General features: G+C 43.4%; 4 protein-coding genes across 6 annotated transcripts; 1 reads left to right on the top strand and 3 right to left on the bottom strand.

The window, feature by feature from the left end:
* Positions 1–18,103: 18,103 nt before the first annotated feature.
* On the bottom strand, positions 18,104–21,908 carry LOC127338347 (uncharacterized). Its single transcript, XM_051364502.1, has 6 exons — positions 21,779–21,908; positions 21,636–21,709; positions 19,546–19,790; positions 19,275–19,450; positions 18,528–18,795; positions 18,104–18,428 (listed from the first exon to the last, which is right to left on the bottom strand). Exons 1-5 carry the CDS (start codon positions 21,789–21,791, stop codon positions 18,569–18,571), a joined length of 735 nt encoding a protein of 244 aa, XP_051220462.1. The 5' UTR covers positions 21,792–21,908; the 3' UTR covers positions 18,104–18,428; positions 18,528–18,568.
* A 491-nt stretch (positions 21,909–22,399) lies between these two features.
* Positions 22,400–27,335, bottom strand: LOC127342176 (uncharacterized). Its single transcript, XM_051368130.1, has 4 exons — positions 24,420–27,335; positions 23,734–23,930; positions 23,515–23,632; positions 22,400–22,825 (listed from the first exon to the last, which is right to left on the bottom strand). Exons 1-4 carry the CDS (start codon positions 26,997–26,999, stop codon positions 22,766–22,768), a joined length of 2,955 nt encoding a protein of 984 aa, XP_051224090.1. The 5' UTR covers positions 27,000–27,335; the 3' UTR covers positions 22,400–22,765.
* Positions 27,336–46,677: 19,342 nt separating this feature from the next.
* Positions 46,678–51,985, top strand: LOC127342175 (probable folate-biopterin transporter 4). The gene is made up of 7 exons (XM_051368129.1): positions 46,678–46,991; positions 47,881–48,008; positions 49,071–49,292; positions 49,375–49,833; positions 49,919–50,116; positions 50,621–50,758; positions 51,399–51,985. Exons 1-7 carry the CDS (start codon positions 46,899–46,901, stop codon positions 51,658–51,660), a joined length of 1,500 nt encoding a protein of 499 aa, XP_051224089.1. The 5' UTR covers positions 46,678–46,898; the 3' UTR covers positions 51,661–51,985.
* Positions 51,986–52,177: 192 nt separating this feature from the next.
* On the bottom strand, positions 52,178–60,588 carry LOC127342174 (kinesin-like protein KIN-14A). 3 transcript variants are annotated; one of them, XM_051368128.2, is made up of 20 exons: positions 60,426–60,588; positions 59,318–59,604; positions 58,968–59,223; positions 58,637–58,719; positions 58,508–58,561; positions 57,897–57,968; positions 56,617–56,679; positions 56,294–56,375; positions 56,086–56,181; positions 55,850–56,017; positions 55,662–55,768; positions 55,378–55,556; positions 55,124–55,285; positions 54,783–55,033; positions 54,348–54,511; positions 53,752–54,045; positions 53,364–53,671; positions 53,090–53,256; positions 52,875–52,964; positions 52,178–52,559 (listed from the first exon to the last, which is right to left on the bottom strand). In XM_051368128.2, the coding sequence occupies exons 1-20, from the start codon at positions 60,490–60,492 to the stop codon at positions 52,489–52,491; spliced, it is 3,021 nt and encodes a 1,006-aa protein (XP_051224088.1). In that variant the 5' UTR covers positions 60,493–60,588; the 3' UTR covers positions 52,178–52,488. The 3 variants fall into 3 exon arrangements, with proteins under 3 accessions (XP_051224088.1, XP_051224086.1, XP_051224087.1); XM_051368126.2 differs by lacking the exon at positions 52,875–52,964 and having other exon boundaries at positions 60,426–60,581; XM_051368127.2 differs by lacking the exon at positions 52,875–52,964 and having other exon boundaries at positions 53,364–53,647; positions 60,426–60,578.
* Between the last annotated feature and the right edge of the window lie 10,801 nt (positions 60,589–71,389).

The following is a 71,389-nucleotide window of genomic DNA, read 5'->3' as shown; positions in this document are numbered from 1 at the left end:
TCCCTTGAGGCCCGGCTGCCACCGGCTGGTAGGACAAAAGATGTTGTGCAAGTTTCTCATTGCGAGCACGCACGACTATATATGGAACACATGCCTATTGATTGCTTTGTACTTGGACACCGTTTTATTATTATCTGCAAATGCCCTGCTATGATTGTTACATGAGTTTCTCTCATCCATGCAACGCCCGTCATCCGTCCCCGTGCCTACAGTATTTTAATCCTGCTGTTTACTAAAATCACTACTGCTGTCTTTGTTACTCTGCTGATGTTATTTCACTACTGCTCTGCTATAAAACTGTTACTCGATAAACTCTTGCGAGCAAGTCTGTTTCCAGGTGCAGCTGAATTGACAACTCCGCTGTTAAGGCTTCCAAGTGTTCTTTGTCTCCCCTTGTGTCGAATCAATAAATTGGGTTTTACTTCCCTCGAAGACTGTTGCGATCCCCTATACTTGTGGGTCATCAAGACTATTTTTTGGCGCCGTTGCCGGGGAGCATAGCTTTATTTGGAAGTTCACTTGGATTAATATTGTTCGCTGCAAATTCTCCATCATGGGTAAACCTCGCGATACTAAGGTACAATTCTGAATACCTCCGCTACACTTGATTCACCATCTGTGATTGATAAACTTGTTTCACCGCCACATGCTTCACATGCGGGTACTTCTGCTGAATCTAAAAATTCTCATGATATTGATAATGTTTCTGCTGTGCTTGATGATAGTGGTTCTTTGGGATCCTTTCTAGATGCTACGATTGCTAGGTCTAGACAAATTGAAAATACTGGAACTCCTAATGCTACTACACCTGTTAGTTCACCTGAACTTGATTATTTTAGTGATGATCCTGATGAAGATTATGTGGAGCTTAATGATGATTTTATTGAAAAATGCAATGCTACTACTGATGCAAGAAAAATTAAAAAGTTGCTTGCAGAACATGCTGTTAGATATAAACTGTCTCCTGATCCTAAGTTTGCCACATCTCCTATAAACATTAAGGATAAAGATTATGATTTTTCTCTTGATCTATCTCATATAGCTATTGTTGAGAAAACACCCTTTTGTGGTACTGAAAAAGAAAGTGCTGTTGAACACATGATTGAGTTATCTACTCTAAGTAGCTTGTTTTCTGATGATGTCAAGATGCGTACTTACTTTGTTGCTAAAATCTTTCCATTCTCATTAAAGGATGACGCTAAAACTTGGTATAATAGTTTGCCACCTAATTCTATTAAAAGTCCAAAAGAATTGCTTGATGTTTTCTTCCGTAAATACTTTCCTGCTAGTGCTCAACATATTACTTTGCAGAGAATTTATAATTTTAACCAGGAAGATGGAGAGAAATTGCCTGAGGCTTGGGCGAGGTTTTGCTCTCTTATTAGAGCTCGGCCTGACCATGATTTGGAAAAGCATGATTTACTTGATATATTTTATAGTGGACTAACCATTGAGTCTAGGGCATACCTGGATAGTTGTGCTGGTTGTGTTTTCAGGAAAAGAACTCCAGACGACGCTGAAGAATTATTGGCTAAAATAGGCCGGAATCATGATGATTGGACTACGCCTGAACCAACTCCAACGCCAATATTGAAGAAGAGGGGTTTAATTAAATTGAATGATGAAGGTATGAGGGAAGCCAAGAAGTCTCTCAAGGAGAAAGGTATTAAATCTGAAGATGTGAAGAATCTTCCTCCCATAGAATATATATCCCTTCAACGCTTTACTAGGGAAGATATTCCGTATTCGAAACCTCCTGCACAATGCTTAGATGAGTTTGATAATTATATTGTTAAGCAAGAAAATTTTAATATGAGAGTAGAGAATTATTTAATGGAAAATTCTCGAGCTATCAGTGAATTGCATGATATTGTAGAAAGAACCTCCAATGATGTTAAGATGCTTGTTAAACATTTTCATATGGTTCAAACTCAAATTGATCAACTCACTAAAGTGCAAAATGACTTGTTAGGGAATAATTCTAAAGAAAAACATGCTTATGAAGTAACAACTAGAGGTGGTGTCTCTACCCAGGATCCTCTATATCCTGAAGGGCATCCCAAAAGAATTGAACAAGATTCTCAACACATTGAACCTAGTGCTCATTCTAAGAAGAAAAAGAAGAAGAAACATAAAAATGTTGTAGAATCCTCTGAACCTGCTAATGATCCTAATAGTATTTCTATTTCTGATGCTGAAACTGAAAGTGGTAGTGAATATGATAAAGATAATGATAAGAAGGATGCTTTTGATAAAGAAGAGGTAGAAGAAGAACCTGAAAAGCATGCTAAAAATAAAAAGTATACTAAAGAAGATTTTATTGCTGAGAAACATGGTAATGAAAGAGAACCTTGGGTGCAAAAGCAAATGCCTTTTCCTGCTAAGAAACTAAAATCAAAGGAAGAAGAACACTATAATAAATTTTGTGATTGGATGAAACCTTTATTCTTGCAAATCCCTTTGACTGATGCTATTAAATTGCCACCTTATTCAAAATATATGAAAGATATTGTTACTAACAAAAGGAAAATCCCCAATGAGGAAATTTCCACTATGCTTGCTAATTACTCTTTCAATGGCAAAGTTCCAAAGAAGTTGGGCGACCCAGGTATACCTACTATTCCTTGTTCTACCAAGAATAATTATGTTAAAACTGCTCTATGTGACTTGGGAGCTGGTGTTAGTGTTATGCCTTTTTCTCTTTATAAGAGACTTTACTTAGATAAGTTGATACCTACTGATATATCTTTGCAAATGGCTGATAAATCTACTGCTATTCCTGTTGGTATATGTGAGGATGTTCCTGTTCAAGTTACTACTAACTGCTTAATATTAACTGATTTTGTTGTGTTGGAAATGCCTCAAGATGATAATATGTCTATTATTCTTGGGAGACCTTTTCTTAACACCGCAGGGGCTGTTATTGATTGCAATAAAGGAAAGGTTACTTTCAATGTTGATGATAGGGAGCATACCGTTTATTTCCCCAAGAAGATTGATAAAGTATGTGGAGTCAATACTATTTTTAATGTGAGAACTATCAAAGTGGGAACTATTGATTGTCCTATATATGAGCCTAAGGAAGAATATCAAACTCTTGTGATTGGATCCATATCAATACAATTCAAGGTAACATGATTGATTTGAGGTTTATTTCTTCTAATGCTATGTAAAATTTATTTGGTGACAAGACTTGATCAACCTTGTTAACGAATACCTTTTACATGCATAGAGGGGGTAAACAACATCTCTTTCTTCCTCCACTTGCTCTAGTTGCTGTAACACTTTTAATTTGCAAAGTTCCTTAGTTAATTAGAGATTTCAAAAAATTTCCTGGCCAGTAATAATAAATTAAATACCCAGAAATGTGCATTTTTCAAAGTTTTCAAAAATTCACAAAAATTATACCGTTGGTCCTATTTTTCGACGAGGCACCTGGGAGCACCAGAGGATGACCTGTGGGGCACCAGAGGGTGCCACACCACAGGCCGGCGCGGCCAAGGTGGGGGCGCGCCACCCTGTGGTGTGGGCCCCTCCTTGCCCCACTTTGCCATCTCTTTCTCCCAGCACCTTCTCTCTCCCGAAAAAACTCGCACCAGGTTCCTCTCACTCGCGTTTTTTCTCCAGAGCTCCAGATTTCTCGATCTCTTTGCTCAGCCCAGATTTCTTGCTGAAATTTGGCACATTTGCTCCTTGAAAATGGAGTGGAATAGATATCAATTGAACCAACAAGAATTGGAAGTCCAACAAGTTATGAAGGTGAACCGTGAAGAGGGAGTATACCCCTCTTACTACCCGTGCGCGGATTTCATGAGAAGCACGGGAATATTTGAAGATGTTCAAAGTCTAATTTCTCGTGCAGGGCTGAGTGACTTTGTTGAAAGAGAGCCAAGACAATATGCAAAATTAACTATGTCTTTTGTGCAGGACTTTAAGTTCAATTGGTCGCGATCTAACCCTACGGTCCAGTATAAAATTTACAATAAAGCTATCAACTTGCCATTCAGTGATTTTTGTGCAGCAATTAGAGTACCGCAATGGGGATCATGCGAGAAGATAAGGGGATCGCTGCAAGAACTCTTAAACCTCTTCAAGATGATTTGCTATGGAAGGAGTTTCTCAGAGGATAGTGGTAAAATCACTAGCATTCAGCTCCCGGCTATCCGCTACTTTGCCTATTTTATTACTAAATGCGTTCTTGCTGAAAAGATTGGTGGTAAACTTTCTATCCCGGATTTAGCTTTTCTAGCTGCGGCACTGCAAAGTAGTAGGACTTATAATTTGGGGGCATTGATAGCTTATAGACTTGCTACTAACCGTGAGAAAGGTGGAATTTGTGGAGGTCTCATCGCCTCTCGTTTACTAGCTTTTCATAATGTAGAACCTCATCATTTTGATATTCCATTCCCCATAGAAAAACTTGACATAGCCTCTATGATTAAACATGAATTTGTTTCTGATTCCTCCAACTTGGGTAACCTGTTTTACAAGATGACATTTTATAAGAAAGTCTGGAGAATAACTAAGAAAACTGAGAAATTAGTAAGATTGCTCGCTTTGTTCTATCTAACCTTGATTCCAGGGGAGATTGGTCGGTCACAGAAGGTGCACTGGATGCACACATAGAGGGAGGAGGCCAACATGCAAGAGACGACACGGAGGTCGAGGAGCACCTCGACTCATCATCTGATGCAGCAAGTTCCTCGCATCAACATGTTGGACATGTGGAGCCTCCACGCTTTACTTCTGCACAGGAACTTTACTATGACTACTCCATGAATTACCCACCGGCGAGGAACAACGATCCTCGTTGGGGTTGAACTCCACTTAGGCCAAAAGCCTAAGCTTGGGGGGAGGTATACCGGCATCACTCATTCTTTGCATATTATGGTTGCTGGATACTTGTACATATTTGTTTTGTTCGTTTGAGTGGTTTTCCAATGAGAGGGAGATGATATTTGGGGAAGTGCTGCCTGAAAACAGATTCTGGACTGTTACTAGAAAAATTTGTGCGCACAGCCAGAGCGTTATTTTGAGCTGCCAATATTTTTGCAGGTTCCCCAGGTTGTTATCTAACTTTCATTAGTTGAACACTTTTCGAGCTGAGCAACGTAAGATTTTTGTAAAAATCGATTTCTGTACTGCTGTCAGGTTTTGGCAGATTTCTGTCATCCTGCTGTTATGTGTTTCTTTTAGTTTGCTATTTCTTGTTTTTGCTTTGTTTCTTTCCCAAAACACAAAAAGACCAAAAATATTTCTGTTGTTTCTCTTCACCATTTGTTTGCTTTGGTTTCTTGCATTTGTTTCGCTTTATTTGCTGTTGCTAGTTTGCTATAAGAAAACCCAAAAAGATTTTGCTTTGTTTGCTTGTTTCCTTTTGTTCTTGTTTCTAATTCGAAAACACCAAAAATATTTGCTGTTCTTCTTTGGTTTGTAAAGTTCTTTATGAGTTCAATAGTCTTCGGTGGCTGGAGCGTGGTTTTCATTTCATATTATCCAAGCTACACAAGTGAAAAGGCAATAATGACTATCTACAACAATCTGATTATGGTGAGAGGCTGGTATGAACTCTATTTGTTTTCATTTTTGTACATATACTCATCCATGTGAGCATGCTTAGTTGATTCATGTGAGGTATATGTTATTTGAGAAAGTCTAGTAGTTCATGATCTCTCATGTTTAGCTCCAATTTATTAATATGAGTAGCATGTCATGGATGTTTGCTTGCATTGTTTTATTCATAAGTAAGTATGGCATTGTGGTATCCTCCTCTGAATAATTCATTTATATCGACTTGGCACATGCTCACGCATGCATATGACTGAACCAAAGTCAATTAAGCCTCGATGATCTATATTGCTTCGGAGTTCTTGTATCACTTTTATGCCTCCGTTAATTTATTTTGCCGCAAGCATGATTATGACAGTTACTGCTCTCTTGATTTGTCGCTCCCTAGTCTATTGCTAGCCTTCACTTGTACTGAGCGGGAACGCTGCTCGTGCTTCCAAACACATGAAAACCAAGTTATTCCAAAGTGTCCACCATAAATACCTATGCATGGCATTTCAAACCATTCCAAGTAAATTCTCATGCGCTACCTTTAAAACCTTCAAAATGCTTCTCAATTTGTGTTTATGTTTCATAGCTCATGAGGAAGTATGTGGTGTTTAGCTTTCAACCTTGTCATTTACTTTTGACGGACTCTCATATGGACTAGTGGCACATCCGCTTATCCAATAATTTTGCAAAAAGAGCTGGCAATGGGATTCCCAGTCCCGAATTAATTAACTTAAATAGACACTCCTCCATGGTTTGTGATTGTTGGACGGCACCCGAAGGATTCGGTTAGCCATGGCTTGTGTAAGCAAAGGTTGGGGGGAGTGTCATCATCATAATAAAACTAAAATAAAAAGGCACTGCTTCATGGTATGAGATTGTTGGCAGGCACCCGAGGATTCGGTTAGCCATGGTTTGTGTAAGAAAGGTTGGAAGGAGTGCCAAATAAATATGCAAATAATTCATGGGAGCCGCTCTTGAAAGTCCGGTTGGCGAGGTAGTTAGTGTACCCATTACCATTCGTTGACAACAACAAACACCTCTCAAATTGATTTTACTCCTGATTTCAAAAATGAAAAGCTCTAGCGCATGTTAATCCCTGCTTCCCTCTGCGAAGGGTCAATCTTTTACTTTTATGTTGTGTCTCCATTATTTCTTTGAGCACTATCTTGAGAGCACAACTGTCATTCTTAGTATAATATGCTTGTCTCAAAATATGATTGATTGTGGTATAACTTTGATGCTTTTATCTTTGACAATCACTACTTCTAGTCTTTCTATAAACTCCAGAGGTGCCCGGGCATTTATGTTTTGCCGATCAAATACAGGCAAGCGAGATACCACTTTATCATACTCTCTTATGAACATTGCAATCCTGCTTATATACATGATTCATGATGCTTATTATTAATTGTTGGTACCTCTCCATGATTGACATAGCTGTTAGATGATCTTATTTGCATGTATCTCATTATGAATTGCTTAAGTATTAGCCATAGCATGAGAATATATACATCATATGAGCAAATGTGTTCGTGAAAGTTCTTTTATCGCTCAGTTGTTAACTGAATTGCTTGAGGACAAGCAATAAGCTAAGCTTGGGGGGAGTTGATACGTCCAAAACGTATCTACTTTCCCGAACACTTTTGCTATTGTTTTGCCTCTAATTTGTGTATTTTGGATGCAACTAACACGGACTAACGCTGTTTTCAGCAGAACTGTTCTGGTGTCTCGTTTTTGTGCAGAAATCCAACTTTCGGGAAAATCCTCGGAATTTATGCAGAAGGCCCTATTTTCCCAGAAAACTGACGGAGCCAGAAGGACAACTCAGGTGGAGGCCCGAGGGCCCCACACCATAGGGCGGCGCGGCCCAGGGGGGCCCGTGCGGCCATGTGGTGTGGCCCCCTCGGCCGGCCTCCGACGCCCTCCTTCGGACTATTTATCGGCCTCGACCTAAAAACGCACGGGGAGAAGTCGAAGTCGCCAGAAACCCTCCAGAACGCCGCCACATCGCGAAACTCCGTCGCGGGAGCTAGAAGTCTCCGTTCTGGCACTCCGCCGGGATGGGGAATTGGAGGAGATCATCGCCATCATCACCGCCAACGCCTCTACATCAACCAGCCATGTTTCCCCCATCCATGTGTGAGTAATTCCCCCGCTGTAGGCCGAAGGGGATGGTAGGGATTGGATGAGATTGGTCATGTAATAGCATAAGATTGTTAGGGCATAGTGCCTAGTGTCCGTAATTGGTACTTTGATGATATTGTTGCAACTTGTTATGCTTAATGCTTGTCACTAGGGCCCGAGTGCCATGATCTCAGATCTGAACATGTTATTGTTTCATCAAGATAATCATTGTTTATGGTCTTACCTATAAGTTGTATACACATGTCGTTGTCCGGAACCAATGGCCCCGAAGTGACAAGAATTGGGACAACCGGAGGGAATGGTAGCGATGTGAGGATCACATGTGTTCACGGAGTGTTAATGCTTTGCTCCGGTACTCTATTAAAAGGAGTACCTTAATATCCAGTAGTTTCCCTTGAGGCCCGGCTGCCACCGGCTGGTAGGACAAAAGATGTTGTGCAAGTTTCTCATTGCGAGCACGCACGACTATATATGGAACACATGCCTATTGATTGCTTTGTACTTGGACACCGTTTTATTATTATCTGCAAATGCCCTGCTATGATTGTTACATGAGTTTCTCTCATCCATGCAACGCCCGTCATCCGTCCCCGTGCCTACAGTATTTTAATCCTACTGTTTACTAAAATCACTACTGCTGTCTTTGTTACTCTGCTGCTGTTATTTCACTACTGCTACTGCTATAAAACTGTTACTACTGATAAACTCTTGCGAGCAAGTCTGTTTCCAGGTGCAGCTGAATTGACAACTCCGCTGTTAAGGCTTCCAAGTGTTCTTTGTCTCCCCTTGTGTCGAATCAATAAATTGGGTTTTACTTCCCTCGAAGACTGTTGTGATCCCCTATACTTGTGGGTCATCAGGCATCCACGTGGGATTGGACCAGGTCAAAATCGAAATATGGCGCGGGAGCAGTACTGCCGGCGGCAGTCGACGACGGCGCCAACGATTCTGGCCCTCCCCGGTCGATTGGGGACTACCAATCTCCTCAGCACGCAATAACGAAGTGATTGGTACTAGCGCCGCTACCTAAAGGTCATCGGAGCATGGCCGTCGGCGAGGTGAAGCGGCGGCGCTCACGGGCTTACGGTGTGGTGATGATCTGGGATACAATTGAATGGGCCGAGGGCACCAGCGGAACGAGTAGCTCACCAGGAGCACAGATCGCTTGACGGTGAGGCTTGCGGTTGTCCGAATCGACGGCGTGGACGGTGACCGGCGTCGGAGAAGATGGCTCGGTGAAGATGCTTCAGGGCTCTGCGGCTCGATTCCTTGCGTAGGCTGAACAAGTCAAGGTCGGGGAAGACGATGGTGACCACGACATGGCTCGGGAGTGCTCCAATCACCGGCGAGAAGAGATGGCCGGCGAGCTAGGGTTTCGGCCTGAGAAGAAATTGGAGGGGAAAAGAAGAAATTGAGAGCTAGGGTTCGTCTCGGGGTATTTATAGGCTTCAAGAACGAGCCTCATCACGCGGCCGCTTAAGGAGGGATCGACAGCAGCGAGGAGGGCGTCGTGCTGTCGAGCGCCTGAGAGGAAGAGGATGAGGACGAGTCTCCCCCTCTCGCTGATATTTTTGGATGAAGGGGTACGGTGTCATGGGCTGGGCCGAGGCTTGGTCGACGCGGTGACGATGATGGACTGGTCCTGGGCTGCTCTGGTGCGGCTTGGCCTGGCAAGGTAAGCCCTTTTCCCTCTCTTTTCCTCTTTTCAAATTCCTGTTTTTATTTACTGGTTTGTATTCTCTATTAAATTCAAATTTGAATTCTGTGTTGCTTTGCAGATTCTCAAACATTTGAATATCAATATAACTTGATAACAATGCTCACTGTATTGTTTTGTTGTTAAACAATCATTTTATAATTGATTAATTTTAGTTCTTATGAGGCACAAGTTAAAAGTGCAAATAGATATGAATTTTAGGATTCAATTCAATTACTTTAAATTTAGGAATCAATTCTGTTTTAAAAGATCTGAAATTGAGAACATGTGAATGGTGAACATATTATATTTTGCAAGTGCTTAACCATATTGATTATTCACATATAAATTAATTATGGCTAGGGTTTAACAAATGGTAAAGGAAATGGGATTGGTTCATGATTTTATGTGAATGATGGTTCTTAGAGTTTAAGAAGAGTGGTGATATAACCTCTATAATCATCAATCAAGCTTTGACTTAAATTATTTAGGATGAATCCTATAATCCTCATAGTTAATTCAATTGCTCTTGTGGTGATTCTATTTTATAAAAAATACTATTTCATTTGGTTCCCAAAGCAAGTACTTGGAAAACCAAATAGAATTGAATGTTTGTTTCACTCTACTCACCAAATGGCATTTAGTTTATAAGTATATATGGATTGGTTTATACTTGGGATCCATGATACACAAGTTAGGACATAATATTCTGCGTGGTGTGAATTCTACTTGAAAGGTTTAGGGTTTTGCATAAGCTTCACTAAATTGAAGTATAACTAGGCATGAGGTATGGCAGGGTTCTAATTATAATCCAAGTTAATCCATGGGTTGGAATTCAAATGTAGTTTAGGGTTTAAGTAGTGATCACCAATGTGATACACAACTAGGATTAGAATATGAGCATAAGCTTTGGTTATGTTTCACTAATGGAACATGGCTCTCATCTACAAGATTAAAGGTTGGTTTAAACAAGTAAGATGTAATACTACTCTAAAATTCTCTAGGATAGACATGGCTATGGTTAGCATCTATAATCTCTCTCACTTCTAAATGTCTTGTAATAGCCTAAGGTCCTACTCAAGATATGATGATATGATCCTCTAAATATATGGTTTGCCTAGGGATTCTACCTTGCAATAATCTGTAGCTTGTTCTTCAGGAAATCTGATAAACCTTCATCTTGTGGTATGCCTCCACCTCCTAGCTTCTTCATCTTGATCCTAGCTAACTCACATGGAAGGTCTCAAGTGTTTGGTTTCCTTGTAGCATGGTACAAGATGTCCAAATGGATGAAGGGTGTGGCTCTATTTATAGGCTTGGGCAAGCTCTAGTATCATGACACATAGGTGGTGACTCTTGTGTTGGTTTGATGAGTAAGGTGCTTGGGTGTCATGCCCTCATCCATAGCAATCCTTTGAGCATGAGGTGGCATAGCTTGGAAAGCAAGTCTTGTAGATATTTTCATCCTATGTGGCAAGATCATTATCCTCTCATATGATTTATTCTTGGATAGCCAAGTGGCATTTGTTACTAAATATCTTGTGGATGGTTTTGTTATTGTGGATGAGTTAATATATCATATTGGATTGGATTTACATTATAATATTGATCAAAAGATCAAGGTTGAAGGTTATTCCTCAAATTTGGATAGTTGGTGTTTGATTTCACCAAGGCATGATCATATGAGTTTCAAAATACTCATAGTCAGTTTGATTCAAATAGTTTGAACTATAAATCGTAATGTAAATGGATTTAGTTTTATGATATTCCATATACTTAATAAGTTATGATTTAAATAAGAATGTGTGGCTTTTATGCACTTTAGACCCTGTGGTTTACCTTATTTGGTAATAAGTTTAGAAGTGAATTAATTTACACACAAAGGTAGTTGCTAACTTTTAAGTGTTAATAAGTTAGGCTTCGATTCTTAAAGAATGTGTTGATATGAATCTAATTCTATTTGATCTAATCCATAGATCAAATCATCTCTACCCAAAACAAGGTTTTAACAAAGATCACAGAAAAGTTTATAGCGCTTGACTTGATGATCTACTTCAGTTCCAGCTAGTCAAGTGAAACTTCAGTTACTGTGGTAAGTTTTATTTGAAAGCGCGAAAATTCCCCGGATTTTCTATGCATGGATGCAATGCACACTTTGGTGTTCTCTCATTTTGTAACCTCTAAACCTGGGATATTACATCTGAGCAAGTTTAGTGCCCCAGAAAAATTCGTCTTTACGGACTGTTCTGTTTTGACATATTCTGCCTTTTATTTCGCATTGCCTCTTTTGCTGTGTTGGATGGATTTCTTTGTTCCATTAACTTCCAGTAGCTTTGGGCAATGTCCAGAAGTGTTAAGAATGATTGTGTCACCTCTGAACATGTGAATTTTTGATTATGCACTAACCCTCTAATAAGTTTGTTTTGAGTTTGGTGTGGAGGAAGTTTTCAAGGGTCAAGAGAGGAGGATGATATATGATTAAGAAGAGTGAAAGGTCTAAGCTTGGGGATGCCCCCGTGGTTCATCCCTGCATATTTCAAGAAGACTCAAGCGTCTAAGCTTGGGGATGCCCAAGGCATCCCCTTCTTCATCAACAATTTATCAGGTTTCTTCTATTGAAACTATATTTTTATTCCGTCACATCTTATGTACTTTACTTGGAGCGTCTGTGTGCTTTTATTTTCGTTTTTGTTATTTTCATTCTCTGAATAAATTCTTGTGTGGGAGAGAGACACGCTTCGCTGGTACATATGAACACATGTGTTCTTAGCTTTTAATGTTCATGGCGAAGGTTGAAACTGCTTCGTTCATTGTTATTTGGTCGGTTCAGGAAATGTTGCATGTGGTAGTGGTATAATGAAACACTTGCATAATCTTGTAGATCATTGAGCTTTGATAACTTGATTCTTTGCAAACGTTTTGAGGTATTTAGATGGTAAGGCTTGCTGGATAAATAAGTTAAAATTAGTAGTGGATTGTTGTCTTTAAGCTTGTGCCGTACTACAAACTCTACTTAAATAGTTGAAGGTGTAGTTGGAGTTGATAGCTTTCCATGTCTGAGAGTTCATCATAATAACTAAGTTGTGCTGAAGGTCGAGGGAGCTAGCGGGGTACTTGTGCCACCGTTAACGGCCCTCCTTAGAGTAAATTTTAATCATGATCTTAATGTTGAACCTGCTAGTTGTTTGCAATAAGCTTGTGAGTTCTTTTTGACTAATGTTAAGCTACGGTTTTTGGCACTTCCACCATCCAAATTTGCTAGCCTCTTCGATACTGTGCATTTCCTTTTTCTCACATTGAGAATTGTGCATACTTCGCCAGTACATTCAAACCCGTGGGAGGACTTTCTCTTGTTCTCCTACACATAAGCCCATACTCTCCTCAAAACAGCCACCATACCTACCTACCACAGCATTTCCATAGCTGTTCCGAGATATATTGCCATGCAACTTCCATTTTACATTACATGTTGTCATTTATCATTTATATATTGCTTTGTATGATTCTATACAGCTGATGTGTGGTTTACCCATGTTACGCTAGATCATTGCACATCCTGCTACACTGGCAGAGGCATACAGTTTTATACATCATGGTTTATTCATTATGAGTTATTTGTACCAAAAAGTGTGTTGTCATATTAGGATGTTGCCCCTGAAAGTGAAAAGAGCCATGGAGGCCATCAAAAAGAGAAAAAGAAAAGAAAGAAAAAAAAATAGAAAAGGAAAAGAAAAAGAACAAAAAGAGAATAAAGAAAAAGGGGGCAGCATTACTATCTTTTATCCACACTTGTGCTCATGTTTTAGCACCTGCATTATTCATAGTCATCATTTGTGCTCATGTTTAGCACCTACACTCCATATGAGAGAGTTTTCATGTTTTACTAGTATAACTATGTGGGGAATTTACACTATAGAACTCGGGCTCGCCAGCGCGCGCACAAGGACGCCCTGGACGCGCCAGGACAACCCCTCGCCCCGACGACACTGTCCACCACTTGCCCCCTTTTCTTCACCCACCTGCTCCTCTCGACGTCAGCAACCCCGTGGACAACCTCATTGGCCCGCGGGAGCCCTGTGGCCGACGCCATCATTGCCGACCATCCGCCACCGTACCGCCAGTATGTGACATCGTCCCACCACCTCAGTCCATCCCTGTCCTCGCTGTGACGCGCGCTAGCACCGCATCGACGTCGCCTACAGGACGCCTACCTCACCTTGCCCCTTCGCCGCTTGAATCGACGACGCCACCGTCGACCTGCTCCGCGCCCCGCAGCACCTCGCGTCCCTATAAAAGGAGGACTCCCGCGCCTCCAATCTCCACACTCACTCACTTCCCTCCTTCTTCTAGCTCGCCAAGACCCCTTCCCCTCCTCGATTGAGCCCTCTGTCGCCGGAATTTCGCCGGAGTTGCCCGCCAGTACCCCGCAAGCTCGCCGACGAATTAGTCCGCCCCTGCCGCTCCCTCGACCACCGTTCGCCTCGCCGTCGTCGACAACGTCGAACACCGCCGACGCCTAGCCTCGCCGGAGCCCAGGATCGCCGCCGACCCCCTCGCCTCGCCGCGCCAGTGAGCTCCTCTCGTCGACGCAGACGACGCACATAAGCCGTTGATCTCACTTCTAATCCTACGGTCCAAAATCAAAACATACTGATTCGGCTGTTAAGTGTCGTTGACACCCTCGCCCCACCTGTCAGGCGGCCCGCTGCGTGCGTGGCGCGCTAGTTGGGCTGGCCCAGCTCTTTCTCCCCCTCTGCGGCCCAAACTCTTTCCCGCGCTGGCCCAAAATTTCAAATTCTGTTTATTTCAATTAAGTCAATTTGCTTGCAGATGCTTTACTAAAAATCAAATAGTTTAAAATCCACCTAGCCAAATTTAGTGAATTTGATGTTGTTGGAAAGCCTATCAAATGCTCTATCCAACCACACTGGTTTCAACCCTAGATCTATTCTAGAATTTGAATTGTAAAAATAACAAGTCAGAAAGTTTTCAGAATTCAAATAAATTTATAAAATCAACCCTAAATGATTTTGAGATGATTCAAATTCTCATAATTCTCATTTCAAAAACTCTAATTGTTTATGCAAAAATATGATATGGGTACTGTTTATGATCATGGGCTAGAATCAAAAATTGGCTATGTAGTCAATACTAACCCATTTAAATTATTTCAAATTTAGGATTTTAAATCTATAAGGTGTAGCACCTCATTTAAAACATCTTCCCAAGTATTATGAAGTAATGTGATGACCCTTGTTGCATGGTCTCATATGGCTCACTTGAGGATATTAAATCAAATAGGATTTAAATTGCATGAGGTATAGAACCTCATTTAAATCATGTTTCTCAAATAATAAGTGTGAAGTGTTGACCTTGGTCAACATGTGACCATACATTGTTATTTGAGGAGATTAAATATTAACAAGATTCAATGAGAGGAAATTACTTCTCCAAACTAAAGAGAAACCCTAATCAACATTTCAATGAGAGGAAATTATTTTCCTAACACTAAGTAAGAAAACCCTAGCTTAATGTTGAGTAATGTTATGTGATGATGCTAGATCATTGGTGTGAGCCATTAAGGCTAATTAAGTCTACTTAAGTATTGTTTGGTGATTGTATCCTCGTATTCGTTTATAGACGCTAGTACCGGAGACTATCAAGAGGAGGAGGTATTCTACCAAGAGGAAGGAGAAGAGAACTTTGATCACCACCCCAATCAAGGCAAGCTAGACTAATGCAAGCTATTTTGTTGCAAGCTAATATTCTTGCAAGTTGCCCTTGTGCAAAGCTCTACAAGAGCAAGGCACCATTACATCTTACCTTATGCTTAATGATCCCAAGTTTTTTACTTTACAAGTTTTGACTTTGGTTTATCAAGGTTTATTTTTGATTCATGATTCACTTGGTTTAGTTATGAAGTAGTACAAGAGCATCACACTTAGCCTAGGAAGATATGAGATAGTTAGCACCCCTCATGACTAGTTGCTAGTGCTAATACTAAAAGTGACTATTTTAGATGGGAACTTGTGAAAACCAATGACTTTGAAAACCTTGGAATGATGAGTCATTCTATTGAAAGATTTTTTAAGGTGAATATGACTTGTGAATGACTTGGTGGATTATACAAAACTGATGGTTGGGTTCGTATGCGATACCATTCCAATTTTACAAGTACCCCCACAATACCTGAATCTGGGTAAGGCTTAACTAGAAACTTATGTATTTTAGTATGGGTTCCCTCTGAACAAGCGTCATAGGGGTTATGCCAAGGCTGCCTCCACCAAAAGTGAAATGACGTGAAATGAAGTGAATGTCAGACCCAAACCCTGTGCAGTTCCCGGGTTGACTGTTGGTCTTCACTGGGAGGCCAAGCTCATGGGGAGAGGTGCCTATACTAGGGTATGTAAATGAAAGGTTATTATTAGTAGTTCGCGCACTGAGTGCGATAAATCAGGGCCAGTTACCCCTGACGGACTATTGCAATTGTTGTGGCACAAGTGTACAACCTCTGCAGAGTTTAACCTATTCGAATAGCCGCGTCCGCGGTCATGGACAGTTGGAAAGGCCATACTGTTCCGTCATCAGAACTTTTCTAAAAATATGAATGGTGACTTGTGACTTGAATTGAAAGGTGACTTTGACTTTGAATCACAACAGAGTTGTGGGAATGACACTAATGTTCCCACTTGAGTTAAGTTAGGCAAATGAGGAGTCTTTGTTTACTAAATGCTTATGAAATAAAAACTGGCTTTATGCAAATAAACCTAGAGCTTAGACCCCATTGATATAATTGTTAGTGCTTACACTAGTATTAGTTTGCGAGTACTTTAAAGTACTCATGGCTGTGTCCATGGCTATTCAAATGGCCAGACTATGAAGATGAACCCCAGTACCAGGATGAAGGACAACATGACGTCTACGACAACTAGGACCACTCCTGACGTCAACAGTTGCCTGTGGAACAGATGGATTACTACTACGCTACTTCGCTTCCGCTATGTGTTTTGTACTTGATCAATAGATCAACTATTATTGTAATGAGACTGGATCATGTGATCCTTTATTTGTAAGACTATTATGATGTTGTAATGAATGATGTTCTGTGATATCAATCTATTATGTCTCGCAAAAACAATATTCCTGGGATTGCGATGAATGGCATAATAGGCATCTGGACTTAAAAATCCGGGTGTTGACAGCGGCGGGGAGTACTGCGGGCGCCGCGGTGCATCACCCCTCCTGGCGTGGGGCATCGATGCATTGAGGAGGCGCACGGGGCTGCTCACGACGGTCGCCCGTCAGACGTGTCTTTTAATCCTTACCCTCGTAGCCAGAGAGGAGACAACAGCAGCAGCGAACGTCCTTGACGCGGTCGCAAACGACCTGGGCAGGCTCCAGGCATCGGAAGCAGAGGTCGACGACCGCCTCGGGTGACAGGCTGCGGTGACGAGGCGGGAGGGGGCGGCCGCGTGTCGCAAGCACTGGCAATGATTCATGCGTCTGGGGAGCTGGAAGCCCTCATCGTCGACCTCGGGGCTGGTGCGGTGGATCTCGGAGCGCGGCCCCAGACGAGTGGCGGCCGGGGCACGGCCTAGGGTTGCAGCCTAGCGGCGAGGGCCCGAGGCGCGGGCGCGACGGCCGGACTTGGGGCCGGTGGCGGCATGCAAGCGATGTCGTGGTAGGACCTAGAGCTTGAGGACTCACCTGCGGATTCCAACCATCGCAGCCCGTCAGCGGAGCGCTCGCGATCGGTGTCGGCGCCGGAGGAGGGCATGGCGGGCAGGTGCTTGGGGCGGTGGGCTACCGAGGAGGGTCGCCGGCGGCGGGGTTCAGAAAATTACCTATACCAATTTTTACTTCATTGAAATATCAAGAGCATGATTTTTTTCGATAAAGAAAATCTCTAGGCCTTGGCGACCTGAATATGTTGGCCGGATGAACGAGCTAGGCTGGGCTGGGTAGTGCAAATAGGCAGAATAAGGAAGAGTCCCGGCCTGTGGCCTGCCGGCCCGCCATATTTTCAAGCTTTCTGGCTGGGGCAGGCATGGGCCCAGTTTTTGAGCATCGGGCTTTCTTCAACCTGGCCCGGAGGATGCCTAGGTGCCCAGACTGCCACACAGTGTCAAGGTGCAGTATATATAGGCGGCGAGTTTCAATCGAAACAATAGAGCTACAACTATTATAATGCTACTTGAAAATCACAGAGGACGTCTGCAGGCAACCACTTCATTTCATTGTAGACAGCAATCGTTCGTCTCTGGCACATGTCTCATTGTTTATGTATATATAATTAGGTCGTCTCATACCTTAGTCCTTGTAGATCCAACTCCACCCAGTTTAAGATCTTTGGCTCCGTAGACTTCTTGTGATGAATGAGCTAACGATCAGATCTCATGGAAGAAAGTCTAATACACTGCCTGACGTCCTGACGTCTCTCCGGCCGGCCGTTCCACGAACTGATCGACTAAGGATAACTAACCAAAAAATCTAGATGTTTGTTAGTAACCAGATAATCACGATTTTATTTAATTCTGTGAAAAGCTTGGCACATAAGATAAGGACGCAGATGGTTCAAATCTCGAAAAATTGCTGGCCCTAACAACCTCTTTGAGATAATTACCAAATAAAATAATGAAGTATTTTACTTAATCTCAAACGGAGGAGGTATGTTGGCATCCATTTGCCCGTTGGTGCTGATCGGGAAAGCAATATGCAAAACCAGCGTGGATGAAGGTTGGGGTCACGTGGAGACCAACTAGCTAGGGGGTAACTACACCCAGGGGTAGGATGGATGCCACACTTGTCAACCTCACATCTAATACACAAGGACTTGTATAAAACACGAGAAAAAAATTATATTATTGCAAATCGACATGCTAATCAAATACCTACTTCATAGTCTGTGCCTATTTATTATGGTCCGCTTTAGAATCCTTCTGCACAACTCAACTTCATAGACTTTTCTTGGATTTCTTGTGTTTTTCAACTTCACATTCTGGAATCGCTGATCCATTCACCTCTGCTACTGCCCAGATCACGTCAGGTAACAAGACGCACATCAGTATTCAGTAATAAACATAATACATACAGATATTATACAACAAAGGTGGAAGCTGTGATATACGTTGGATCTGAAGGATCGTGATTGATGGCTTCACATTTTCTTTATCTGGCATCATTACTCTGTTTCTTGGTCTCGTCATTTGACATGATATTTTTGGGTTTAATTTCTTGAGAAACGTTACCATAAATCTTATTCAACAAAGCCGACATACGCAACTCTTGCATGATTTCACTCCTGCTCGAAAAAAATTCATCTTCACTGCTGTTGCTGCTAGCGGAGTTGTCAGCTGGGTGCTTCTTCTTCTCTGAATGTCGCTGCAGTTCAAATGCTATGGAAAAAAGCATTACAATGTGCTAGAGCTCAATAGATGGAAACTTGAGGAGATGTGTGAATTAGACAGGTGCAGCATCAAACATCATTTTTTAAACACAAAGGCAACCAATGTGAATAAAATAATACAAAAAGACCTAGAAGTACGAAGACTTGCACAATATAAGTTGAAACAGGCATGTTGATAGAACTTTTACAAAAGATACCAAAACTCTACACTGTGACATATGTAGTATAAAGGTGACAATATGTTGTGTGCAAAACAAGTAAAATTTTATGACATGAAAACCATTTGGTCTCATTTTAATTTTTAAGTAGTGAACTACAAATGAAATCTAAGTCCAGAATTCATAATCATCATTGAGTTTGATTAAAAGAGTATCCTTATATCCTTACTTAAAAGAATGCTACAAAGGAGTATGCATATGAACAACATATGTCCTAAGTATGTTACTGATTCACACTTCATTCATATACCTTGTTGGCGGTGACCAGGGAAGGAGCAGACATCATGATCATCAGAATCTAAATCATATTTTTTGTCAAATACTTCAAGGTCACCGTCATCAATGAAGTCAGATTCATAACTTTCCTCATCACTCTCGGAAATATACTCGCTATCAGACGCTTCAATATCTTCTTCATAAGATTCTCTTGTTACAAGGTTAAGAATGAACTATATGTGTCTAAAGCGCTACACAAAAAATGAAACAAAGCATAAGGTCAATCAACATTTGAAAAAGGATACGATGATTTTTTGTCTAGTGCAATATTGATATTGCTAGTGCTGCTCTGGAGGTAATATCCAGAGAGATGCACAGAATTTGGACCAAGTACTGAAAACAGAACATCGACATCCTCGTCAAACTCGACATCTAGATGGCACATCTCAGCCAACATAGGATTCAAGCTACAAAGTATCAGCGGCATCCTGTTACCAACAGTACATTGAACCAGAGTCCTTGTAGCAGCGTCGTAGCTGACCAGTGCAGCCTAAGAATCATCACAGAAAAGTAAAATAAATTTAAAATCTTTGGAGGGCTCAAGTTTGCAAAAATATAATTTAGCTTAATGATTATCATGTCATACTTAAAGATTGTTTCAATAAACTATCTAACAATTAACTTTCGGAAAATAAAGTGATAATATAAAAGGGAAATGAATCACATCCCGACAGCCTAATCCTAGCTTAGTTACGCTCCCCTCATCACGAGCCCATTAGACCTAAATTAAAAAAAAACGTTGGCCGGAGAGGTGATGGAAAAATGGTATCAACGGCAAAGACGAAAACTAGCGCGGTGGAGACTTATCCTTCTGTGCGAGGCAGCGACCTTAGTCGGAGCTAAGTTACGGCGTCGCCAGCTCTGCTGCTCCCGGCGAGACATGTGTATTCACTATTCAGGCCGCCCCATGAGCTGCTCCTAGATTCAGACTTTCTTCTTGCAGCCATGGTAACAACATGTTCCTCCATTCGTATTCCTCTACCACAATAGATTTCGATTCTTGGATCTGTTTGGGCGCGGGGATATTTTGTTTGTTGGCGAGCGGCAGATGGATCGATTTTTTTTTTTGCTTGTGATACTTCAATTGAAACATTAGAGAAACAGACCTATGGATGCATTTTGATGATTTGGTCACATTTTTCTTTCCATTTGTACTGTCTCCAAGTTAAATTTTGGTGTATTCATGTGAAATTATGACGCTAGTTTCACGCTGACAGCGGCCACCTTCGCACTACTAACTTCTATGTTCTTCAATTTGCTCTGCTTTCAAAAGAGAAGAATTTGCTCTGTTTTTGTTGGCTGAGACTTGCACTGAATATAATATAGTTTTTGCTAATTTCTTGTTATGCTTGTGCTGATGCATTCATGTGATTTTGAGCAGCCACATTGAGATAAGCACTAATGGAGGTAGCTACATTTAAGCAGAACCTGAGAGTTATTGATAAAAGGGGTCCTAAACTAGAGGCTTGCTGCTGCTGCAAGCAACTTCAAGGAAGCATGAAGGATAGCTGCATATACGCAAGCACCTAATTCTAAAAAGGAAGAGTTCCATGGTAAATTGGAGAAATCTGGTACTGATCTGGAGATGATAGAGAGATCATAGCAACAATTGACAAGGTACACGGATTTGAAAGGCTTTCTGTGCTCAAAGATAAGTTACAGTGGCTCCGGTTGGACTCCTCCGCTGTTAGAGCAGAAGGGACTGCTGCAACTGAAACATATTACAGTGAAGAAGTGGAGAAATTAAGCAGAAGCTGATAACATCATATAACCTCCAACTGGATGGCGATGAGTATATATTTTAGCTTGTAGTTCCTACAGCTCTCATTAAAAATTAAACATGACAGCTCATATAACATGTGAACTGGATAGTTGACTGGCAGAAAATGCGACTAAAGTTTTGGTCGATAGAGAGATCCTGATTCTGATGGAATATGCAGCGAAGTGAAGTTTTGCCCTATAGTACCATCCTCCAAAATATGTCTTCCTCATTGTGCCTCTAAGTTATTAGATCTGGGTTGTACTCCAAATAGTAGCGTAAATCAAGTGTATGACATGTTTTTTTACTCTGAACCCAGAGTAATTTTCTCCCTCCCTCATTTTTGTGTACATTAAGATTGCTATTCTTCTATTGTTCTGGTTTTGGTTTATTCATGCGATGGGTTGTCACAGAATGTAATCAGAAAGAAAATATCCTTGAATAACGCTTCTTTTACATATGAGAGCATGACTAGGGGTGAGGCAAATTATTGGTAACTCATACGGAAAAATCGTGTACACACTAGTATACATCATGAGTTTAACAGGATGATGAATTTGAATAAGAAATGTTAACCTTGGAAATGCGGAGACGGCCATGGGAGGGCTGGCAGTGGTGGGTGTAGGGCGTCCCTGGCCTCAGCTCCACGCCTATATACATACAGAAATTAGACATAGCAGGTCCTGCATAGTAGGAGAGAGGAGGAAGGGGATGTTTACCCCAGAACACCATTGGAAGAGCTGCAGTGTTCAGGGACGAGGGAGGGGAGGGGATGCTGCTTGCCTTAAAAAGGAGGCTGTGATATTGGTGTTGCCCGGCAAAAGGGATTTCAAATTAATTAACTTGATTTCTTGCCCAGGAAAATTACTTACCTTGGGAATGTTGTCAATCAGTAGTAATCAATCATAAACGCTGAGTGAGAGAATAAGGGAACTAAATCATAGCAAAAGTAAATCATATTCTGAAAATGGTATGCCATCTAATCCACCATCCCCATGGTTCTCTCTATGCCGTTTCAGTGCGCCAGGCAGTATGCTGCTATAAATAGGTTCCGTCAATAATGAACAGCATCGGCACATGTTTCTCTAGTCAGTAGCGTGAACATCACACGTTACTCTGCTCAGTTTAAACAACACTCTAGTAACAATAGTCTGGAGCAAGGAAACAATCTGGAACTCAGCAGACCAACTAAACTTTTGGACAAATGGACTCAGCCCCACAGTGAACCCATTTACATCACACAAAAAAGGAAACCAAGACAGATATAGTCCACCAGTTTCTGACTCAATCAATGTACACTGAACTTGGATCCTTGGATGGATCTTGGCACCAAACTCTCGTTAAGAAAAACACCAAAATCTTCTCAATTTATTCAACACACTAGGAACATGTTCCGTCAGTGTCAACTGGACCAGGGAGAAAAAAAACTTTATTTCCAGAGGATAGTAAATCTATCTACAAACAAAGAAGACGTATTTAAAGATAAAGATAAACTTCAAATACTGACAGAAACTTCTTTGCCTTCAACTTGCAACATCCTGTACAAGGCCCAAACAATTAAGATGATGATTCACAGCCAAAGTCATCGCATAAAAAAAAATGGTTTGCCCTCATAGACAGCAGCATCACGTTTTTAATAATACTATTCAGGAGGCAAAGCACAACATCAGCAGCACTTGCTGTGTCCTACAGCCCAATTTCCTGTTTTAGCTCATCACGGCTAATTCCTGCTCCTGAACTCCAGCTTCCTGCGCGTTTTGCGCTTTCTGCAATATATGAACAAGTTTGAAGGTCAAAGTGCGACTTTTATTAATTTGTCTTGAGAACTCAAATAATATATATCTCCAGTATCGCGGTGTGTCTGCAAATGCAATTCATGAGTTTGCGGCTGGACAAAGGCTCGCTCAATGGATTTGACACAATTCAAACGGTCCGGTTCATAGCATTGCTTGGTATAGTAAGCTCAAATTAGCATTGCACAAGACCAGAAAGAGTACACTGCTTCTAGCGCTAACATAGAGACGAAGTCTACTTACAATGACTATCTAGGAATAAAGAATAGAAATATCTCACTTGCCATTATATATAGATGATAATACCAATAGCTAGATACCCTCATAGTTCTCACAGATAGAGTTCCTTGTTTGACAGCCTCTTCATGGCCATAAGATATTTATGGAGAACAAGTACATGATTTTCAAATAAATTACATATACATTGCCGCAGATATTGAAAAATCAGTATAACAGGCCTTGGTGTATTTCAGGGATTTTATTGAGGTGTTGTTTGGGCGTGAAGAGCAAGGTGGAGCATCCACTGATAGTATGGATGCAGAAAAGTTCGGAGAAGCTCATGAGCATTTTTCCGGTCTTAATTAGCATCTCACATGGAGCCATGAAATTTTAAAATGCAAGCTCACAACAATTCACTAAACCACATGTGTCCAGAATACTACCTGCATCAGGGGCAGCTTAAAGCAGACGTACTTCCAATAATCAACTAACTTGTGGTCTTTAGGCGCCACCTCTATTGCTCTACCAGCACAAAATATTGCGTAAGCATCAGCTGCATACCTACAGTAAGTATAATTTATTGTTACTAATCAGGCGGAATAAGAAGCACCATTATACAAATACTTCATATCCAACAGAAGAATTAAAGGGGCAGTACTCACTTGCCGACACCACAAAGCTCAGTAATATAGGTCCATTCTTTTTCAACATACTCCTTGGAGAATTTCTGGATTCTAGTTGTTTTTACATGCTGCAACCCTAGACATTCAAGATACCCCGCCATCTTCTCAGGGTCAGCGTTAATTGCAGAGTGAGCATCAGGATAGCATTCGAAGAACCCCTCAATAATATTTTTGACCTACATTAGTTAATAGAGAGGACTGAATTCTTGAACTTAAACTGGAAAATGGTATTGATGCATTATCTCCTAAAACAAATGGAACACAAGTCTAAATACAGTGCTACACTCAAATAACACAATACACAAACACAATAAAAAAATGAGACCATGTTACATGCAACTGCTAAGCTTGCCTGTGCAGCAAAATTGTTCTTCAAAGGACCATCAAAATGAAACAGCGGCTCCCACTTCTACATATAAACTACGAAATATTTTTGACAATTCAAGTTCAGTTATCTTCTTGACTTATTAATCGAGAAAAAAGTTATTGGTTAGCCATCTTTTTACATATGAAATAAGTGTGGAAACACTGATCAATCATTCATTATCATTAGCTTACAGGAACACAAGCGAGTTTTTTTTTTAACTTTCGAGACTATCAGAACTTTCATTAATCATATTAGTTTGCACAGAAATTAAGTTCAAGCGAATAATCTTGGAGCTTACCTGTTTACCCTGTGTTAAGTTGAGCAGCATGCAGATGACAATAACCTTCCATGGATCAGAAGCATACTTCTCCTGCAAAAGATTATGCGGAGAGCGTGGCGGTGGTACCAGCTGATCCAGGGGAACGCGCCTGTATATGTCTGAGCACATCTCAGCAGGGGTAAGTAACGGTGGTGGTTGCCTTCGCTTTGTGGTCCCCATTTTCTTAGGGTTTTCCTTTACTTGTGGATGTAGTTTCTCCTGTGAGCCAGGACCTGAATCTTTCTTCTTTGACTTGCAAACTACAGAATTGTTAGTCTTGGAAGCCTTGGAGGTTTCATTCGCCCGAGGTAGCAGCCTTGCTAGATGATCAGGGGTTCTAGGAAGTGGGGGTTTGTGATCTCCACGGACAGGGTTATAGCGGAACTGATCAAAAAATGCACGGTAAGGCAATGATTCATCAGGGTTCTGCTCCGTGCAATTGGAAACAAAATCACTGAACGGCACAAAGCCTTCGGGCAGCGCCGGCTGCCTCTTGCTTGCCTCCTTGATAAGCTTACGATTGCTGAGGACACGGACGCAGGGCATTTTTCCATTGCTTTTCTTAATACTACTACCCTTTCGGGCATCAGCTTCTCCCTCTTGTTCCGGTGGAGCTTTGCCCCCTTGTGATTGGGCTGAGTGAGTCTGGCCAGGGTGAAGTGACAATGGTGACTTGCCAGATGGCTCCTGCTGCTTCCTCTGCTTCTGTTTCTTGGTCACCTTCACTTTGTGCTCCCAAATGGTGGTTTCAGATGCAGCTGATGCAGAAATAGATGACAGTGTGTGCTTCATGTGATTGGACTCCTTTTTCTCCTTTACCGCCATGGTGTCGTCCCTCTGCTCCTCCAAGGTTGTATTTTGGGCAAGACACACTGCTGCCACCCTCTGCTCCTTACAAATCTTCCTCTTGCTCATCACCGCCGCCGCCTTTTCCAGCATTGGGGCCCTGGGAGCTGTGTATTGAGCTGGGTCTTCAAAGAATGTGGCAGCGGGTAGAGGCTTTGAGGCATGGGAAACCTTTGTTCCTTCTGACTGAGTCAACCCGGGGTGAAGTTGCAATGGCGAATAGGTAGATGGCCCCTCCTCCTTCCTCCGCTTCGGTTTCTTGGTCACCTTTGCCTCCTGCTGCAAGATTGGGGCTTCGGCAGCGGCGGCATCAGTGAGTGAAGGAGATGACTTGTGCCCCTTGTGTTTCTTCTTCTTCATCATCGTCGCCGCCAGCACGGGCTCCTCCAAGGTAGTGTTTTCAGAAAGAGGCAGTGCCGCCACCTTCTGGTCCTTACAAATCTTACCCTCACTCATCACTGCCACGGCCGCCTCCTCCAACATTGGGGTTCTGGAAGCTGGGGGTTGAGTTGGAGCTTCAAGGAATGTGGCAGCAGATAGAGGCTTGGCGGCATGGGAAGCCTTTGTTCCTTGTGATTGAGCATGCGTGGGATCATGTGGCAATCGTTTCTTGGTCATCTTTGCCTCCTGCTGCAAGATTGGGGCTTCGGCAATAGTGGGAACAGTGAGTGAAGGAGATGACTTGCGCTCCTTATGTTTCTTCTTCATCATCGTCATCGCCAGCACGGGCTCCTCCAATGTAGTGTTTTGGGAAAGAGGCAGTGCCACCACCTTCTGCTCCTTACAAATCTTCCTCTCACTCATCACTGCCACAGCCGCCTCCTCCAACATTGGGGTTCTGGAAGCTAGGGGTTGAGTTTGAGCTTCAAGGAATGTGGCAGCGGATAGAGGCTTGGAGGCACGGGGGGGCTTTGTTCCTTGTGATTGAGCCTGTGTGGGATCAAGTGGCAATCGTTTCTTGGTCACCTTGGCCTCCTGCTGCAAGATTGGTGCTTCGACAGTGGCAGCAGCGGTCAGTGAAGGCGATGACTTGCTCTCCCTGCGCTTGCGCTTCTTCTTCTTTGTCGTCACCGCCAGCACACGCTCCTCCGTCTGCTCCTGGTTTTGAGCAAAAGGCAGTACCGCCACCCTCTTCTCATCACGCATTTTCCACTTCCTCATTGCAGCCTCGGTCGTCGCCTCTTCCAGGATCTGGGCTCCGAGAGCTGGGGATTGAGCTGGGTCTTGAAGCAATTGGGCGGTGGATGGCCCCTCTTCATTATTCCGCTTCTGTTCGGTGTTCACCTCCGGCCCCTGCTGCAAAATTGGTTCTTTGGCAGCGGCAGCAGCGGACAGTGAAGGAGATGACCTGCGCTCCCTATGCTTCTTCTTCTTCTTCATCGTCGTTGTTGCTGCCAGCATGGGCTCCTTCCCATGTTTGTCCCCCTCCGCTGCCGCCTTCTGATCATTACGCACCTTCCTCTTCCTCACAGCCACCGCCTCCTCCAGGATTGGGGTTCCGGGAGCGGGGGATTGGGTATGGGTTTGGAGGAATGTGGCAGCCGGCAGGGGAGATTGCGACGGAGCCACCCCGAACCCCGCACCATCCGGCTTTGGCTTCTTCTTCATCCTCTTCTGCCGCGTCGCCTCACACTGGGACTCTCCCATGGCTGCCGCCGCCATCACTGACGCCGCAACTGGCGGTCCTGAATTGGGCGTATCTCCTCGCTCCATGTCCCCCGCTGTCGGGGAGGCCGCGCGTTGGGGACGAGAAGTGAGGTAGCTTGGGACGGCGCGCCGGCGACGGCCGCGTCGGCGATGTCACATACCGATGCCGCTGGGGCTGGGGCTAGGGCTAGGGTTTCGGTCCGCCGACTGGGTCCCTCCTCTCCTTGCCTCACAGGAGCTGGAGCTGGCTTCGCCGGGGAGGTAGGAGACCCGCCGCCGGTTTCGGGGGATGCGGTAGCCGCCGGCCGGGACGGGGAATGCGGTGGTCGGGCTTCGTTTCCGTGAGGAGTTGGAGTCAGAACCGGCTGTTGGGATCAGGTTACTAAGGAATTGCTACTCCAAGCGTTTCCTATTCTTCAGTTCCATGATCTATTTTATTTTATTTTATTTTATTTTACTAGCAAAAATATGGGCCGTCTAGACGTCGGTCGCCCGATTTGTGGGTAGAAAATCGGTATAGTATGGAACGACCTCGCGATGGCCTCGTGGATCGCCGTAGCCTCCTCGTCGGCGAGCTGGGACCCAGTTGCCCTTCGTCGTCTTTCTCTTGCGGTTGCACGATGGAGACAACAAGGGTCCCCCTCGCGGATGACGAGGGCGCCGCTGCCTCCTCTGGTCGGTGGTGGCGGCGTCGGCTCCTTCTTGACGCTCCTCGGCGTCGTAGGTGGAGGACCCGACCTGCAGGAACGGGATGCCGACCTCGGCGCGACACGGAAGGCGCCTCCGCCGGCGGCGGCATCCCCAATACGGGGTAGTTGCCGCCCTCGATGTGCGCGAGCATGTTCTCGAGGGTGCGGCCCGGCACGCTCCCCAGCGGCGGCGGCCAGCGGCGCTGTTGCGCGCGGGAGGAGGGGAGGGCCGTCGTATGCGGCGAGTTCACGCTCTACCTTCGCCGGAAGAAGTCGTTCCACGCGGCGTATAGTTGTCGGGGAAGAAGCGCGGCTCGGCGTCGAGGGCGTCGCCTCCCACCGGCGGCGACAGGATCGGGACGCCCCCCGCGCTCAGGCGTCAGCCTCCGGGCTCGCGGATGTCCGGCGGCGCCGGGTAGCCCGCCATGTGCAGCAGCCTCCCCTCCCATTGGTGCAGCGACCGCCGGCCGAAAGCTATTGTTCGCCACGTCGTTGCCTAGGAAGCGGTTCGCCATTGTTGGAGGAGTTTTCGGGGAGAGTAGAGTGGGGAGAAGGGGGCGGCGGTGGTGAATGCGGCCAGACGCGGTTGCTCCGCCATAAATAGAGGGAGCAGCGAATTCGAGGAGACGACATTAACTCGTCGAGTGGAAGCTACGCGTCATGGCGAATACTGATCGACAGCAGGCTTTTGAAGTGTGCGAAAGACGATGGGATGAGGACGACAATCGGCCTTTGTCGCCGACAAGTCGGGGCCACCAGTCGCACGGGAACTTTCCTCGACGATTCCCGCGCTTTTGTTTCCTCCGGACTCCCCGACCGCTCCCCGGGGGGGCGGGGTTGATATGGGCTCGCCAAATGAAGCAATCGTGGGTGGGTTCAGGGGCTGAAGTACCCTTAGACCAGCCACTATTTTGCATCAAAGCGAACCATTGAGGTCTTAGCATCGGTTCTATACATAGTAGAGCACCGCATCAAACCTTCTGACAGAAAAAGCGGTGCATATTATTGGTTCGCATCATACAAATAAACAAAGATTTCTTTCACCGGTCAGTGCATGTGAAAGGAATCGCTGTGTGTATGCAAGGAATAGGAAGAGGACTAAACTTGCCTATTCAACCGGTGCTTCGGAGGAGGGATCCTCACGGAAGGGAGAAGAAGTAGGGGCCATCGGGTGGAGAGTTCTCGTGAGGGTGGTATGCGATTTACCCAACTTCGGAACACCTGCATGATGATAGGGCCTATTGTTGGTTGTCTGGAATTATCTGGGCGCTTTCGCGTGGTTACAATGAGTTGTGGTTGTGTCTCTAGGGCTCCCAGGATCCAGCTTATAAAGACGTCCGGATCTAGAGTTTCTACGGAGAGTCCTAGCCATAATACAAGATGCCTAAATACGGAATATACATTGTCGTGCACGTCAATGATCCACCTAGATCTAGCTTGCCGCCATGGATCCGGATACTTCATGGGTCTCCATAGATCCGCCTACTCCGTAAATCGGTTGAGATCCGGCTCCTGCTCATAGGCTGGACTTCATCCATCTTCTGTCAACAACAACTGGGCCGCTCGGTGGGCCATACGCCACACCACCATCTGTGGGCCACCCGGGTTTGCCGGATCTAGACCATGTCGTTGGCATACTCATAAAGTATACCCACAACAGTCCCAATCTGTGTGAGAGACTAAGATGGTGGTATTGGCATTGATGTCACCAGTTTCGCCATCCTGTAGCTGATTGTTCCTAACGCACGCGGCATTGCCGGCCGCAGGGGTTTCAGTTTCTGCCTCCGGATCGAAGGTGACGCAGACCTGATACTGCGCCAGCCACGCCTTGAACGGAGGGATGATCTCGCCATATCTGTCGATGCTTTCCTCGTCCGAGGAGTACTTGACGCTGCACACGAAGGGAGCAGCATCCGAGCCGAGCTCGTGCCTGGTGTCGCAGTCGATGCAGTTGTACGACGTCAGGTCTAACGACTCAGAATCATCGGATTCGACAAACATCATAGATGTGGTCCGGCGCAATGATGATGCTAATGGTGACGACGGAGCCGACACGATCGGTATTGTTGATGCAGTGGTTGACGAAGTAGCAGCCGATAGTTTGGCTGCGGTTGGTGATGAAGCAGAGGATGTAGCATTCAATGAAGACGCGGGCGCTACGGGGCCCGAAGTGATCGGGTCAGGAAGTTGTAGAACTCCACCTTCGCTGATGCTGAGGTGGACGCTCCCGAACGCCATGTCCATCCCACCACGTGCCCGAAAAGGCCGAACGTGACACGAAGGCGTGGGGGAACTTGAAGGACCCGAAGCAGATCAGATCTTCTAAGATCGGCGATGACAGAGCCAACGATGACGACGTCAGCGATGATGCAGCCGGCGCGATCGAAACAGCCGATGTTGTGTTATAAACGAGCAGGGTTCCCACAGACGGCGCCAATTGACGAGGGGGGTCCTCGGCAATGCCCACCATGAGGGGCTTAGGATTGATGGAATCCTGCAGGTTAGCACTAGACATCAGATACCAAACGAGCAAGAGGTGAGATTTGCCTAGGTTCGGGGCCCTGGATGAGGTAAAACCCTTACTCCTGCTTGTCTGATCTTGATAATCGATGAAAAAAGTTAAAATGGGGCAGCCAATAGACAGCATGGTGGTGATCTCACCTATCGGCAAGGTTTCTAGCGTTTGGTGTATGCGGATCGTGTAGATTGTGAAGGTAGGGATCCGACAGGCCCTCTCCTGGCCCTTATATAGGAGGCCAGGTCCCGAGAGTCCTGCACGGATTTGACTAGATTACAATGAGATCTAATATATTTTTCCCTTAAGCGACATCTACTTGCCTTGTCTGTCAAGAATCCGCCTCCTTCCACATTTCCATTGCTGGAACCGACGTATTGGTCCATCACGGACTGCAGTGATCTGCTTGGAAGGGTAATGCCCACATCAGCTCTCTCTCTAACCATGACGGCGGCTCCAGAATAGGATCTTGAGACCTTATCTCGCCTCCATTTCTCTCTCCGTGTTGTTCCCATGGTGGGCCTCCCCTACCACACTCTGCCCGATGCCATATCCCACTAAGCCCCCGATCGCCGCCGCCCCCCACTCCTCCAGGGCACCAAGCATGGCCGCCGCCCACCCCAAACTCCTCCAGGGCACCAATCCTGGCCACCGCCCGCCCCAAACTCCTCCAGGGCACCAAGCCGCGACCACAGTATGAATCAACCGACGGCCTCGTGGTGCATCTTCCCCACATCCCGTTCCTAGGAGAACTGGGCGCAATGGCGACTAGAATCTCCAAATCCGCCACGAAGTTCCATCCCGTCGTGAACAACAGCTCAGACCCGTCGTGAGATAAGCAAACAACACATGATATTGGTCCTTAGAGGTTAGAAGGAGGGATAAAAATGTCGGCATACATCGTTGGGTCGAAACTACAAATCATCGTGCTTGTGGGGACTATCAAAATGAAATCACCTTTCTCCATGTCTTGTTTTCCTATGGAAACGCACGGGCATCGGTGCTAGTTAAAGAAAAAATAGAAAGGTATAACAAAGAAGCTATGATACCACCTAAGCTTGGGGATGCTTGGATCCCCAAGATATTAATTGTCATAGACAAAGAGACACAATATGCTATTCTGGATTTAGGATCTAGTGTCTCTATTTTATCTAAGGAGCTATATAATTTGCTTAATATTAAGAATATGGAAGAATGCTATGTAGATCTTTTACTTGCCGATGATTCAACTAAAAAACATTAGGAAGATTTAATAATGTTATGGTTGAATTACATATGACACATGTGCCTGTGGACATGGGTAGTAGTACCTCCAGTCCTATAATTCTTGGGAGACTCTTTTTGAGAACTACAGGGGCTATTATTCAGAAGAGGGGAATGTTAAATTCCAATTTCCACATAAGAATTGTATGGAGCACTTTCCGATGAAGGAGATAACACCAAGATTCAAGCTACCACATGATTTCCATACAACAAAAACCAAGTAAGTAAGACTAGCTATATGGCTATAAAGAAAGCGCTTTACGGAAGGCAACCCGAGATGTTTTTATTTTTATTTTATCTCTAAATGCTTTATGTAGCATGATAGTTTATGTTTAGTTTACTCTCTGGTTTCTAAAATAAATTACCAATTTTTACTCATTTGGATGATGAAAGTTGTGAAACAAATATGGAGTTTTTGATTCATGCGCTGCACTTTATAGTGCATGATTTTTATGTTTTTTTTGGTAACTCATAAAATATTTATAAATTAAAATTATCTGCAACTTTTCATCCTATATATGCACAATTTTTTCTAAAATTCCTGACATGTCGAAGTGGTCGAAAAAATACAGTTTTTCTGGAGCTAAAATTTTGGATAGATTCTGCCTCTTAATGTTGGAACCATTCTTTTAAGTATCAAAATGATTTGTTCTTGAAACTTTTGATATACTAGAATTAGTAGGAAATTATGTTCTCTCTAGTTTATGAAGAAATAATTTTATCAATGAAAAGATAGCAACAATCATATTATTCTTGTAACACTAATGTCACCCCATAGAAAAGTGGGAAGAAAATTTGTGTTGAAGTTTTTTCACGGGGAATAGAGGAACATCACACCAAGATCAATATAATAATGTAGGCTTGGGGATGCCCAAGGCACCCCAGCGGACACATATTAAAACTCTCGGTTTGCATACTTCTGAACTTTGTTTTTTCAGCAACATAGAATTCTCAGAAAAACTTGGAGTGTCCTTTATTTGTTTTGTGACTAGTTTTGTTTTGAATCAAATAAGACCAACATTGAATACTTTTCATGCTTATGAAATACATACTGAAATAAACTCTCTATCCATAAATTCCTCAATGAAAACAAGTTGTATATTATTAAAAGATGAAGAGGGATGCTAATTAAAAGCTGAAATTTATATTGTGCATGGTACTACTAGTTTCAAATGCTTTATTGAATGATGATTTTCTATGGTCCTTATTTGGTTATACTTATTACTAGTATACATATATTTTTAACACTAATTATCATTGTTTGATGATGAATGAATAGCACTATGGATACTATTGCATGCTTCTAGATCTCTTGCTAGCCAAAAAATTGAATTCCCACACAGGCATAGACTTGTTTCCAATTCAACTCAAGCCCAAATGTCTATCATATCTACCTACATGACACTTTTTATTCCAAGTATAATATTTGTATTATGCCTCCAATCATTTGAAAATATTCATTTTGGTGTAATTCAAAACTCATAGGAAAGTAAGGCATGGAAGGAAAACACCACTATGTATGTTATGGGTTTGACCAATTATGTGTAATGAGCTAGACTGGACCATGCTGAAATGGGAAATACCTTTTATCATTGCACTTACCCTTGAGTTCATCATCATGACCCTAGTAACTGGTGGCCATCTCGGATGAAATAAACGGGATTATCAAATAAAGACTAGAGTATGCATATATGTTAAAGAAGTGCATTGGGGAACTAACCAAAGCCATGCCTAATCATGATCACCACAAGCATCCTCAACAGGAAGAGAGAAAGTAAAAAAAAAGTGGAAAAATAAAGACAGAAAAAGATTGAGCAAAAAAATTGAGAGAGAGATTCTAGAGAGGATGCTCACAAGACTATTGTCCATGTTGTCTCGTTATGGATGGCCTACATATAAGTCGAGATTCTAAGTCTCTTTTGGTTCTTTGTACAGGCAACATGGAGGTACCCCTTTGTGTTATTCTTGGTTAAAACAATATGTGAAAGGTCTGTGGTAATCTAAAGTTGAGTTATACGACGTGTGCTTATCTAAGTGCTAGAGCGTGAGGCATACTTACTTATATGAGGTCAAACACATGAATCATGGGAATCTCTATAACTAAGAGATGCATGGAACTCCATCCTTATGAGTATTGTTGACATGAATTTCATATCTCAAAATATTGTTTTATGCTCTCTTTACCTTTTTATTTTGTTGGAGGATTATCCCATATATTCCCTATTTACTTTCTTATGTTCAAGAGTCAAGAGAGTCAAAAGAATCAAGAGAGAGGACAATGCGTCTTCCAAACAATCTCTATAGAATTATCCAAGCATGCTTTATGATTCATAATAATTATCATTCATTTGCTTACAATGCTATTTACTACTATGCATGCTTTGTAAAATGTAAGTTTATAGTTCATATCGCTTATAATTATTCTATATTGACTGAACCTTGTAAGACTTTGCATGATCACATAGAAGTAATATAATAAACTCCAAAGTTCATGTTAGTTTTATCACCTTTATACTCGAGGACGAGCATAGGTTAAGCTTTGGGATGTTGATGCATGTAAAATGCATACATAAACTTTATACTTTATTTACTCATATTGCCATATGATGCTATTTTCATGTTTATATTGATTTATGGGGATTTACCAATGATCCCCTTTATTTGGGTTATAACTCAGCAAAACAGGAAAACCCTGTTTTGTGTATTTTTCACTTTCAGAGACCTATACGGAGTCAAGTTGAGCTAGGATTTTGGGGACGCTATTTTTCACCGAGAAACAACATGAGCACTTGGGCCTGACCTAGAGGGCCTAGAGGCCCAAAAGAGGGAAGGTGGCGTCTTTTCGCCACCAATCTCCGATTCGCTTGATTCTTTCGCGAACCGACTTATTTTAACCTAAAAACTCTATATATATGACCCCATGAGGGTTCTCCAAAGGGAGCGTCGCAAAAACATAGAAACACGAAAACAGAGATTGCGCCTGCGACGATTGGAGGGGGAATTCCGTCGGAGCCGCAGCCGAAGGGATCTCCACCTTCTCGAACGTCTTCCTCATCAACACCATGATCAAAAGGGAGTAGTCCACCTCTGGACTACGAGTTTTTGTCAGTATCTTGATCTATTTTTCTCTTGTTCTTCATAGATCTTAGTACCATATGAGCTATCCAACATGATTATGGTCATATATGTAATCCCTATGTGGTGGATCTATTTTATGTAAGATGTATTGATAGATGCATATTATGTACCCCATTATGAAGCATTGCTTCTAATCCAACTTGTATGCAAAAACATGTGTGTGGAGATGTGTGCGTTAGATGGAGTAGCATGTTTTGGTGATTGGATAGTGACAACAAATTCATGATCTATTATGGTTGTGCCTTTTTTGCTGCTTCACTAGTGACAAAGTGAATGCATATGCTATGTTTGTCACATGAAAAAAGTGATGATCTTATTTGTTCAAGGTAGTATATTTGATATTCAAACATCATGTCAAAATACTTATGGCTATGCTTTGTTAATTCTTAATACAAGATTGCATGGAGTTTTACCTTTCTTGTAAAGTATAAGAGAGATGTGTTGCATCATCTCTATGTTAGGACGTGATGCCCATATAAATACATATCTTACACATATTGAAGTTCTATTATTATTATCTCATTGATGGAAAACTATTATCCACCGTAACTTTAAGGAGAGACTAGACAAGTGAACCCATAAACCCCGGTCTAATTTTAATCCTATAAGAAAGACATTTTCATCGCATTTATCTTACTCACTATTTGCAGCACTATTTTAATCCTAAAATACAAAAATATTTAGTTCTCTTAATTACACACTAAACTCAAAAACAATAATCATTTTACCATTTTTACTAAGTTACTTAACTTGTGTTACTACTTTTATTTACTATTAGCCTATTACTAATACAAAACCTTGTGCTTGACAATCACACGGTAGAGTTAGAGACACACGACTTTATTTTACTTTGCATGATTGCTAGAACGAGAGAAAGGGAGATACTTCTTTTCCAATTCCTCGAGATTTCGATATAACCCTGAGTCACCCTTGTGGGAAAAAAAATACTCTGGTGACACAACACCCTGCTCTTGAAGTCCCAACATCGTCAACAGGACATCTAAGGGAAACATGCATCTTTTATATATGCATATACCAAGGGGTGTATGCAGCAAGGTCAGCCCACCATAATTTTTTTAAATGTTTTTTATTTAGTCATTTATGCAAATTTTTATCACATACAATACAAACAATTCAATAAAATAAATTAGTAAGATATGTCCGTTCTACGATAATTTTGTGCGTCCGTCACTACATATGCTAATTCTCAGTGGACTACCGAACCGCTGGTTGCATTATGATTTATGCTATACATACGTATGCTAATTCGTGGCTGCTGATTCTCATTCGAGTATCGAACCGTTGATTGCATTATGATTATGACTTATGCTAGCGATGAGTTGATTTTTTCCAACTTCTAAAACTCATCATGCATCAATCGATAGATACTTGAATTGCTTCGTGGTTTAATCATAAATTACAACATGTGGTGTAACTAAGAGCATCTCCACTCGTCTCCCCGACGAGGCCCAGGACCGCGTTTTGTCATCCGGACGGCGAAATTCGGCCCAGTCGCGTCCCCGGTTCCTCAATTTTGTCCGGATTTGGGCCTAAATTCATCCGGCGATCCCACGCCATCCCCGGCCCCCCGGGGAGCGCTCGAGGAGTCCGGACGAAACGAAAACGCGGGAAACGCCGAGGAAACTTCCCGCGCGTCTGGTGGCCCCAACTTGTCGGCGATGGACACCGATCGTCGTCCTCATCGCATCGTCTTCCGCGCGCTGTAAAAGCCTGCCGCCGTTCAGCATTCGCCGGCCGCGTAGCTTCCACGCGGCGAGTTAATGTCGACGCATCGTCTTCCGCGCACGCATCGTCTTCCACGCGGCATTAATCGCCGGCGCCTGCCGCGCCTATATAAGCCGCTCCGCTCACCGCGACGTCCCTGCTCCACTCTTCCTCCATTCTCCCTCCACTCACCCTCCACCGATGGCGTTCTACGACGACGATGGCGCAGCGAACAACGGCTTCCCCCGCCGATCGCTCCACGCGTGGGAGGGGCACCTCCTCCACCAGGCGGGGTACCCCTGCCCGCCGGACACGAGACCCCCCGGCGGCGAATGGCGGCTAAGCGCTGGTGGCGTGCCAATCCCGCCGCCGCCCCAGGGCCACGCCCTCGACATCGCCATCGAGGAGGCGCGGATGGCGATGACGGAGGAAGAACGCGCCGACCCGCACCACCACCCCGAGAACTACACTCGGTGGAACTCTTTCTTTCTCCGGCGGTGGGAGCGCGAATTGGCGTCCTACAACGGCCCGCCACCTCCGCCTCCGCGCAACAACGCCGCGGGTCGCCGGCGTTGGTGGAGCGCGCCGAATAGGACGCTCCACAACGTCCTCGAGCACATCGAGGGCGGCAACTCGCCGAGGCTCACGATGCCCCCTCCATCGAGGGCATCGACCAGCCGCCAACGGGGAAACAGCTGGCAGCCATGGCGCATGGCTGCCAGTTCCTCGTCGTCCAGTTCGGCGGCGAGGTCGATCTCCAGGTCGGCGCCATCCTTGGCGCCGGTGAAAAAGGAGCCGGATTCCCCGCCGAGCCACCGCACACGCGGCGGCGGCGGCATCGTCATCCGCGAGCCATCGACGGCACAAGGACGGCGCCGCCCCAAGCGCGACCATGACACCTCCGGCGAGCGGAAGCGCAAACCGGCGAAGGTGAAGGTGGATGAGGACGAAAGCGCCGAGGACGCCGCCATCCTCGAGGCCGTCATCGCGAGGTCCCTCCAGGACCTCGTCCCCACCGACAACGCCATGCCGCTCGACCAGGCCTGCGCCTGGTCAAGGGAGCAGTGGGAGAAGGAGGAGGCGGAGCGGCAGGCGAGGCTCCTCCAGGACGTCGCTCGCTACCGGCGGCCTGCGACTCCTCCATCTGGCGCCGCCGTCCCCGTCGTCGACCTCGAAGCCTCCGACGACGACCTATACAAGCCATCGCCGTCCCCGCCTCGCACCAATGGCCGGTGGGGAGACGCCGGCCAAGGCAGTGATGCGTGTGGTTGGCACGTCCGTTGGGAACCCCAAGAGGAAGGTGTGATGCGCACAGCGGCAAGTTTCCCTCAGTAAGAAACCAAGGTTTAATCGGACCAGTAGGAGTCAAGAAGCACGTTGAAGGTTGATGGCGGCGGGATGTAGTGCGGCGCAACACCAGGGATTCCGGCGCCAACGTGGAACCTGCACAACACAACCAAAGTACTTTGCCCCAACGAAACAGTGAGGTTGTCAATCTCACCGGCTTGCTGTAACAAAGGATTAACCGTATTGTGTGGAAGATGATTGTTTGCAGAAAACAGTAAAACAAGTATTGCAGTAGATTGTATTTCAGTAAAGAGAATTGGACCGGGGTCCACAGTTCACTAGAGGTGTCTCTCCCATAAGACAAGAAGCATGTTGGGTGAACAAATTACAGTTGGGCAATTGACAAATAAAGAGAGCATGACAATGCACATACATATCATGATGAGTATAGTGAGATTTAATTGGGCATTACGACAAAGTACATAGACCGCCATCCAACTGCATCTATGCCTAAAAAGTCCACCTTCAGGTTATCATCCGAACCCCCTCCAGTATTAAGTTGCAAAGCAACAGACAATTGCATTAAGTATGGTGCGTAATGTAATCAACAACTACATCCTTAGACATAGCATCAATGTTTTATCCCTAGTGGCAACAGCACAACACAACCTTAGAACTTTCTCACATCGTCCAGGTGTCAATGCAGGCATGAACCCACTATCGAGCATAAGTACTCCCTCTTGGAGTTACAAGCATCTACTTGGCCAGAGCATCTACTAGTAACGGAAAGCATGCAAGATCATAAACAACACATAAGTATAACTTTGATAATCAACATAACAAGTATTCTCTATTCATCGGATCCCAACAAACGCAACATATAGAATTACAGATAGATGATCTTGATCATGTTAGGCAGCTCACAAGATCCGACAATGATAGCACAATGGGGAGAAGACAACCATCTAGCTACTGCTATGGACCCATAGTCCAGGGGTAGACTACTCACACATCACACCGGAGGCGACCATGGCGGCGTAGAGTCCTCCGGGAGATGATTCCCCTCTCCGGCAGGGTGCCGGAGGCGATCTCCTGGATCCCCCGAGATGGGATCGGCGTTGGCGGCGTCTCTGGAAGGTTTTCCGTATCGTGGCTCTCGGTACTGGGGGTTTCGTCATGGAGGCTTTAAGTAGGCGGAAGGGCAAGTCAAGAGGCGGCACGGGGGGCCCACACCATAGGCCGGCGCGGCCAAGGGGGGGGGGGGGCGCGCCGCCCTAGGGTTTGGCCTCCCCGTGGCCCCTCTTCGTCTCGTCTTCGGACTTCTGGAAGCTTCGTGGAAAAATAGGCCCCTGGGCTTTGATTTCGTCCAATTCCGAGAATATTTCCTTACTAGGATTTCTGAAACCAAAAACAGCAGAAAACAAGAATCGGCACTTCGGCATCTTGTTAATAGGTTAGTTCCAGAAAATGCACGAATATGACATAAAGTGTGCATAAAACATGTAGATAACATCAATAATGTGGCATGGAACATAAGAAATTATCGATACGTCGGAGACGTATCAGCATCCCCAAGCTTAGTTATGCTCGTTCCGAGCAGGTAAAACGATAACACAGATAATTTCTGGAGTGACATGCCATCATAATCTTGATCATACTATTTGTAAAGCATATGTAGTGAATGCAGCGATCAAAACAATGTATATGACATGAGTAAACAAGTGAATCATAAAGCAAAGACTTTTCATGAATAGCACTTCAAGACAAGCATCAATAAGTCTTGCATAAGAGTTAACTCATAAAGCAATAATTCAAAGTAAAGGCATTGAAGCAACACAAAAAAAGATTAAGTTTCAGCGGTTGCTTTCAACTTGTAACATGTATATCTCATGGATATTGTCAACATAGAGTAATATAATAAGTGCAATATGCAAGTATGTAGGAATCAATGCACAGTTCACACAAGTGTTTGCTTCTTGAGGTGGAGAGAAATAGGTGAACTGACTCAACATTGAAAGTAAAAGAATGGTCCTCCATAGAGGAAAAGCATTGATTGCTATATTTGTGCTAGAGCTTTGATTTTGAAAACATGAAACAATTTTGTCAACGGTAGTAATAAAGCATATGCATCATGTAAATTATATCTTATAAGTTGCAAGCCTCATGCATAGTGTACTAATAGTGCCCGCACCTTGTCCTAATTAGCTTGGACTACCTGGATTATCACCGCAATACATATGCTTTAACCAAGTATCACAAAGGGGTACCTCTATGCCGCCTGTACAAAGGTCTAAGGAGAAAGCTCGCATTTGGATTTCTCGTTTTTGATTATTCTCAACTTAGACATCCATACCGGGACAACATAGACAACAGATAATGGACTCCTCTTTTAATGCTTTAAGCATTCAACAACAATTAATTCTTTTCTCATTAGAGATTTGAGGATGTTTGTCCAAAACTGAAACTTCCACCATGGATCATGGCTTTAGTTAGCGGCCCAATGTTCTTCTCTAACAATATGCACGCTCAAACCATTCAACTCAGTGTAGATCGCCCTTACTTCAGACAAGACGAACATGCATAGCAACTCACATGAAATTCAACAATGAAAAGTTGATGGTGTCCCCAGTAAACATGGTTATCGCACAACAAGCAACTTAATAAGAGATAAAGTGCATAATTACATATTCAATACCACAATAGTTTTTAAGCTATTTGTCCCATGAGCTATATATTGCAAAGGTGAATGATGGAATTTTAAAGGTAGCACTCAAGCAATTTACTTTGGAATGGCGGAAAATACCATGTAGTAGGTAGGTATGGTGGACACAAATGGCATAGTGGTTGGCTCAAGTATTTTGGATGCATGAGAAGTATTCCCTCTCGATACAAGGTTTAGGCTAGCAAGGCTTATTTGAAACAAACACAAGGATGAACCGGTGCAGCAAAACTCACATAAAAGACATATTGAAAACATTATAAGACTCTACACCGTCTTCCTTGTTGTTCAAACTCAATACTAGAAATTATCTAGACCTTAGAGAAATAAAATATGCAAACCAAATTTTAGCATGCTCTATGTATTTCTTCATTAATGGGTGCAAAGCATATGATGCAAGAGCTTAATCATGAGCACAACAATTGCCAAGTATCACATTACCCAAGACATTAATAGCAATTACTACATGTATCATTTTCCAATTCCAACCATATAACAATTTAACGAAGGAGAAACTTCGCCATGAATACTATGAGTAGAAACCAAGGACATACTTGTCCATATGCTACAGCGGAGCGTGTCTCTCTCCCATAAAGTGAATGCTAGGATCCATTTTATTCAAACAAAACAAAAAAACAAAAACAAACCGACGCTCCAAGAAAAAGCACATAAGATGTGATGGAATAAAAATGTAGTTTCAGGGGAGGAACCTGATGATGTTGTCGATGAAGAAGGGGATGCCTTGGGCATCCCCAAGCTTAGACGCTTGAGTCTTCTTAATATATGCAGGGGTGAACCACCGGGGCATCCCCAAGCTTAGAGCTTTCACTCTCCTTGATCATGTTGCATCATACTCCTCTCTTGATCCTTGAAAACTTCCTCCACACCAAACTCGAAACAACTCATTAGAGGGTTAGTGCACAATATAAATTAACATATTCAGAGGTGACACAATCATTCTTAACACTTCTGGACATTGCATAATGCTACTGGACATTGGTGGATCAAAGAAATTCATCCAACATAGCAAAAGAGGCAATGCGAAATAAAAGGCAGAATCTGTCAAAACAGAACAGTTCGTATTGACGAATTTTAAAATGGCACCAGACTTGCTCAAATGAAAATTCTCAAATTGAATGAAAGTTGCGTACATATCTGAGGATCATGCACGTAAATTGGCTTAATTTTGTGAGCTACCTACAGGGAGGTGGACCCAGATTCGTGACAGCAAAGAAATCTGGAACTGTGCAGTAATCCAAATCTAGTACTTACTTTTCTATCAACGGCTTAACTTGGCACAACAAAACACAAAACTAAGATAAGGAGAGGTTGCTACAGTAGTAAACAACTTCCAAGACACAAAATAAAAACAAAGTACTGTAGCAAAATAACACATGGGTTATCTCCCAAGAAGTTCTTTCTTTATAGCCATTAAGATGGGCTCAGCAGTTTTGGTGATGCACTCGCAAGAAATAGTATTTGAAGCAAAAGAGAGCATCAAGAGGCAAATTCAAAACAAATTTAAGCCTAACATGCTTCCTATGAAAAGAAATCTTGTACACAAATAAATTCATGAAGAGCAAAGTGACAGGATCAGGAAGATAAAACAAGTGTAGTTTCAAAAATTTCAGCACATAGAGAGGTGTTTTAGTAACATGAAAATTTCTACAACCATATTTTCCTCTCTCATAATAATTTTCAGAGGCATCATGAACAAACTCAATAATATAAGTATCACATAAAGCATTCTTATTCACATGGATAAAAGTATCATTACTCTCCACATAAGCATAATCAATTTTATTAGTTGTAGTGGGAGCAAATTCAACAAAGTAGCTATCATTATTATTCTCATTATCAAATATAGGAGGCATATTGTAATCATAATCAAATTTATCCTCCATAACAGGCGGTACTAAAAGACCAATATCATTATCATAAATAGGAGGCAAAGTATCATCAAAGTAAATTTTCTCCTCAATGCTTGGGGGAATAAAAAGATCATGAAAACCAGCTTCCCCAAGCTTAGAACTTTCTATATTATTATCAACAATGGTGTTCAAAGTGTTCATACTAATATTACTACCAGCATGCAAATAAGATTCCATAGGTTTTTTAATTTTCGCATCAAACAATCCATGTTTTAAATCAGGAAATAGAAATAGAAGCTCATTCTTGTCCATTATGCCAAACTAGTGAAATAAAAACATGCATGATATTAAGTAAAGTAAAACTAGCAACTAATTTTTTTTGTATTTTGATTTAGTGCAGCAAACAAAGTAGTAAATAAAACTAAGCAAGACAAAAACAAAGTAAAGAGATTGAGAAGTGGAGACTCCCCTTGCAGCGTGTCTTGATCTCCCCGGCAACGGCGCCAGAAATTTGCTTGATGCGTGTGGTTGGCACGTCCGTTGGGAACCCCAAGAGGAAGGTGTGATGCGCACAGCGGCAAGTTTCGCTCAGTAAGAAACCAAGGTTTAATCGGACCAGTAGGAGTCAAGAAGCACGTTGAAGGTTGATGGCGGCGGGATGTAGTGCGGCGCAACACCAGGGATTCCGGCGCCAACGTGGAACCTGCACAACACAACCAAAGTACTTTGCCCCAACGAAACAGTGAGGTTGTCAATCTCACCGGCTTGCTGTAACAAAGGATTAACCGTATTGTGTGGAAGATGATTGTTTGCAGAAAACAGTAAAACAAGTATTGCAGTAGATTGTATTTCAGTAAAGAGAATTGGACCGGGGTCCACAGTTCACTAGAGGTGTCTCTCCCATAAGACAAGCAGCATGTTGGGTGAACAAATTACAGTTGGGCAATTGACAAATAAAGAGAGCATGACAATGCACATACATATCATGATGAGTATAGTGAGATTTAATTGGGCATTACGACAAAGTACATAGACCGCCATCCAACTGCATCTATGCCTAAAAAGTCCACCTTCAAAGTTATCATCCGAACCCTCCGTATTAAGTTGCAAAGCAACAGACAATTGCATTAAGTATGGTGCGTAATGTAATCAACAACTACATCCTGAGACATAGCATCAATGTTTTATCCCTAGTGGCAACAGACAACACAACCTTAGAACTTTCTCATCCTGTCCCTGTGTCAATGCAGGCATGAACCCACTATCGAGCATAAGTACTCCCTCTTGGAGTTACAAGCATCTACTTGGCCAGAGCATCTACTAGTAACGGAAAGCATGCAAGATCATAAACAACACATAAGTATAACTTTGATAATCAACATAACAAGTATTCTCTATTCATCGGATCCCAACAAACGCAACATATAGAATTACAGATAGATGATCTTGATCATGTTAGGCAGCTCACAAGATCCGACAATGATAGCACAATGGGGAGAAGACAACCATCTAGCTACTGCTATGGACCCATAGTCCAGGGGTAGACTACTCACACATCACACCGGAGGCGACCATGGCGGCGTAGAGTCCTCCGGGAGATGATTCCCCTCTCCGGCAGGGTGCCGGAGGCGATCTCCTGGATCCCCCGAGATGGGATCGGTGTTGGCGGCGTCTCTGGAAGGTTTTCCGTATCGTGGCTCTCGGTACTGGGGGTTTCGTCACGGAGGCTTTAAGTAGGCGGAAGGGCAAGTCAAGAGGCGGCACGGGGGGCCCACACCATAGGCCGGCGCGGCCAAGGGGGGGGGGGGGGGCGCGCTGCCCCAGGGTTTGGCCTCCCCGTGGCCCCTCTTCGTCTCGTCTTCGGACTTCTGGAAGTTTCGTGGAAAAATAGGCCCCTGGGCTTTGATTTCGTCCAATTCCGAGAATATTTCCTTACTAGGATTTCTGAAACCAAAAACAGCAGAAACAAAGAATCGGCACTTCGGTATCTTGTTAATAGGTTAGTTCCAGAAAATGCACGAATATGACATAAAGTGTGCATAAAACATGTAGATAACATCAATAATGTGGCATGGAACATAAGAAATTATCGATACGTCGGAGACGTATCAGGCAGCAGCCAGGCGGCTTCGGCGCCGCCGCAGTTCGACGACGACGGCTGCGACGAAGATGGCGGCGACTACACGGTGTTCTACCGCCATTTCGGCATGTAGAGCGCCGTGTTTTTATATTTACAGTTGTATTCCCCTAGCCGAATTCGAAATATAGTCGAAAACTTCGCCCTCTATATAGTAAATATCATTAAATTTAGTCTAAATTCGACCGTTTTATGCCGTAGTTTGTCAAGTTTCCGTTTTTCAAATTTAGATCGCCGTCTTCGCTTGAGATCGCGGCTGGGAAACTACTCCTCCCCACGCCAAATTTACGTCCAATCCGGACGTAAATTTCCCCGGATTTCGGCGCGGGGAGGGCAAACGAGTGGAGATGCTCTAAGGGCATCTCCAACCCTGCGACCTAAATGGACGCGCTGGCCCATCCGTTTTGGACCGTTTGTGTGGCAGCGCGGACATCCGGACAGCGGTCCGCGTGTCCGTTTAGATCGTACGCTGCGCCCAACGTGCGGACGCAACGCAAATGTGAAGAAAAACAAAAACAAAAATAAAAAATTTAAATGAAAGTTCATTAGGCATATGCCCTATTTTGGGCAAATTTATGCATAGCCCTATTTTGAGCAAATAAACTAACAAAAGAAGCCATCTATATGAGCTTTAAAATTTAAAACAAATATAAAAATCCTCTACTAGGGTTTGGTCGAGGACGCGGTGGCCACCGGTGTGCCGCCTAGTCCATGTGGGCATCGTCGCCGTCGCCGTCGACGATGTCCCCGGGTGGCGAGACACTGTTGTGGCTCGACCGCGCCGGGGACTCCGGCCACGGAGACCACAGGGCCTCCTCCAGGCGGAGTGTGGGTCCGGACCCGCCCGCTGCTCCGCCGCAGCAGCCCGAAGCTGCGCCTCCTCCCTAAGGCACTGCTCCCTCTCCTGCCAGGTGAGGCGCCTGGCCTGCTGGTGCCTCCCCTCCTCCGCACGGCGCCTGGCCTCCTGGCGCTGCTGCTCCTCGCGGTGGAGCCTGGCCTCCTCGCGCCGCCGCGTCGCTTCCTCCTCCCGGCGGGCCTGGACGAACAACTCCTAGGCCTCGGCGTCCTCGACCGCCTGCCGGGCCTCCTCCTCCATCGCGGAGGTGCGAAGGACCGCTTGGAGTTGCGGCCACTTCGCTTCCTCCTCCGCAGCCGATATTATTAGAGCGGCGCGGAGGTCGGGGTCCGCTTCCGAGGACTCCGGCTTGGGCTACAGCAGCAGCGGCGCCGGTTGCGCCAATGCCGCGCCGTCGCGAGCAGCCTCTCCGATATGGAGACCGCGGCGGTTTCCTCCGGACCGCAGCGCCGGCGGAGGACGGCGGCTGCTGCTGGCCTCCCCGTCGTTGGCTCTGGGAGCGAACCGTCGCTTCGGGGCCATGGCGGTGGTTGCGCGTTGAGAGAGTGGATAGTGGAGTGGGGAGTGGACTGGAGGGACAGATCCCTCCAGTCCACATTTAATAAGCCGCCGCGGTCACCGATAGGTGGGCCCAAGGGAGACGAGCAGGCGAGCATCCGGACAAGGCCGGACGCCGCGTGCCATACACGACCACGCAAATCTGGCCCAGATTTGGGCCGGGTTTGCATCGTCCCGGGCGCCGCGGCCATTTGCGGTGCGCGACCGCGTTAGGCCGCGTTTTTGTCCGGTTGGACCCATCCGGACGCGCGGACGCGGGATGGGTCGCCACGTTGGAGATACCCTAAGATTATATGTGAAGAACTTAAAAAAAAATCTTTGCGTAGGAGCGAGAGCAAGTATAATAAGTCCTAATCAGCTGGCTATAAGAATTAAAATAATACAGTATATTATTGCTTAGTTGGAGGAGAGAGAGGAGAAGAGATAAGGAGAGTGGGTTCTTATGGAAGAGCTAGCTCTAGCACGTGCTCCTAGACACTTTGTGAGAGTAAAATATGGATCATATATTGATAAAGTAGTACATTTTTATAGCTCACTATTGTATACTTTGTCTCTAAGTTCGTTATAGATGACATGTCAATTAGCTTAGAGCAAGTATAATAGAGTCCAGTTAGCTAACTATAAGATATTAAATAATATATTTTAGATGAGTTGGAGGAGAGAGAAGAGGAGAGAGAAGGGATGTGGACTACTATGCAATAGCTAGCTCTTGCACGTGCTACTAGGCACTTTGTAAAAGTGAAAGGTGGGCCATATGTTAGTAAAATGTTTCATTCTTATAACCAACTATTATAAATGTTAGCTATAAGATAACTACAAATAATATATTATCTTATTATAGCCAGCAGTTGACTATACTATTGAAATTGCTCTTATACCATCAGCTGGCTACTACGGACCGGTTCCACTATGCCCGGCCAGAGCTAATTTGCTGGCGTTTCCGACGTGGCGAAGTTTAAGTGGATGCGCAGTCCGCCAGGTCAACATGTGACGTCACAGTCAGCGGCCACGAACCCGCCTCCTCCGTCTTCACGGGCGGGCGGACATCTTCTACTCCACCGTCCTCTTCCGACGTCCCCGTGCCGGCACATTCCAGCATCTCTCGCAGGCACCCATCGCTCCGATTCGCACCTGATCCATCCGAGCAGCTAGATCTCGCGGAGGGTTTCTTTGGTGGAGGAATCCATTTCGCTTGCGAGCTGTGGCCATGGCGGCGGGCTCGTCGTGGTGGGCGGGGCGGATGGCGGCCGCGTTCGGGGCGCCGTTCCTCTGGATCGTATGCCTCATCTACTTCATCCAGGTATCTACTTCTGTCCCGGAACCCTGACGCTCCTCTTGTCTTGATCGCGCCCATATCCGAAACACGCGCAGTTGGTTAGATAGATCTTCCCCACACATGGGTCCTTGTAGGATCATTTCGTGATTTATCTTTTCAGGATTTTTGTGCGTCTGCACAAGGTGGGCATGCTTGAGTATATATTCTGAACATTTTTTTCCCTTGCAAACTGACCGGTAGACCCAAGAGTGGTAGGAGTCGAGTTAAATGTGTTCTGATATCTGAATCAAGATAGGGGTGCTTCTGGCGGTGAGTGAAGCCGCAGCTCGCTGATTTATGTTGTTGCAAATTTGAAGGGCGTGCCGCCAGAGTAGCTTTGACACTGACGTGTAGTCTGTATATACTGCCAAATTGTCACTGTCTGCTTAGAGACACTCAAGTGTGCTAACCAAATTCTGTTAGGACGGATAAATCAGTCTCTCCCCCACGGAAATTTGAAACTATGTAGTGTGCACAAGTTCTGCCTCGGATGGGGATGCCTTTTTTTGAGAGAGAAGATGGGGATGCCTTTTTTTTTTAGGGAGAAGATGGGGATGCCTTAAAACTACTTGATGTGATAATTGCACAGGATAGTGAACATTGGTGGTATGTCAAAAAAAACTTAAGGTGTCATGTGGGGGTAGAAGGTCCAAGTTTGTTCATCCATATCGTTTGCTCTTGTTGCATTTGCATGCTTTGGTGATACGTCAAACCTTAGCATGGTCAGTTAGTTACAAATTCATTGCCTGAATCAAAAATTTCAAGACAACTAAAGAGGCACTCCTTTAAATCTGTTCTTCTGTTCTCAAAAGCTTCGCAAATCTGAACATTTTAACATTTAAACTGTTCTAATATATATTCTTCTATGTTCTAGGGTTTCAGATCTTTCGTCTGGACAGCTGTCTCATATCAAATGAAGGACATGATGAAGCTGTCACCCTCTGCATCACAGTTTTTGATGTCTGTTGCATTCTTCCCTTGGAGCATAAAGCCGATATATGGGTAATGTTACCTTTTGTTTGATGCTTTGCTGTGAGGTGAAACCTGCCCACAGTTTAACCTAGATTGATGCAAGATAATTATTCTTTTGTCCTTGGCCTTTTATTTCAGGATACAATATAAAACTAGCGTATATTTTTCAAACATCATTAGTGTTACACATCGATTTGGAATTGTACCGTCTCACATATAACTTCAGGTTATGTTTGATATGTCTGTCCACCACAGCACAAGCCATTACTGGAACATTGCCGTTTCTCTTTAAGTTCTAGTAATTTCTCTTGTTTTGTTAGAGCATTTTCTCTTTGTTTTGGGTAAATTTGGCTTCATTGTGTGATATATGTTTATATCAAAAGGAGATATAGATACATATTATTCCATCAGGGGTAAACGATTTTTGCATTCTCTAATTAATTGCAGATTCATATGAATGAAAACTTACAACTTATAATCTGAGCATAGTCTATTATAGTATTTATGTCAAGTACTCCCTCCGTCCCATGAAACTTGTCTGAGATTTGTCTAAATTTGGATGTATCTACATAATAGATATTGTCTAGATACATTCAAATTTTGACAAATCTAAGACAACTTTCGTGGGACAGGGGGAGTAGTTTTAATAGAAAATTGAATAAAAAGTACAGTTTATTTGTAGAAATAGGCACATGACAGTAACATGGAAATATTAAAGGGAACAAATCACAGAAAGTATTTCCCACATCTGTTAGGCCAATAGCTCTGTTGCTGGCATTAAGGCATTTTTTATAGTTAGGAAATAATATTGTGTTGGCAAGTCTAGGATTAATGGATTCCAGTCCATGAGGAGTTCGCATTGTGTTAGAAAATGTCAGCATCCATTACATAAATGCCATGTATATATGTTTCCGGAAGAAATAGCCAATCTTTTCCCTCCTAAATAATCTCTCGCCCAACCTATGTCTACTCAAGACCCTATTACATAATTGCTGACTGTAAAACATCCATATATTTCTGGAGTACGATATATTTCTAATCGACAAAATCATGGTTTTATTTTACTTACCTGTATATAAATTCTGCTTGCAGGATTGTGTCAGACTGTATTCCGATTAAGCAGAGAAAGCGTGTACCATATTTGATAATTTCTAGTGGCCTTTCTCTATTTCCATGGCTTGTCATTGGGATGTCGGAGCATTTGAGGAGCTCAAGCAATTTCTTTACACTAATGTTAGTTGTACAGAACTTGGGATCTGCCATGGCAGATGTTGTTATAGATGCAATGATTGCAGAGGCAGTTCGATCAGCAGGGTGAGTATTTTGGTACATCTTCTCTCACTTTGTAGCAAAACTCTAATAAAATGCTTTAAAACCCAAATAATTCTCTTTTCAGGTCAGAATTTGCTGGTGATCTCCAGTCGTTATCTTGGTCATCAATGGCTGTAGGGGGGATATTTGGGAGCTTATTGGGAGGATATGCATTGTCTAATCTCCCGCTATATACCGTATATATTATTTTCTCTGCTCTCCCATTGTTCCAACTAGTTTCATGTATTTTCGTCGAGGAATCTCCTAAAGGAATTAAGAACATGGTAGATAACGCTGCACATGATCATGCTAATGATCATAATATTGATAGTACTTGTGCCGGAGAAGGCTCAAGTGAACCACTTAAATATGTGGGCACTAGGAGGCGAAAGGGTGCTCATAAAAAGAGGAAAAGGAGATCATTGTCTAAACGATCTGAAGCTCTTGAGAAGCACGATAAATCAATTAATGCAAGGCCCTACCTGTCTCTGAAATCAGCCTTCTTCAGTTTATGCACAGCCTTTAAGCAGCCAGCCATTTTGCGGTAATTAACCCTGCAGTTCTTCCATTTTCTCTGATTTTTGTGCTTGACACCGAATTGTCTAATTGGCAACTTCCTTTTTCTTCAGACCTATGGCATGGTTTTTCATTTCGAATGCAGCAATTCCAAATATCTCAACAGTCATGTTCTATTATCAAACGGAGGTTCTACATCTGGAGGCATCCTTTCTAGGGACTGCACGTGTGATCGGGTGGTTCAGTCTAATGCTTGGCACATATATCTACAACCGCTACTTAAAGCATAAGAAACTCAGGAATATTCTTATGTAAGTCATCTCAAGCTGTTTCTCTTATCCAAATGTTTACATAGTGTCTGGATAACTGCCACAGTTTGTTTGAAGGATGTTAAAATGCTATGTATATATGCTTAATGTACTAACTGAAATTATCATGATTTATGTGTCTGTATTATTTGAGGGTAAATTTTTTTAACACATTTTCTCTTTTGCTTTGTCTGTTGTTGATATGTCCAACTTAAAATTTATCTGTTTTTCCATTTCGACGAGTTTCATAGTGGATGTGGAATTTTCTCAAATTTGGTTCAAATGAGTTGTACTTGGCATGTTGGTATAAGCCGTTATTGATCAGTTTTTGGTCAGTGCTCTGCCCAAGACAACTGTTTTGGTGAGCGCATGCTGTATAACTTGTGTTGTTAAAAGCTGATGTAATTCTTGGGGAGTAATTCACGATAATGCAAATTTGTTCACTTATTTGAAGTCCTTATATACTTTTATGTTCTACTTTCAATAGTCGATGTTCTTATTTTGCAGGTTTGCGCATGTTGGCCTTGCCATAATCACCGTACTAGACATTTTACTGGTGTCAGGACTACATATCCAGTATGGAATTGCAGACAAATACATGGTGCTGTGGGGTTCTGCTTTGGCCGATGCAATCAACCAATTCAAGTACACCCTCTAGCTACCATTTCTTCTAAGCTCCTATGAACTATGTTGCAAACCATAAACTTGGTGATCTGCTTGACATGTAGTTCAAAAACTCAGTTTGAGTTGCTGCCCAGAGTTACTGATCCTGCACTGACTAATCCTGCATTTAGACGATTTTTGTGTCATGCCAACTCATTTGGCACCATCTTAAACTTTTTTGTTTCAACTAAAACTAGAAAAGATCTTTCATGCAGCTATTATTTTTTCTTTTCATTAATTTGGGCGAATGTGAATCAAGTGATACTCATGAACACCTCTTGAACTCATGGTTGAGTGTGACCTGTGTCATTAATTGCTTTCGATCACTGTATCATCTTTTTCCCAAATAAGAAAATTCTTCACTTTATCCAGTATGATATAACCCATTATTGACAGTAGGGATCAGATTGTATTCTTAATTAAAATTGCGCAAGAACAATAGAAAAATGAGGAAAGTGTTCAATTTATCCAGTATGATTTTATTATTATCGTACGCATGGTTAATGATCAAACATGTTACCTACACATCTACTCAATAGTATTTTCTTGTGATTAGTGCCTCCATTTTTTTCTTATGCATGTAATAATTTATATTTCTAACTACAGTATTTTCATTTTTCAGGATGATGCCTTTCCTAATCCTTTCAGGGCAGCTTTGCCCACCTGGAATCGAGGGCACACTGTTCGCACTATTCATGTCCATTAACAACCTCAGTTCGACATTAGGTTCATTCCTGGGTGCCGCATTGACGTCAGCTTTGAACATCTCGTCGGTACAGTTTGATAATTTGGCGCTCAGCTTGGCTGTTCAGCTGATTGGCACTCTGTTACCGATCGGATTTTTGTTTCTGATCCCAAGGGAAGTTACAGGACTAACATCATAGGAACAGGGAGACAGACATGATCATTCTTTTTTCTGGAATGATCTGTACTCCTAGTCGTACTCATACATGCATATATAGAGAGCAAATTGAAGGTAGCAGGAAGATAGTTCAGTTTTGTTGAAAGATGTATACAGCCATATACTAAAATGAGAGGAAGAGTCCAATAGATAGACATTACAAAGCGTTGAGCAATGACAAAGTTATGCAACCTGTGTAAGAAGTGTACTTGCAAGAACATGTGCAACAGGGAATTGTTTTTGGTTATGATTAAGCTTTTGATATACTCAATATACAGGATATATGTATCAATATATGTTGTTGGTTACTCGTGTAATGGTGGCATAGGGAATAGAAAGGAAGGTAAAATGGCCATAAGGAAAGAAAGGAAGGTAAAATGGCCATAGGTCGGGCTGCACAATCAGAAACATGTTTCAGACGTTACACAAAAATACACATGAACACAGCGAACCAACTCTTTGTTTTGAACACTATGCCAAACTGAAACTTTGCTACTAGGTTAATTTGAATCATTTTCATTGCTTGTGCACTATGGAATCCTACAACACATAAAGAAATTCAGAATACAACCACCAAACAAGCATTCTTTACATGCCCCATTTTCCCATTTCCAAACTCCACTTGTTACAAGGAATGTAACCCTAACCTAAACCTGTTGGGGGGCTCTCTGAACTTTGCGAACCCTCTCCTGGTATTCTTTCCTGAGCAATACTGAGGCTTGAGAGAAGCTAACTCTGAACTCTGACTGGTCAGCTATGGCAGACTTGTATGCCGCTTGGCATGGAAATCCCTAACGACTTTGCTTCAGATTCACAGCCACCTCTTCGCCTTTGCTGCTGAATTCATCGGAGGTGGTGTTTTTGCTCTTTTGTCATTTGAACCTGCCAATGAAAGTGGAAAATATTTCAGTAAATGAAGATCGCCACAGAAAGTATCAACTACTCCTACATGCAACACCATGATCTAAAGATTTTTTTTTTGAAAAAATAAAATTCAAGCATCAACTAGGAGCTCCCTGGGATAATCTAGACTCACAAAGCAGCGGCAAGATTCTATTATGTGGTCTTAGATTGTATATGTACCAAATTAGAAGCACTAATCAAGGGGAAATATAATGCAAGCAGTTAAGAAATGGTTATAGTGGTTTTGGTCTGGGGAGCAAAGGTTTCATTAAGAATAGAATGGAGAATTAAAACATTGATGTTGTTCAGGCCGTCGAACCCAGGAGAATGGCAGTGGCTTGTATTGGCTAGAAGCACAGGCAATGCTTTGGCTATTTTGTACCCCTTCCATCAAATGACATGACATTAGGAACAAGTTAAGTGACTAATCCTCTGCACGAGGCATCCTGTTACTTATTGACTATGTGAACATAAGAGCAAAACAGACTTTTGTTTATCCAGATACTCACTCGAATCCGACTTATCTCCTAGAGACGATCTGCGTGATGGCGGGGGAAGACCTGTTGAAGACTGTCTTCTCCTTAACCTTGCGTCAGTAGCAATTGGTGATGGGCCATCATAGTTTGTATTAGTATTGATTTTGGCAGGAGTTGCATGCGTTGAATGTGGAGTATTCCTGCAATGTTATATCAACACCAGAGAAGGATTAGTCCATATGCAGAATTGCTATCTATAATCGTCTGCAAATGCATGCTAATATTTAAATTGCATCACATGGCATACCTTCTTTCAGAGCCGTGAATCAATTTCCCTATGCTGCTCTGGATGGACCTTCTTAAATGTGACCCTTTCTTCGTCACATTGGTTGCGGTTGTTTTATCCAATTTAGCCTCAGAAGACTCATCCGTCTGACTCACTTGGACACCCATGTACCTTGATCTGCATGGTGTTCTCTGGGGAGTATCCAAACCTGACTGCTTGTATTGATTATAAGCATCAGGGGGTAGTTGATAAAAGGTAACCACATCATCTGTTGGGACAAACTTCTCAGTCTCCTGTCTGACCGGCTGTTCAGATAATTTTGGAGACACCTTTTATCACGATGAGGAATAAGGAAAATATCAATTGCTACAACATCAAACAATACAAAGTTATCCACAGCAAGATTTACCTGTACTACGGATCTGTGGTGCTTTGTGTGACTGAAGCCATCAATACTGCATTCCTTGTCATTAGTTGTCATGTGATCTCTGTTGAACTTCATAACTGAAATAGGTGGTTTTGGTGCCGTTCCTGGTATGCTACCTTTGCCACTACTAGCGTTCTCTAGGCTTAACCTACGTGGCCTTGGTGGGGTACGCTCCGGGAGTTTCTTTGTCCGTTCACTCGTTACTGTATTTTCTTTCAGCTTAAGTGAAGATTTTTCCAAGTCTTTGGTTGCCAATGCCTTTTTGAGAGTGTCCACCTGGAAGTAGGTTGAACATTATACAGTTATCTTCTGTTTGTAAAGCAAATGAAATACATGGTAGTTGGCCCAAATGAACAATAAAAAAAAGAATTGTACATTAACAACACAAGAGAGATGCAAAGTTCTGTAGGGACAAGTCTTGCATTCTTCAGTCTGGTGTTCCACTCAATGCTAAAGTGATGAAAATTGTAAATTTTATTGTAGTACAACTGAAAAAGATGGTCACAACCTATTGTTGATTGTAGCAAACTAGCAATAGTGCTTAAAGAAATGCTGTTGGTGGTAACAGGGAAGTTTACCTGCTCTTTCAGCTCTCTTATATCATTGCTTTCTTTGTTAGCGTGAGCAGTTCCAAGTTCAACAGTAGAAACCCTTTGAGCAAATTTCAGTGTGCTAAGAGTTTCTACATAAGATTCTCCCTCTGGACTTATGTGGGCTAACATTAATGTCTTTGCATTTCCCCCTATCATCAACAAGGAAAAAACAATATCAGAAGATGTTACAGTTGCATATGTAGCCTTAGTTCATAACAAGGTCCAATGGAGATTCCTTTATTCTCCAACAAAAACATTTGCTTTATTATTAAGTGTACTGCATGAACTTATGAACCATGTGCAAGATACTTATGGATAAGATATGTCAAATCAAGAGTGACCGATCAATTGGCTGATCAGTAGTATTAGTCTCCCATAGCTAGACAAGTGGATGAGGTGAACATGTTTACAGCCATATACCTAATGAACTCTGTAGCAATTGGGTAAGTTTGCTATTTCTGTAAGGAATGTGAGAATTCTTGTGTGCTAAGGCAGTGATGACATCTCCTAGGCAAGAAAGTGATTTGTTAATATGCTGAGCCTCCTTCAGTCTGTCCCCTGTGGCTTCTGATCTGTCAACCCTCTCACTTCCTGCAAGATCTACCAAATGCAGACAACTACAGCTCACATTGCCTGATATGTCCTTCCCATTTACATGGACAGTCAAGATACTGCAAGAAAACATAGAAAAATCAGTTGCAGCAAATACTGAAAGGACATCCAACAAAAATGAACACTGGGTAGATAATATGGATGCATACCTATGAGATCTACTGCTTCTATTGTTCATTGCTGTTGGTCCAGAAGCACGGTGTTTATCCCCCAACAGCATCAAATTCATAACATCAGAAGGGGACTGAACTGGGCACATCTTTGCATCTGGGATGTTGAACAGACCATTGGTTGAAGTCCTTATATCTAATGTGAATTACTGTCAGGAACCAACAACAGTTATGAAATCGGGTAACACTAGAACTAAAATAACAAGAATAGCAAATAAGGCATGAAAGGATATTTCATGCTTGAAGTATCTTCGCTTAGGAGATCACGAACTTGCTCATTGTATATTTCAACCATCTGCACCCGTATATCATACTTCATATCTTCCCTAGAAGTTGATATAGTGAAGAGATCGTTCAATGCCATGTTATTAACTCCAAGATCATTGGACGATAACCCACCAGACGGGCCACACTAATCACCAACATGCGCAGACAAAGAACAGTTGTACGTGATTAAGTATGGTCACATGCAAATAATGAGTTACTGTACAGCACACGATATGATTTTGCCCCATACCATTGTGTGAGTTTTGCCAGAACCTGTCTGGCCGTAGGCAAATATGCACACATTATAACCATCCATGACAGATCTAATTAATGATTGTGTCTCCATGTAAACCTCATCTGCAGGAATTGGAGCATGAAGATGTAACAATTGGAGGGAAAAAGACAGGTGCTTCCAAGTACAATATAGACCAATATTACCTTGGGTGGTAGTTGGCCCAAAAGTTTTGTTGAACTGGAAGATCTTACGTGTAGTTCGTGCCTTAGATGGATCACAAACCATTATTGAACCATCATTTCCAATATATTCAATTGAAGAAATAGACTCTGAGTTGAGTGGTCGTATCCGGCAGAAGACTCGGATATTTCCTATAAAGGAGCTCTTAGAAATCATTGAAATAGTTAACATCAATGAAAAAACTGAACTATACTGATACCTCGCATTTCTTGAAGCATGTTATACAAGTTTCTGTTTTCTTTCAAAGCTTTGTTATAACCATGAACAGCTTTGGAAATCCCTTCAATATTATGACCTGCAAAGTTTAAATTGCAGTGTTATACTTATACCACACAATTAAAGATTGAAAATAAATTTTACTTGGAATACTGAAAATGTATATTCTGGCCATGGTTTAGCACATATACCTAATTCAGTGATATCCTCACGAAATTGGCTCTGCAAAGACCTGAAATCAACTTTGACCTCATGAAACATTTTCTTGAGCTCCTGCAAAATAAGCCATGGCATTACCAAATATAAACTGAGTACTGAGAAAAGTACGGTTGAACCTACAATGAGATGAACATTTATTCACATAAGACCAGTACTGTATCTCAGGAACATATTATAGAACTATGGAGCAATAGATAAAGGAGGCGTTGTCCCCTACACAGGGCAACAAAAAAACCCACAAATGATGTTTACTATTAATCTCAAATATGATACAGCTAGCAGCATGAGATCTTACCAAAAGTTCAGATTCCTGTGCTTCTATGATGCGCATTCTATTCTCAATCTGCGATTTTGAACACTGCAAGAAAAATTGCATAATGCATCACAATGATATACAACTTGAGTGCATGACTGTGGAGTATTTGAATGACTGAACATGCAAACTCTAACAAATGGTTCTGAGCATCATGGCATTAAAATAGATTCAAAACTTTAAATAATGCAAATGTTTAAGCGCTATCTTTTCACAAAAAAATAAATCATAAGTATTAAATGTTCTTTTGAACTCTGCTGCCATATATCACTATTAAGTGTTACTACTTAGTAGCCTGTACAATATAGTGCTGCTTTCTCGAAAATGTTCTAAAAACAGCATGATCAAACTCAGAAATCAACAATTTTCTACAGCTGATTCTGTTAGCAATAACTACCCCTATTGATGATTTTTTGAAACGTGCTTTCATGAATTTGATTTATGAACTAATCAAGGACTTAATGTTGTTCAAGTAGCTCTTCAAACTGTATAAGATAGACTGTAAACATTGTGATCAAGCTAATTTTGTTATAGAAGTCGGAATTTTCCTGCCAAGATGTCCACCTTTTCCAATACCTGGTTTGTTACTCATTAACTTGTAATATGCTCTAATATGTTTCAAGCAATTATCAAGCCTTGAAAAAATATTGAGCAATCTGAGACTGGGACTTGCACAATTACACAATAAGTGTCATGTTTTGTCCCTGAAGTATTGGGTGGAACAAATATCCTAATTTATGGATTCCTTAGAAGCTAAAGACTTATTCAAACGTCTCTTTATCATCTGACAACATCTACAAACAGATTAAGGCTTTATTCTGCTATTACATTCTTCAGCACCAGCATATATTATGCATCCCAGATGTGATGTTGTGTGAAATGGGAAAAGTCTGAAGCTTTTTTACTATAACCATGGGGAAAACTGACAGAATGTCAAGCTTCGAGCATGTAACATCGGTAAATAACAAAACAGGTCATCTCCACATGCACAATATATAAAACTTTGTTAAAGCTATCGGAGTCAAGATCCTGGGGTATGGAAACTGTTGCATGTTTAAAGCGGTAGCTGCCAAACATGTCGGGACGGCTATATAATGCTTAGTGTGATGTGCATGATGTGAGCAGCGACTAGTTTTAGGCTTGCAGAGCTTACTTTTTCGTTCTATTAGCCTCGAGTCAATTCTCCCATGAGAAAAGAGCGAGTCAATTCCTCTAAATTCTGCTGATACATGGAAACGTGCATTGCAATGTTCAAACAGTACCTCGATATGCTGAGTTGATTCATTTTCAATTGCAGACCCTTCTGGAGAGAAAAGTTGAAGAAGTGGTTTGAACTGCATATAAGGTATTGATTTCAGCTGTTAGCATCACTTAAAACATCAAGAAGTGCAAAAAAAATGTTAAATATAAATTTGAAATAAGGTCATGATAAACATTGTGATCAAATATATAGACCAATTATGCCAGCCTTCAAGGCCATACATTTCATTGTACAGAACACACAAGTCTCGTGACAGAAGCAAAACAAACTTAGTATAACCACAGTTCACAAGTTAGAACTGAGAAATATGAATGATCAAAGATCTCAATTTCTGCTTGTACCACATGGTACTTTCTAAATATTATGGTTCAGAGGCTCAGAGCAGTAGAAAAACAGCAACACACGTAATAGCAGAGGGACCACAGATGCATGAGGCTTCATAACCATCTGACACAGATCATTTTCAGGAAATATGTTCTTACACTTAATACGGAAACACACATCTGACAATAAGAACTGTGAATGTGTGCTAAGATCACACAGCAAAGTTTGTGAGGTAAACATCAACAATTTATATGGCATTTGAGAGGAATAAATCAACAGATAAGTCACCTGTTCTTTTTCCAGCTGATTTGATAAAATATTGCCAACTAGTGTAACTGGATCCTGCAAAACAAGTTAAGCCATGTCAGAAACTGATACATGGTACACTTAACCAAAAAAAACATGTTGACTATAGACCTTTCTGAGAACATCTTGGTCCAAATTTTCCTTGCAGCTTATCATGCAATCAAGAATAATCCTCTGAAGTTTTTCAATTGCCTCTGCAAACGCACAAAACATGGTTGGTTACATGCAAAAACAAAATACAGAGATAGTTTAATTACTAATTACGGTGACTGTTTAACCAGGTTGCTGTAAAGTAGTTAATTCATGCCGCAGAACATAAACAACACAACTGATTGTGAAATCAACTAAAACAAGCACCTATATCCCGTGGGAGAATTGATTTGTTGGCCTGGAAAAACTAGAGATGGAGTGTATAACACACAAAGAAAAGTGTACCACAAACCTTCCATGTTAGAAACCCCACTTTGAGAAGAGTGTCCCTCAGAATCAGTCACTGTCATGTCTAGACGCTTTTGGGGGGTTGAGGATCCCAAAGCAAGATTTTCAGACTGAACGTGAACTGCAGAACGCGGTACAAGAGGCGATTTCATGAACTTGAATGACCCATTGGCTCCACCGCATTGCTTACGCTCGTGGTAAGACTTGAGCGAATTGACACAATCGACAATCTTGCCCACTGATCCAGCATCAACGTTTTCCTGCACAAGCAACCCAGTTAGCAATCATATATAGTGACCGATAAGCATCTCTCCATCATGAAGATTAACATGTTGAGGATAATAGACAGGAGACCTTTTCCAAATCAGAAGCCTCGAAACACGGCAACTTTAGCTCCTGAACAGCGACCAAGAAGTTGCGGATGTTCTCAAAGTACTGAAAAGCCGTGGACGGGTGGCTATCGCAGGGTGCAAACGCGACAACCTTCGGCACGGCACCAGGCTGTATTTTGTTGATGGCCTTGCACAGCACAATGCCGTTCCTTAGAGCAGCGACGAATTCCTGCTCGGACGGGCAAGGGGATATGCCGCAGGGCCCAACCATGGTGTCGAGCCAGGCTGCGGCCTGGTGCCGTCTCCATGCTTGCAGAAAGCAAAGCAACAAAAAAAGTAGAATCAGCCAAAGAAATTTACACGGACCTCGACTTGATGTATTTGCAATTGCTGCACATTGGACATGGCATTGACTTTATATGCAAGGAAACGCAGTACTCTAGCATCAAGAGCGTGATTTTTTTTGGGGGTGGATTGGAGATGAAGTGTAGAACTATCCAACTGCACAAGCTGATTAAAGTATTTTTAATTGAGAAATTAAAGCATGTATCATCATCGAAACTAAACCTGCACTCTCTACTGCGTACGAATGTTCAGTGCTTGGAGCACGACAGAGTGGCAGTTTCAGGAATAACCGAAGTAGCGGAAGTACAATACAGTAAACACTATTTTTTTTTTTTGAAGAATCGAGGTTCAAGTCGCATGAAACCGTGTGGTAATCTGGGCACCACAGGCCACAATATCCTCTAGAAAACATCGCATCGAACATTCGGCTAAGAAGTAGAGTACGACATTGTTAATTTCACCAACAGAAGCCGTAGGAGAAGATATAGCTGCGCAGCAAATCGCGCAGGTACCACGTCGGGGACTCCCGTGATTTACGACATATCCCACGCGATTCTCGCGACCAGTCCGCCAAAAATTACTACTACCACTACTACCGGTAGAAACGTCCCCCGGTGACGAGCAGCTCGCCGCAGCGCAAACCCATCCAAACCCCAACCCAAACGAGGCTCGGAAAATCAGGGCCACGGAAATCTCAAAGCCACACCATAGCAGGGGGCAGTGAATCCGTCAGGCAACGGGAGGAGCGCGCGCCCCGATGGAGGTAGCGAGGGATCTGCGCTTACCAGCCTCCTCCGCCTTCCTCGACGCGAGGCGGCCGTCGCGGAACGAGACCCTCCGCGGCTCCGCCATGCTCCCGTCCGTCCGGTCCCGGCGCGGCCCGTGCGCGCTCTCCCGGCGGCCGGCGTCTCCGCCGCGTGCGTGGGCTCTGGAAGCTTGGATTGGGGAGGAGCGCGAGGAGCTTGGATTTGGGAGAGAGAAAGGTGGTTTGAATTCGAAATGTGGGGTGGGGTGCGGCGGTGGGTCCGAGGCCGTTAAATGCGTGTGTCTGTCCCGGATCTCGACACGCCGCCCCGAAGATCGGACGGACGGGGAGAGCCCTGCTGACTACTGCTGGCTCGAGGCCTGTGCGTGGGCGGCGCCGACGTGTCCCCTAGTTCACGCTTACACGTGGGTCCGGCCGCGCGGACGATCAGAGCTGCTGTACGCGGCTTTGTCTAAAAACAGCCTAGCAATACTGTAATTAAATTCACGCGTGAACGAGAGATTTGCTACTACTAGGATCAAAATCTACTGAGGTTTAATAGTGCTTGATTCTGCTGGATCGTTCCAGTCTAACCATAGCGTGCTGGATCCCCAATCGATTTCACTAAATATTGCTTCAATCTCGGTTGTACCTTCTGATATATACTCGTGCCAGATATCCTGAGTATTTTTCCTCCGTTCTGACTAGATATAGGCTAAAATGGATGAATATATGTACTAAAATATGTCTAGATACATGTATTTATATTTTAAAAAAAGTCTAAATATGGAGATTAGTGATTTGAATTTGTCTCGATTCACATGTAAATCCGAGTTACTTATTTCCGGACGAAAAGAGTAAACGATCGTATTCAACAGCTCAAGCTTCAATTTCAACACTTGTAATCATTTTATTTTAAGAGTTCAATACATTTCTCAAACTCGACTCCGACGATACATAGAACATAATAGACTTCAGCGGTACCTTGATCGACTTCGATACTTGATAGTTTGACAGACACTAAACTTTGGCACACCCTATCCAAAGATCACCCCGGCCGTCATTGTCTTCGTCGGAGGTGTCGATGCCGCCGCTCTCCACCTTGGGGGAATTCATCTCAGCTTTGACAAGGTGAAGGTGCCTAGCCACAAACGCGTGCCATCGACGGTGATCTCGACGGTGGTGCGGCCAGATTGCCACACCCACATGCCGAGGAAACCGGTCGAGCTCTTGGGGCAGCGTCGCGGCAGCATCCACATGTGGGATAGCGCGATTTGGCTCGAATCGGCAGAGCATGTCTCGACGGTTGGGGATCGGCGGTTATTAGGTGGGGCGACGGCGAAGATGAGCGGAATCGACGATAACGCGGTTGTGGCAACTGCGAGAAGAAGGCGTGCGAGGCGTTCAACGTGGCGGTTGGGGTTGCACGGGAAGGGAAGGGGATTTGTTTGCATCACCATATACGTGATGTACATTTGGACCATCTCCAACAAATATTATAAAATAGGGCACAACTTTTTGGGTTTTTGGCACAAAATATAGGGCACCCACTCCGGATGATGTAAAGAACCCAACATGTGGGGCGCGGAAGTTTCAGCTGACGGTATTCGTTTTAGGGCACTAGCAATGGTACCCTTTATTTGCAGCACTATAGGCAAAATTTAAACTGTGATACCAAATAGGAATACGGCACATGTTTGAGCTGTCACTACGGGAAAAATATGTGTCGCCGTGCAGCATTTCTTTGCCGTGTGTCCCCGCACGGCAAAGAAATCTTTGCAGTGCGCACAGATAAAAACGCACGGCAAAGATCTTGGTCACGGGAAAGATAGACACAAGCGCACGGCAAAGATACGACTCACGGCAAAGATGGAAGAGGCCGCACGGCAAAGAAAGGTGCACGGCAATGGTCCAACACACCGCACGGCAAAGACTTGGTGCACGGCAAAGGCGTTGGGCATTGCCGTGCCTCATCCTTTGCCGTGCGCGCAGCTGGGTTGCACGGCAAAGCAGCCTTTGCCTAGTGTTTTTGAAAAAACGCACGGCAAAGAAGCCTTTGCCTAGTGTAAGCGCACGGCAAAGATGTAGAAACTGGATTTTTTCTCATCTCAAAAGGCATGGCATGGTATAGTTATCAACAAATGAACACATAGCTCAGTGGCAAGGTTGCACGCTTTCCCTACTCTGTGTCCTAGGTTCGATTCCCAGACCAGCCAGTTTGGGGCCTTTTTTTAGATAAAACATGTTAGGCACACGGCAAAGAAGCGACCTTTGCCGTGCGGCGTCACACGGCAAAGCCTTTGCCGTGCAACGTTGGCGAGTCACACGGCAAAGAAGCCTTTGCCGTCGATAACATTGCCGTGCGATCTTTGCCGTGCGGGGTCGCACGGCAAAGCCTTTGCCGTGCAAATAGGGCTCTTTGCCGTGCAAATAGTTGCACGGCAAAGCCTGTTTTTCCCGTAGTGTGTTTTTTTGGACTTTCGTGCCATATAAGTTAGTTATATATGTTTTTTTTTATCATATGTGAGATATGCTCTTACATCACCTGCCCAAAATATTTCATGTGCATATCAGCGCATTACATTTTATATCCTTCCCTATGGAGGGATATAAAATGTAATGTGTTGTTGTTATATGGTTTTCGCTCGGTTTTCCACAAATCAACTGGACACCTTCTTTTTAATTAATATATAAGGCAAAGCTTTTGCCTTTCATTCAAAAAAAAAAATCCTTCCCTATGTATGTTTTTTCCAAAATGCGTGCGACTTTCATATAAGAGTTCGGCTCATGGTAGGGAACTCTAGACCTCAAAGGGTATTATTTTTTGACGATCAATACCACATATTATAACCTATATTACATTTCAAAGCCTTCCCTGTGTATGTTTTTTCGCAAAATGTGTGCGACTTTCGTATAAGAATTCGGCTCATGGTAGGGAAGTCTAGACCTCTAACGGTATTTTTTTGACAATCAATACCACATATATTTATAGTAACAACTAGTACATGGTAGATATACACGGGCTTATATATAATTTAAAAGAAACAAGCAAATTATTGAGATGTTCAAATTTCTTTTTCTTGTATGACACAATCTTGTACTTCTTTGAAGTCAGCCAAAAATAGATACCAAATCATAGATATGAAAATACCAAACGAAGGTTCTCCCATAGTTTTAGTTTGAACAGCAATGTCAATGCTACGTGCACGTGCGTATTCAGTAAAGTAGTCAATCAACATTGGCATGAGTACTAACAATGGTATGCAAGGTAGAAACAAAGGTAGAAATAACAAATAGCCTGGTCGACGTAGCTGGAGAGCCGGGAGCATGAATAGCCATTATCGATGACGTAGTAGCTGAGACAAATATTCCAAGGATAATCTTATCGCGGAAACCATGAGAAAAAATTCAAAATTAATCTGCCCAAGCAAAATCTGAAGGTCCATACCTGGAAAATTGTAATCCTCCAACACCACCGTTAAGCCACAAACAAGGTCTTCTCGTCGAACGAAGAGCCGAAGAACATTTATTGTAGACGATGCCATCTCCATTGAGACGGAGGCCAACAGGAAAACAACTACTAAAACCCTATCCTAATCTATTGAAAACCCTAATTTTATTAAAAATTCTACACATATATCAGATTCCCTAGCCGACGGTCGGCGTCCCGAGCTGGCCCGGCGAGGCCGTACACCGACGGCCCCGACATTTGGCCGTCGGCGTACACTCTGGCCGTCGGCGTCTGTCACCATTCCTGTAGTGAGTCGGAGCTGCCATACGCGGCTTTGCGTAAAAACAGCCTAGCAATACTGTATTAAAAACACGCGTGAATCAGACGTTTGATGGCTGATTCTGCTGGATCATTCCAATGTAACCATAGCGTGTACGATCTCCAATCGATTTCACTAAATATTGCCTCCGTCTCGGTTGTATCTTCTGATATCTACTCGTGCCAGATATCCTGAGTATTTCCTCCGTTCTGACTAGATATAGGCTAAAATGAATAAATATACGTACTAAAATATGTCTACATACATGCATTTATAAAAAAAATCTAAATCTGGAGATTAGTGATTTGAATTTGTCTAGATTCACATGTAAATCCGAGTTACTTATTTCCGGACGAAAAGAGTTCGATACATTTCTCAAGCTTCAATTTCAACACTTGTAATCATTTTAAGAGTTCGATACATTTCTCAAACTCGACTCTGACGATACATAGAACATAATAGACTTCAGCGGTACCTTGATCGACTTCGATACTTGATAGTTCGACACATACTAAACTTTGACACACCCTATGCAAAGATCACCCCCGTTGTCATTGTCTTCGTCGGAGGCGTCGATGCCGCTCCAGTACTCCAAGTCCAACTCAAAGGAGGAGCGCGACTAGACGATGGCCATGGAGGGGCCAGCCTCCGACTCCGCAACCTTCTTCTTCTCTCTGCTCGTAGTGCGCTCCACCTCCAATTGCGTGAGCTCCGGGTACTCCCTCCTGGCGCAACCTATCCATGGTTGCCTCGTCGGACTCGTGATCCCCAATTGCAAAAAATGCAACGATTATCCCTTAGATACTCGCTAAGTACTCTGCCTCCACCAGGCTCTCCACCTTGGGGAAATTCATCTCCGACCCCGCCCTGCAGAACATCCACGCAGCGAAGTCGTGCACACGCATGATACGCGTTCAACACGCGTCCGTTGGGAACCCCAAGAGGAAGGTGTGATGCGTACAACGGCAAGTTTCCCTCAGTATGAAACCAAGGTTATCGAACCAGTAGGAGCCAAGAAGCACGTTGAAGGTTGATGGCGGCGAGATGTAGTGCGGCGCAACACCAGGGATTCCGGCGCCAACGTGGAACCTGCACAACACAATCAAAGTACTTTGCCCCAACGAAACAGTGAGGTTGTCAATCTCACCGGCTTGCTGTAACAAAGGATTAACCGTATTGTGTGGAAGATGATTGTTTGCAGAAAACAGTAGAACAAGTATTGCAGTAGATTGTATTTCAGTAAAGAGAATTGGACTGGGGTCCACAGTTCACTAGAGGTGTCTCTCCCATAAGATAAACAACATGTTGGGTGAACAAATTACAGTTGGGCAATTGACAAATAAAGAGGGCATGACCATGCACATACATATCATGATGAGTATAGTGAGATTTAATTGGGCATTACGACAAAGTACATAGACCGCCATCCAACTGCATCTATGCCTAAAAAGTCCACCTTCAGGTTATCATCCGAACCCCCTCCAGTATTAAGTTGCAAAGCAACAGACAATTGCATTAAGTATGGTGCGTAATGTAATCAACAACTACATCCTTAGACATAGCATCAATGTTTTATCCCTAGTGGCAACAGCACAACACAACCTTAGAACTTTCATCACCGGTCCCAGGTGTCAATGCAGGCATGAACCCACTATCGAGCATAAATATTCCCTCTTGGAGTTACAAGCATCTACTTGGCCAGAGCATCTACTAGTAACGGAGAGCATGCAAGATCATAAACAACACATAGATATAACTTTGATAATCAACATAACAAGTATTCTCTATTCATCGGATCCCAACAAACGCAACATATAGAATTACAGATAGATGATCTTGATCATGTTAGGCAGCTCACAAGATCCGACAATGATAGCACAACGGGGAGAAGACAACCATCTAGCTACTGCTATGGACCCATAGTCCAGGGGTAGACTACTCACACATCACACCGGAGGCGACCATGGCGGCGTAGAGTCCTCCGGGAGATGAATCCCCTCTCCGGCAGGGTACCGGAGGCGATCTCCTGGATCCCCCGAGATGGGATCGGCGGCGGCGGCGTCTCTCGGGAAGGTTTTCCGTATCGTGGCTCTCGATGCGGGGTTTCGTCACGGAGGCTTTAAGTAGGCGGAAGGGCAAGTCGAGGCGGCACGGGGCCCCACACCATAGGGCCGCGCGGCCAAGGGGGCCGCGCCGCCTAGGGTGTGGCCCCCTCGTGGCCCCTCTTCGTCTCTCCTTCGGACTTAGAAGCTTCGTGGCAAAATAGGACCCTGGGCGTTGATTTCGTCCAATTCCGAGAATATTTCGTTACTAGGATTTCTGAAACCAAAAACAGCAGAAACAAAGAATCGGCACTTCGGCATCTTGTTAATAGGTTAGTTCCAGAAAATGCACGAATATGACATAAAGTGTGCATAAAACATGTAGATAACATCAATAATGTGGCATGGAACATAAGAAATTATCGATACGTCGGAGACGTATCATCATCCCCAAGCTTAGTTCTGCTCGTCCCGAGCAGGTAAAACGATAACACAGATAATTTCTGGAGTGACATACCATCATAACCTTGATCATACTATTTGTAAAGCATATGTAGTGAATGCAGCGATCAAAACAATGTATATGACATGAGTAAACAAGTGAATCATAAAGCAAAGACTTTTCATGAATAGCACTTCAAGACAAGCATCAATTAAGTCTTGCATAAGAGTTAACTCATAAAGCAATAATTCAAAGTAAAAGCATTGAAGCAACACAAAAGAAGATTAAGTTTCAGCGGTTGTTTTCAACTTATAACATGTATATCTCATGGATATTGTCAACATAGAGTAATATAATAAGTGCAATAAGCAAATATGTAGGAATCAATGCACAGTTCACACAAGTGTTTGCTTCTTGAGGTGGAGAGAAATAGGTGAACTGACTCAACATGAAAGTAAAAGAATGGTCCTCCATAGAGGAAAAGCATCGATTGCTATATTTGTGCTAGAGCTTTGATTTTGAAAACATGAAACAATTTTGTCAACGGTAGTAATAAAGCATATGTATCATGTAAATTATATCTTATAAGTTGCAAGCCTCATGCATAGTATACTAATAGTGCCCGCACCTTGTCCTAATTAGCTTGGACTACCGGATCATCACAATGCACATGTTTTTACCAAGTGTCACAAAGGGGTACCTCTATGCCGCTTTGTACAAAGGTCTAAGGAGAAAGCTCGCATTGGATTTCTCGCTATTGATTATTCTTCAACTTAGACATCCATACCGGGACAACATAGACAACAGATAATGGACTCCTCTTTTATGCATAAGCATGTAACAACAATTAATAATTTTCTCATTTGAGATTGTGGATATATGTCCAAAACTGAAACTTTCACCATGGATCATGGCTTTAGTTAGCGGCCCAATGTTCTTCTCTAACAATATGCATGCTTAACCATAAGGTGGTAGATCTCTCTTACTTCAGACAAGACGGACATGCATAGCAACTCACATGAAATTCAACAAAGAGTAGTTGATGGCGTCCCCAGTGAACATGGTTATCGCACAACAAGCAACTTAATAAGAGATAAAGTGCATAATTACATATTCAATACCACAATAGTTTTTAAGCTATTTGTCCCATGAGCTATATATTGCAAAGGTGAATGATGGAATTTTAAAGGTAGCACTCAAGCAATTTACTTTGGAATGGCGGAAAATACCATGTAGTAGGTAGGTATGGTGGACACAAATGGCATAGTGGTTGGCTCAAGTATTTGGATGCATGAGAAGTATTCCCTCTCGATACAAGGTTTAGGCTAGCAAGGCTTATTTGAAACAAACACAAGGATGAACCGGTGCAGCAAAACTCACATAAAAGACATATTGAAAACATTATAAGGCTCTACACCGTCTTCCTTATTGTTCAAACTCAATACTAGAAATTATCTAGACCTTAGAGAAACCAAATATGCAAACCAAATTTTAGCATGCTCTATGTATTTCTTCATTAATGGGTGCAAAGCATATGATGCAAGAGCTTAATCATGAGCACAACAATTGCCAAGTATCACATTACCCAAGACATTAATAGCGATTACTACATGTATCATTTTCCAATTCCAACCATATAACAATTTAACGAAGGAGAAACTTCGCCATGAATACTATGAGTAGAAACCAAGGACATACTTTTCCATATGCTACAGCGGAGCGTGTCTCTCTCCCATAAAATGAATGCTAGGATCCATTTTATTCAAACAAAACAAAAAACAAAAACAAACCGACGCTCCAAGCAAAGCACATAAGATGTGATGGAATAAAAATATAGTTTCAGGGGAGGAACCTGATAATGTTGTCGATGAAGAAGGGGATGCCTTGGGCATCCCCAAGCTTAGACGCTTGAGTCTTCTTGATATATGCAGGGGTGAACCACCGGGGCATCCCCAAGCTTAGAGCTTTCACTCTCCTTGATCATGTTGCATCATACTCCTCTCTTGATCGTTGAAAACTTCCTCCACACCAAACTCAAAACAACTCATTAGAGGGTTAGTGCACAATAAAAATTAACATATTAAGAGGTGACACAATCATTCTTAACACTTCTGGACATTGCATAATGCTACTGGACATTAATAGATCAAAGAAATTCATCCAACATAGCAAAAGAGGCAATGCGAAATAAAAGGCAGAATCTGTCAAAACAGAACAGTTCGTATTGACGAATTTTAAAATGGCACCAGACTTGCTCAAATGAAAATGCCCAAATTGAATGAAAGTTGCGTACATATCTGAGGATCATGCACATAAATTGGCTTAATTTTCTGAGCTACCTACAGGGAGGTGGTGACATAGGCATCCCAAATGGGCCTGCCGAATATAGTACCCGGGGTTTAATGAAGGCCCACTACCCGAAGAATAAGAAGATTCGAGAGCCCAAGATGTATTTAAGGAAAAGATAGAGCTGTAATAAGAAGTGTTATTTGTAATCTGGCGGGATGAGGTAGAAACCGTCCCGGACTCTGTAAACTTGTATAGCACGAATCCCTCGGCTCCACCTCATATATAAAGGGGGAGTCGAGGGACAAAGAATCAATCGAATCATTGTCTGCAAACCCTAGTTTTCATATTCGTCGAGTACTTTCCGGCTGAAACCTTCGAGATCTACTTACCCTCTACTTCTAACTAAACCCTAGCCTACAATCCATAGGCATTGATAAGTTGATACCTTGTCAATTGGCGCCGTCTGTGGGAACTAGAGGCGTAAGGAGCTGATCTCGATGGCACGCTCAAGATCTTCGACATCGTCAACCGCAAGCAACACAATGGATCGAGGTAAACAGATCGCTGCTGGTCTTGTCGATTTTGTTCCTCACCCACCCTCCCGTTTGGATGCATATGCGTATCTGGCGGAGCCCATGGAGATGACGTTCGGAAGGTTTCACTTTCGCGTCGAGAAGGAAGGATCGTATCGTGTCGAGATTCCGATTTCGTCGGGATCGTCGGTGGTCGATTCCGATTTTTCAAACTATGCATCGTCAACCGAGTCAGGAGAAGAAGAAACCTCGGCGACACGTTACGTCAGCACCAGAGCAAGAGAGAAACTCGTCAAGATCTTCAACGACATGTCGTTTGAGTCATCTGCGGACTCATATATAAGCGATGGCTCAAGCGATGTCGACAGTTACGATTTCATCGACAAATCTCTCACAGTGGGCAAGGTCTTCATCAATCTCAACGATGATGTCACCAAACCCAACGTAGATCTGAGTACAAAGTATCATCAGATTTACGCCATTGAAGATCAAGAGGAGACATCTGAGGCTTTCGACAGTTTGGGAAATCCATACGTCGATCCCTCCAATCTGCGACAAGGCCTGGGCAACAAATACGTCGGGCCAGAGCCGCGAGATAGAGTTCAACTTTCACAAGCAGCGTGGGACAGAGCCGCGAGAGCTATGAACGGCACAGAACCAATGGCTACCACAGCCACACCAGAAGAACTGCAAGCATATCAATATAGGCTCGCACGAGCTGCCAGGGAATTGGAAAAACAGATAGCTGAGTTGAACAGGAGAAAGGAGGCAGCTTCTGCATCCAGCAGAAGAAGGGCAGATTTAAGTCGACAATCTAGAACTACGGGTGATAGCCATCGGGAGGCGCGGAACAGAGCAAGATCAAGGCTGCAACACATACCTGAAGCAGAAAGAGAGCACTTGGTCCAGAACCTCGACATGTCCTTCATGTCGATAGATACAAGAGGAAACATCATCCCTAAGACACCAGAGGCTGGGTATATGGCGACACATGCTTTTATCCTTGCGTCTAAACCACCTCCAGGTGATCCAAGGGAAACATTGTACAATATGGCGGTAGCAGGAGTTGGAGCTATGGGGACAGCGTTTGTATCAACGCCTCCCGAAGGAGCGGCAAGGCAAAATAGTCCACGACCTGCAAAGAAGCAACAGCGGCAGCACTCGAAGGGCCAAGTGGAGCAAGAGACACAAGAAGACAGCAAGAGTCGACGTAGCGCGGCAAAGCGAAGGGATCATCGGCAATCTCCGGAATTGACCGACGAAGATATGTGTGGCTTGCCATGCTTTACGAGGAGAGTCCGGAAAACTCGAGTCCCCTCAGGATTCAAGTTACCCGATAATTTCAAGAAGTTCGACGGCCTTCAAGATCCAGAGGATTGGCTAGTCGACTATCTAGAGACGGTGAAGCTCACAGGAGGAACTAGGGCAACAGCCATGCAAAGTATCCAGGTGCATTTGAGTGGAGCCGCACGATCTTGGATAAAGAAACTCGCTCCAGATCCATCGACAGTGGGAAAGTTTCGAGGATGTGTTCGTCAAGAACTTTAGATCCACGTGCAAAAAACCCGCGTCGTTAGAGGAGTTGAGAGCGTGTCGACAAAAGCCGATGAGCCAATGAGGCAGTACAGCCAGTAGTGGAATATCATTAAAAACTCGGCGAAAATATATCCGACGAGAGAGCAATAGATGCGTTTGTCGCAGAGTCGAGGCGTGGAGATTTCGTCGAAGACTTGGGAAGGACCAATCCAAAGACAAGATCCGCGTTAATGGAGATAGCAAATAAATGGGCAGATGGAGAAGACGCTGTCCACAACAAACGACACAGTCGCCGAGGAGGACCGCGGTCGAAACTATCAACCGAGGCGAAGATTTCCTCGGACGTACTGCAACTACGACGCTCCAGACAAATTTCGCAGGTTTTCGGACAA

This window comes from Lolium perenne, chromosome 3, assembly GCF_019359855.2.
Source record: "Lolium perenne isolate Kyuss_39 chromosome 3, Kyuss_2.0, whole genome shotgun sequence".
NCBI lineage: Eukaryota > Viridiplantae > Streptophyta > Magnoliopsida > Poales > Poaceae > Lolium > Lolium perenne.
Note: the sequence above shows the minus strand (reverse complement) of the source record. Positions and strands in the feature narration are given on the sequence as shown.

What these genes read in the sequence shown, in the direction of transcription:
- LOC127342174 (XM_051368128.2), bottom strand. Translation starts at nt 60,492, where the DNA reads ATGGCGGAGCCGCGGAGGGTCTCGTTCCGCGACGGCCGCCTCGCGTCG. An exon ending in TGAGGATATCACTGAATTAG is followed by an intron (nt 56,182 to 56,293) that starts GTATATGTGCTA and finishes TAAACTTTGCAG; the next exon opens with GTCATAATATTGAAGGGATT. An exon ending in AGGAGATAAGTCGGATTCGA is followed by an intron (nt 52,965 to 53,089) that starts GTGAGTATCTGG and finishes ATTTGATGGAAG; the next exon opens with GGGTACAAAATAGCCAAAGC.
- LOC127342175 (XM_051368129.1), top strand. Translation starts at nt 46,899, where the DNA reads ATGGCGGCGGGCTCGTCGTGGTGGGCGGGGCGGATGGCGGCCGCGTTC. An exon ending in AGCATAAAGCCGATATATGG is followed by an intron (nt 48,009 to 49,070) that starts GTAATGTTACCT and finishes TTCTGCTTGCAG; the next exon opens with GATTGTGTCAGACTGTATTC. An exon ending in GATGCAATCAACCAATTCAA is followed by an intron (nt 50,759 to 51,398) that starts GTACACCCTCTA and finishes TTCATTTTTCAG; the next exon opens with GATGATGCCTTTCCTAATCC.
- LOC127342176 (XM_051368130.1), bottom strand. Translation starts at nt 26,999, where the DNA reads ATGGAGCGAGGAGATACGCCCAATTCAGGACCGCCAGTTGCGGCGTCA. An exon ending in ACTTAACACAGGGTAAACAG is followed by an intron (nt 23,931 to 24,419) that starts GTAAGCTCCAAG and finishes TAACTAATGTAG; the next exon opens with GTCAAAAATATTATTGAGGG. An exon ending in TTAAGCTGCCCCTGATGCAG is followed by an intron (nt 22,826 to 23,514) that starts GTAGTATTCTGG and finishes CATATATTGCAG; the next exon opens with AAAGCGCAAAACGCGCAGGA.
- LOC127338347 (XM_051364502.1), bottom strand. An exon ending in GCACTAGACAAAAAATCATC is followed by an intron (nt 19,451 to 19,545) that starts GTATCCTTTTTC and finishes CCTTGTAACAAG; the next exon opens with AGAATCTTATGAAGAAGATA. An exon ending in CCCTGGTCACCGCCAACAAG is followed by an intron (nt 18,796 to 19,274) that starts GTATATGAATGA and finishes TTTTTTCCATAG; the next exon opens with CATTTGAACTGCAGCGACAT.